The sequence below is a fragment of the Pinus tabuliformis genome, chromosome J (assembly GCF_031772625.1).
Source record: "Pinus tabuliformis cultivar Carrire ecotype Pingquan chromosome J, CPIR1, whole genome shotgun sequence".
NCBI lineage: Eukaryota > Viridiplantae > Streptophyta > Pinopsida > Pinales > Pinaceae > Pinus > Pinus tabuliformis.
Genome location: NC_142295.1, coordinates 1,118,608,065 through 1,118,680,153, shown reverse-complemented (window position 1 = coordinate 1,118,680,153; position 72,089 = coordinate 1,118,608,065). Strand labels below are relative to the sequence as shown.

At 38.2% G+C, this 72,089-nt stretch overlaps 1 pseudogene; it reads right to left on the bottom strand.

Moving 5' to 3' along the window:
• Positions 1 to 15,457: 15,457 nt before the first annotated feature.
• Positions 15,458 to 59,690, bottom strand: LOC149230998 (guanosine nucleotide diphosphate dissociation inhibitor 1-like; annotated as a pseudogene).
• Positions 59,691 to 72,089: the final 12,399 nt, after the last annotated feature.

The following is a 72,089-nucleotide window of genomic DNA, read 5'->3' as shown; positions in this document are numbered from 1 at the left end:
TGCTCCAATCTTTATTCGTTTTCCAGCTGCTATTGGAAGGGAGCTACCATCCCCTTAGCTCTTGTACTAGCTGATGTATTAGTACGTAGGTGCCGACCTACAGAAGGCTACAACCTTCTCTTTCTTCCTCCAGGTACCACGTTTCATACATTTTCAGACTGGATACTCCTGAAGCACAACACAATAATTTGAAGGCCACATTTCATCCAATTTTCATACTGGACCCATCAATATCATTGAAGCACAAAATCAATCAATACTAGCATAATTAATCTTTAAATTACTTCAATACTGAATCACTGAAACCCTCTCAAAAAACTGCAGACACAGAGCAGACAACAAAACTCTATAATAACAATCAGACCCAACTGCAACTTCAAATATCATACTTCATAATGTATACACTACTACGATGAACCAAACCCATGTACATACGCGCTTTTACCAAAGCTAACCCGCGTACACATCTGCAAATATTAACTCAAAGCTTTTCAGCTATTCCAGACATCAGTCATACCCAAATCATAACATTTACAGAACATTACATGCATCAGTACACAGATCTAGACTAAACAAGATCAAACCGTATAGAGATGATTCATTCCAAGCCATTAGATCTCGATTTATCCTTGGATATTGTTCTCCATCAACTGGTGAGATTCCTCTTTAGCTCAGATCAAGAAAAACCCATAACCTGCATACTGGATCTCATACTTCATCAGATATTCAAGACTTTCTCAATGCATTTGCCTAATTATCTTCTTCTCCTTTTATAGTCTTAGGCCTTACTCAATACCATGGTCCAAAACCATTGAGAACCAATACTAGGGACCCAATACCTAGGTTCAACACTTTGGATGCAATACCAAGGACCAAAACCATAGGTCTAAATACCACGGACCCAAAAATAAGCTTTCCCACATGTGCATGCTTTTCCATGCATGAAAGTGCATGCATACACATACGCGACTTTTGATCAACAATCCTGTGTGTATAAGCATCTTTGTATATAGAGAACCTGTGTGTATACCCTACTTGGTATATAGCGAACCTGCATATATACGCGACTTGGTAAATAATGAACCTGCGTATAACCTACCTATGTACGCGACTTGGTATATAGTGAACCTGCGTATATACTCATCTTTCTTCATTCTTTGTAGTCTGATCATCAATTCTTTGCTACTGACCTACTGCACTATAATCTGTCATCTTGCCATCAAGGACAACACTTGTATCATAATGCTAATAATCTCTCCCTTTGGACTTAATGGCAAAGCTAACTTGTCATACTAAGAACAATCATCTGATTCCTTTGAGCTATCCTGCATCCCATGTATCTTCTCACATCTGATATCTCTTCTGTAGATTCATCTAGTTATATATAAGTGAGTTGTTCTTTTACGAGTGGGTTGCCATCAAGTACAACACATGCATCATAATGCCAACAATCTCCCCCTTTGGACTTGATGGCAACAACACCAAATCACTCTCCCCCTTTGACATCAAGGGCAAAGGGCGAACCAAGATATTCTCTTTCTTTGATAAACATTCTGTTGTCCATACTCCCCTTGAGTACCTGCTGAAATCTCTGAATGTGCTCCTCCTTTGTATATTCCAAGGTGTACCAATCTATCCATGCTCCCTCTGAGTACATGCTGAAATCTTTGCTTTGCTGAAGTGTGATGTTCATGCTCCCCCTGACTGTAAGCAAGGTCTGCAAAAAGATGTTCTAGAAGAAGAATATGACTCTATACATCATAAATGACACCAAGGACTCATGCATACATCCATCTCCCATCAAAGTGGGGATATACCAAAAGTTTACATATGATAATACAAGAGTATAACATCATTCATCCCAGACATAGTGGGGAAACCAACATAGGCCATTACATGACCTTGATAATAAAATAAATACATGACAGAAATATTTCATCATCCTTCCTATGCATAGAGGGGGTACAAATTTCATCAAATGACTACCATAGATAGAGACACACTATTACATCATGAGTCTTGATATGACCTTTACATCTAAATAAGACCATGATAGTCATCAGCGACTATCATACACCATGTGATCTGCTTCATAAGCATCTATCGACAACATCTAGACCATCAATCATGTTCTCCCTCTACACCTATTCCAGATGGCTTCTATCAGACCCATAACAGAATTTTCTCATCCTGAGTCAGGCCCACTGATTTCCTAAATATATGTGACTCTATCCATAGAAACATGCATATATACATAGATGTCCCTCATAAAAATCGCATACAACCACTTCCAGATCAGCAACCTATAAATGTCCTGTAACAAGGTATGTCTGCATATAAATACCAACTCATCATCATAAAGTCATTATAACATTTGTGAAAAACACCATGGTCATCTCATCATCATCAAGATCTGCATGATCCAAGTATCATCACTTTGGTAATATCTGCATCAATCAACATATGTAAGTATCAACCTATCATCATATAGGTAAGAACTCATCATCATCATGTCTCCAACAATGCAACTTTGAGTAATCATTCATGTATCCAACACTATGTATCTTGAGCTCAAGATCATTTGTCAAGATTTCTTTATATCATCAACATCAACAATCCTCATCCACATGAGTGCCAAGAACTATAGGAATCATGCATAATAACTGTATTATATGATCTTTATGCATAAGATGACTGCAAAATATGAGTAACTCATCATTAAGTAAAGAAGATGTGTATTCAAGCTTTGTACTTCTCCTTATCCTTATGAAAATCACCATGTAAACACCATATATGCATCATCATAGAATCAACCTCAAATCTGATCTGAACATCAACTATGTAACCCCAAGAATCATATACGATTTTGTCATGGATAACTCATAACCATATCATAGCAAGATATACCATTTAGCCATACAAGCATCATCATCAAGGACTACTAACCATAAGGCCAACAGTGCATTACTCAAAACATAAACTCCCCCTGAACCTGTGCCATTTGTTTACTGTAAGATCTGATCATGCATATATCAGCAAGAAGTATCACGACATCATCATCATCAAGTTAGGATCAAAAACACTTCTAAAAATCTTATGAGTGTCAAGAAATTTCCACACATCATTAGCAAATTGTAACCATTATCAAACAGAGCAAATAATAGACTGAATCATATCAGACCCTTTTTCTGAGCTTGTCCCTTCTGCTTTTCCTCGAACTGACATATACGTGACTGTTCAGTGTCTAACTCGCGTATATACGCAACTTCCCTTTATGTAACTTGCGTATGAGATTTAGGACACTGAATTTTTACACTTTCAGCTCACCCTAAGTCTGTTATGTCTGTTTATGGTGTAGTGCCACATATTTCTGACTGTACTTCCTTCTTCTTCCATATCTTCAAGTGAGATGATGTTTTCTCCTTTTGGTGTGGTGCCCGTACCTTCTTCCCGCATTCCTTTGCTATATGTCCAACCTTCTTACATGCATAACATCTCATATGTTTCATATTCCTCCTGTAGCAATCAGCAGCTTTGTGACTAAACATATTGCAAGAAAAACAATATCCATTAAAGTACCTAGAATGTGATGATCTTTCTGCATGACGGTCTTGAACCACTCTTCTTCTGCATCTAGCTGCAACATGTGCAAGATTATGACATACATAGCATTCAACCTTATTCATTGGAGGAGTAAAAGATTTTCTTTGAAGAATTTCTTTCCTTGGCTGTTGATGGTTTTGACCTCTCATCTCCTTGTTGAGCATTTCAAATTTTGCATTAGATTCCCTAGTCTTACTGTGTGAACTAGATTCTTCTTCAACAAATTCATGAAAACCAAGACCAGCTTTGATAGCATGAGATCTTTGACTACTAATAATATCATCCAAGATCTTAGTACTATCTTGAAATCGTAAGAGCTTATCTTTTTCTTCTAATTTATCTTTTAGAATATTTACCTCAACCTGATGTTGCTCTTCCTTTTCAAGATACTGCTTCTTCATGTTTTCTTCAACATTTCTTCCTTCTTGCAACTGATGTCTTAGATCAAGAACTTCATTTTCTTATTTTTCATGAGCTTGGAGTAGTTCTTTATTCTGCTTCTTTGATTCTTCAAGATATTCCTTTAGCGAGAGGATCGTAGCTTCAAGCATTTCATAGTAACTGGTTCTATCTCTAAGTTTATTGATTGTTGTGCCTCTTTCATTTACTTCATTTCCTAATGATGTCACTTCATCCTGCAACTTTTGATATTTTTCCTTGAATAGCTTCCTTACCTTGTTACCTTCCTCTAGTTGAGCTTTTAGTTGGGTAGCTACTTCCTTGAAGGCACATTCCCTTTTGTTCAATAGATCTTGTTGATCTCTAATTTTGTCTGTTAACCTTTTGAATTCTGCTTCTATTTGATATCTTTCTTGCTCACCCATAAGAGAAAATTCAGTTGCTTCGCTATCGCTTTCATCATCTTCACATGGATGGATACCAGAGGATAACAAATTCATACCTGATAGATCTTGTTCATCTTCATTCTGAAGTGATTCTGAATCTGAAGTGCTTCTTCAATATAATCCCCAATCGATGCTCCCACTGTCATAGTTCTTCTGAGATGTCTTCTTCTTCTTAGGTGCTTTCTTCTTAAGCTTCTTTCCCATTGTTCCACGGATCTCCTTCAAGCAATCAAGCTTCTACCAAAGGACTTGCTCAGATACCAATTGTTGGAAATAATACTAAGAAGGGGGGGTGAATCAGTATTATCAAATCAATAAAACTTTTCAATGTCCATATTAAGATTCATATACGCTACTTCAGTTAATGGAACCCGTGGGTATACGCAACTATGTCTAATGCAACTAGCGTATATCCAGAATACTTATGATTCAGTTAATCCATTAAATGTTGATCTTTAGTTAGTGCATCAGAAATTCCTATCCATATGAACAGTAAGCAAGTGCAGTAAAACAGAACAGATGATCACACACAAGAAGCACACATGAACACCATGATATAAGGTGGAAACCCAATGTGGGTGAAAACCACCTGCTGCAATATGTCTCTATCTTCTTTCAATTAGAAACTTCTTTTTACAATGATTATGTACTGGTGCAGTCCTTTACCAATACGCAGGCTACAATCTTATCTCGTTCTCCAGACTCTCCTTGAAGGGAGCTACAACCCCCTTAGCTCTTGTACTAGTCGATCCATTTACTAGTACATAGGTGTCGGCCTACTGAAATGCTCCAATCTTTACTCGTTTTCCAACTGCTACTGGATGGGAGCTACCATCCCCTTAGCTCTTGTACTAGTTGATGTACTAGTACATAGGTGTTAACCTACAGAAGGCTACAACCTTCTCTTTCTTCCTCCAGGTACCATGTTTTATACTTTTTCAGACTGGATACTCCTGAAGTAAAACACAATAATCTGAAGGCCACGTTTCATCCAATTTTTATACTAGACCCATCAATATCATTGAAGCACAAAATCAATCAATACTAGCATCATCAATCTTTAAATTACTTCAATACCAAATCACTGAAACCCTGTCAACAAACTGCAGACACAGAGCAGACAATAGAAATCTGTAATAACAATTAGACCCAACTGCAACTTCAAATATCATACTTCATAATGTATACGCTACTATAATGAACCAAAATCATGTACATACGCGCTTTTACCAAAGCTAACCCACGTACGCATCTACAAATATTAACTCAGAGCTTTGCAGCTGTTCCAGACATCAGTCACACCCAAATCATAACATTTACAGAACATTACATGCATTAGTATACAGATCTAGACTAAACAAGATCAAACCGTATAGAGATGATTCATTCCAAGCCATTAAATCCAGATCTATCCTTGGATCTTGTTCTCCATCAACTGGTGAGATTCCTCCTTAGCTTAGATCAAGCAAAACCATAACCTGCATACTGGATCTCATACTTCATCAGATATTCAAGACTTTCTCAATGCATTTGCCTAGTGATCTTCTTCTCCTTTTATAGTCTTAGGCCTTACCCAATACCATGGTCCAAAACCATTGAGAACCAATACTAGGGACCCAATACATGGGTTCAACACTTCGGACGCAATACCAAGGACCAAAACCATAGGTATAAATACCACGGAGCCTAAAATAAGCTTTCCCACATGTACGCGCTTTTCTGTGCATGAAAGTGCGTGCATATGCGTACGCAACTTTTGATCAACAATCCTGCGTGTATACACGTCTATAGAGAACATGCGTGTATACCCTACTTGGTATATAGAAAACCTGTGTATATACGTGACTTGGTACATAATGAACCTACGTATAACCTACCTATGTACGCGACTTGGTATATAGTGAACCTACGTATATACTCATCTTTCTTAATTCTTTGTAGTCTGATCATCAATTCTTTGCTACTGACCTACTGCACTATAATCTGTCATCTTGCCATCAACGACAACACTTGTATCATAATGCTAACAGTTTCTATTGATATTCATCTTTGAAGCAAATTGAGTATGATTTACCTGAGGTTGGTTGTGGCTTCTGTTCATACTTGAAGGAAATTGAGCTTGATTTACCTGGTGATCTGCTTTATGCCTTTGTTGACGATTGTCAAATTTTCCACTGCTCTTTGCTGCATCAAGATAGCTTTTAGTGGAGGTTGACAGCTTTTTTTATTGAGATGCTTCTTCAGTATATCCAAGACCTATCTTTATCAGAGGAGAATGTTGCGCTTTGATAATTTCATTTAAGGTTTCTGATCCTTTAGCAAATCTAAGATTGAGAGCATTTGTTTTCTCAAGATCCTTTCTTAGACCCACAATTTCACTTTCTATTTTTTTATTGTGTTTTCTCTTTCAGCAAGTTGGTATGTCAAGGTATGTATAATCATATTCTTTTCTTCTAAACAGATTTTGAGTTTATAGATTTCTTCATAAAGGTCATCTTCATCTAGAGAATCCAAGAAATCATCATCTTCATAATACATCAGAAGTCTATAGTCATTACTATTTTCGTCTTCATCACTATTTGATAAATTATTGCTATCTTCATGAGTAGAGTAGCTCTTTTTACTTACACTTTGTTTTATATTCCATTTTGCAAATTCCTCCCTTTATCAAATTTATCCTTATGAGGACATTTGGCAGCATAATTACCAACTCTACGACAAGAAAAACATTTGAAAGGTAGTTTACCTCTAAATCTTCCGGAACCCTGTTGAAGCTTCTTGACAAAGTTTTCTTCCTATTCTTCTTGTGAAATATGTCCTGATTCATTGAGTTCTTCTTTTCCTTTTGTTGAAGATTTAAATGTGGCTTCTCTCATATCTAATGGACCTCCTTTTCTCATCTCAAAGGCAGTTAAGATTCTGTGAAGTTCTGTCATAGTAATAGTTTGTAGATCCTGTTTTTCTTCTATGGTAGACATTTTTTATTCAAATTTAGTAGATAAGAATCTTAAAACTTTTTCAACTAAGGTAACTTCCTTAATCTCTTCACCCAGATTCTTCATGCAATTAACAATGTCATCTATATGTAAGAAGTAACTAGCTATAATTTCATCATTGTGCATCTTGAGAGTTTCATATTTAATTTTGAGAGTTTGTAGTTTAGCACGTTTTACCTGAGAGTCTCCTTTGTAGCTTAGAATGATTTTGTCCCATATTTCTTTGGCTGATTTGAGCTGCATAACTTTGACAAACTCTGATTGGCAGACTTCCCAATAATGTATTGACAACCTTGACATTGGTTTCATATTGCTTTTTACCTATCGTATCTGTAGGAATTGTTGATGGAAATGTATAACCTCCTTCCACAATTTCCCAGACATTTGTTCCAAGTGATTGAAGATAGGTTGTGGTTCTTACCTTCCAATAAACAAAGTTGCTCCCATCAAGGATTGGTAGTCTGATGGATCCCCGGCTCTCTTGATTACTCATGATGTTGGATCTTCCTTCAAGCGATCAAGCTTCTTCTGTAGGACCTACTCTGATACCAATTGTTGGAAATAATACTTGGGGGGGGGTGAATCAGTATTATCAGATCAATAATTTAATTTTCAAAACTAATTTGTATATGCTACTTCAAGTTAGTGAACTAGTGTGTATACGCAACTGTACTCAATTCAGCCTGCGTCTATGCAGATATATTTTGATTTACCCAAGTTATCATGCATTGAACTTTAACCAGTATATCAGGAATTCATTAGACAGTGCAGTAAAAGCAGAATAAAGCATCACACATAAGCAACACACATGAACACCAAGATATAAGGTGGAAACCCAATGTGTCAGAAAATCACTTGTTGTTGTCGTCTTTATCTTCTTTTAATAATAAGAAAATTATGTTTACATTTTTTGTACAGGTGCAGTTTTATACCAGTATGAAAGCTTCTACCTGTAGAAGGCTACAACCTTCTCTCATTCTCCAGCTTCTACTGGAAGGGAGCTACGACCCCCTAGCTCTTGTACTAGTTAATATGTTTACTAGTACGTACGTGTCAGCCTACAAAAGGCTACAACCTTCTCTTTTCTTCTAGGGACAACGTTTCATAGATTTTCAAACTAGATCCATTAACAATATCATTTAATCATCAAATATATCTGCATCAACCAATCTCCTTTTGAACCAACCACAACTGAATCAATCAATCATTTTGACAACCCATAAATCTGATCATTCAGAATGTTGTCACTAGAATACAATAACTAGAACCCAATCTAGAACCCAGAACACTGTAACAGAAAATAGAAACAACTAAAATATATTTTATAAGGTATACACTACTTCCATGTGTCTAACCTGTGTGCATATGTGCTTTCCTCAAAGCGAACCAGTGTACAGATCTGCAAATCAAATTTATGATGTATACGCTACTTTAATATCCAGAACTAGCGTGTATAGGCTCCTTTCCTAAAGTGAACTTGCGTACATATCTGTAAATGATGATTTAAACATTACAACTATTCTAGACCTCAGTCATACCCAGATCATCATATTTAAAAACTACAACATGTGGTAGTTATTCAGATACATGATCAAACCACATAAAGATAATTCACTTCAAGCCTTAAGATCCTGATACATCATTAGATATTATCCTTCATCAAATGCTAAGGTTCATCCTTGGTTCAAATCAAGCATAGCACCATAAGCCAATAATCTGCATATCAGATCTCACACTTCATCATATATTCGATACTTGCACACTTTGGCCTAATGATCTTCTCCTCCTTTTATAGTTTGTAGGCCTTTCTCAATACCATGGACCAAAACCACTTAGGACCAATACCTTGGACCAAATACCTAGGGTCAATACCTCGGACCTGATACCTTGGACCAATACCATGGACCAAATACTTCGGACCAAAAGCTTAGTTTTCCAAGGTATACACATTTTTCCTTTTGTGAAAGTGCGTGTGTACATATACACGACTTGTATACAACGAACCTGGGTGTATACGTGACTTGGTTAATGGTGAACCTATGTATACCTCTCTTTCTTCATTCTATGTAGATTGATCTGTAACTCTATGTTGTTAACCTGTTGTATTATGATCTGTCATCTGCTCTACTATGATCTATCATCTGAGTGATTTTCCATCAAGGACAACACCTATATCATAATGCCAACAACAACTTGTTACCTTTCACTTCCTTTTCTGCTAATTTCCATTATTTTCATAATTATTTGTGCCAAAAATGCCATTTTTCCTTTTTGTGAAATGCTTTGCTAATTTCCTTAGCCATAAACAACCAAATGAACACCCCCTAGGATGTCTTCCCCAACATTTAGTCTGGAATAAGTGTCCCATTCACCCATGGTTATTGTTTTTAACTTTTATTACATGAAATTTTCACAAGATCTGTTATAGTGCCCTTGATTCTTTGGATTTACATGACCAAGATCCAATCTAATATCGGAATCCCCCTCCATCAGAACTTTTCAATAACCATCTTTTCTAGAGTTCTAATATCTTAATCCTATGATATGACATCATCAATCGACGTGGTGTCCTTATAGCGATGACATGTGTCACCTTGATATGGCACACTAAGGAAACCAGTATCTTTGAATTATCCTGTCACGTGTCCTCATGCTGATGTCATATAACATTTTATCTTAACAGAATGAATCTCATGGTGCCATGTGCCCTACTTGGAGGAGAGAGAAGAGGGTCCGTCAACCCTAGGATTTGCAAAAAAATCCTTTGTTAATCTTCTTAGGCTATCGAAACTTCTTAGCGTACCACAATTGAGAAGTTCTGATACTGCGATATTATGGTTCTCCAATGTATAGATGGAGTTGTGTACATCATTTTTTATGTAGTGCTATTTACATATGGTGTTGTGTATATGTTTTTTATGCAATGCTATGTATAGATGGTGTTGTGTACGTGTTTTTTATGTAGTGTTGTGTATAGATGGTGTTGTGTTCATGTTGGATATGTAGTGTTATGTACATATGGTGTTGTGCGCATGCTGGATATGCAGTGTTGTGTACATATGGTGCTTTGTGCATGTTACATATGTGGTGTTGTGTACATATGCCATGGTGTGCATGTTGTACATATGGTGATATGTACATGTGGTGTTGTGTGTATGATTGTGCATGTGGTGTTGTGTGCATGTGGCTCCATGTACATGTTGTATATGGGGTGATGTGTGTAGGTGGTGTTGTGTACATGTGGTGTTATGTACACATTGTACAAGTGGTGTTATGTACATGTGGTATTGTGTACATATTGTATAGGTGGTGCTATGTACATGGGTATTGTGTACATGTTGTGCATGTGGTACTATTGTACATGTGGTACTATTGTACATGTCATATTGTGTGCATGTCATACATGTTGTGTTGTGCACATGTGGTATTTTGTACATGTTGTACATGTTCTTTCATGTATGTGTGGTACTCTGTATGTGCATTGTGTATTCATGGTATCGTGACATGTATATTTGTTGTGTTGTATTTTGTGTCTATATATGTATTTTCTTATACATCGGGTGTAGATGTATGTACTATGTTCTGTTGTACATCGGTTGTAGGTGTATGTGTTGTGTCGTACACCAAATGCAAGTGTATGTGTTGTGTTATACACCATGTGTAGGTGCATGTATTGTATGGTGTTGTTTTCCATGTGTTTGTTTATGTGTCTGATGCACACTATGTGTATGTGTACGTGGTTTACAGGAAGGCATTGGGTGTTTGTCGGGTGTGGCAACCGATTTGGTGTGCATACATAAATGTTTGATTAAAGGATAAGTATCAGTATTTTATTTCATTTTTATTATGCATGTGATCTATGATTCTAGTTTATGATGATTACATGTGATCTACTATTCTATTTTATGATGATTACATGTGATCTATGATTTTGATTATGATGGTTTCTTTTTGAGCTAACCAGATGTGATATGTTTATACATGATGATCTTATCAGACAACTAGTTTGACTTGTTTTGACAGGAAGTAAACATAATTGTAAGTGTACCTTATTGACATGTCACTGATGAGGTATGATGTGAATTATTTCATTTTGTTTTTAATCTAATGGAAGTTATGTGCTTGGTATAAGAGAGCATGAACATGCCTAGTTGGGTGGCTCGAATTGATTGCAAGAAATAATTAGAATCAAAAGTGAAGTGAAATGGAACATGCAACACTATGCTGGTAAAGCACTTCAGGAGTAGGGCCATTGTGGGGCATTGTTACCAAATATACCTTTTTTGTTTGACCTTCCGATGTGAGGAATCCTTGCCAAGGGATGGATCACCCAGGATAGGGGATGTCAAGGAACTTGAAAGATGAGTGACTACACAAAAGGTGATGACCAAATTACCCAAGGGACTATGTAGTAGAGAAGGGAAGGTCAGGGGATTGGATTTTTTTTGTCTTTAGCACTTCCAGATGGAATCAGATGCACATTGGGAGTGTGCTCTCGAACAATGAGTCAGTAATTATTCACTGAGAGGACAATGGTGCAAGATTGTAGTGTTAGACATGGGGCACAGACATGGAATTTGGTAATGGATTCTGGACATCCCAGGAAGGAGGTTAATCCTAGTACTACTTTTGAGGGTGGAGGTGTGAGCCTCTGGATTCCCTTTTTGTAGATATGGGAATTGTATCCTTTTATTTATTGCTTAGAGAAAATGTGTATACGTGTATATGTGTATATTTTTGTAAACATTGTATCGAGTTGTATTTATAAAGCTCCATAGACATTATGGTTATTTTCCAGTTGAAGCAAATGTGCATGAGCATATATGTGGTTGCTATTGTGAATATCGTAATGAGTTGGTTTATAAAGCTCCAATAAACGGTATGATTGTCATGTTCTCAGCAGGTTGATGATTGTAAATATTGCAACAAGATCTGTTATAAAGCTCCATGAGCAGTATGTTTTGATTTTTCAATAGACTTGTTGGTTATAGTTTTCATTGAACACTGACAAATGTGTTCCCCCAAGGGGGAAGGTTTTGTAACAACCCTGATAAAAAATCCATGCAAAAACAAAATATGAGACCAAGGTCATGGGACACATATTTCAAGCTGAATGTTGGGAAAAACATCCTAGTGGGGGTGTTCATTTGGTTTATTATGGCTAAGGAAATTGGAAAAAGCATTGGCAAATGCCTTGTAAAGGCAAGAGGAATTAGTTGGAATTTTAATTGAAAACAATAGAAATTAGGAGAAAAGGAAGGTGAGAGTTCACAGGTTGCGTGTGGGAAGGAAAATGAAGGAAAATAATGGAAAATTGAATAAATTAGAGGCCTCATTTATGAAAAGGCTTATGAGGATCAATTGGTAGATTTTTCAGTACACCTTTTTGTTAGTTCAGTTTTGGAGCCCTCTCTTTCTAATATCTCTCTCTCACACTTAGAGAATTCGTGGATCATTCTAGAATTGGATCAAGGAAAAGTAAAGGAAGGACAAAGAAGGAAAATGGAAGAAAAGATCAAGCAAGGAAGACTAGGATTAAGCAGCTACAATGAGATTACTTGCAGGTATTGATTTGCATGTGTGATTTCCTTGCTAGATGTGACATGCATGGTCTATGCATGTGTGTTCTTGGTTCTCTTATTGTCATTGGCATGGACTTTGCTAGGTGTGATATTGTTCTTTAGTGTTTCCTTGCCATTTCCGGATAACCATGGTGTGGTGGGTTCTATTTTATTTGGTTGAGTTGGATTGTTGAATGGCCTCGAATCTAAGTGTGGTGGGATACACAGTAAATCATGGTTGTCTCTATTTCAAAATGACTAATTAGTTACTAAAAAGACAACTAAAAATTTCATATAAATGACCATTTTTCAGTCAATGACCAACAGTGGCTAATTTACAGTATCGTATAATGCGACCAAATTTTACTCATATTTAGCTTAATCATTAATTGGTTGTCTTAATTTTATCATCTAATAGTATATTTAGTCATCAATTTGGTCATTAGTTTAGTTAATGATTTAGTCATTATTTGCCACAATTAATGGCCAAATACACGACAAAATATATTACTATATGATCACTCGAGAAAACCAATTAATGACAAAAGAAACATGACTAAAATATTGGTCATATTATAAGATACTATAAATTAGCTACTAATAGTCATATATATGCAAATTTTAGTTATCGTTTGAAACCAATTAGCGACCAAAAAAATATGATCAAATTTTAGTCATGTTATAAGATACTATAAATTAGCTACTAATAGTTGTATATATGCAAAATTAAGCCTTCATTTATAATCACAAATTTATCATTTACAGTAGTCATTTTGTTTTTGGTAGTTTCATATTCAACATATAAGTAATTGATTTAGTAGATTATATTCATTTCCTTTAATTTAATTAATAATCATTATAAATGACTAATTTAGTTGTTCTATATTCATTTTATTTGTGTTCATCATCAATAAATATAAACTATTGATTTCAAAGTTTTAGATTGATTTTTTGTATTCATTATTAAACAACATAATTAATTAGTACGATTTTTCGACTAAATTAAGAAAAAAATGTCATACAATGTGCATTTTCATCTAATATGAAAATGAAAAGTTACATATGTTAATTAAAATACTAAATAATATCAAGTAAAACTATAAATAATTTCAACCACACAAATTAAATTATATGATATGTCAAGTATTACAATATGAGTTTCTAACTTAATATTGGTTGGACTACAATTTACACATGAAATATTTTTTCATCACTTCAAAACATTATCATTATGTTGCCAAGGAAATTTAGATTAATTCCCCAACTCTAAAAAATTAACCATCAATCTGTATGTGTGTGTCACATGCGGGATATTGGCTTTAAGGGTATCATTAGACAATTTTCCTCTCTCTCTCTCTTTCTGCATTTGTTACTCCATTGTTATTGTTCTCCTCTGCTTCAATTCATGCTTCTTACCATCAATACTGAGTTCATCTTCTGAAAATGAATGAAGATACAATGAAAAATATAATACATGAAAGAGGATGAACACTAGAATATGAACTAAAGTAGACTATAAAGGATTTATACAACATATACCTCAACATTAGCAATATCAATTCCATTTTTCCCCAGAACAGCAAGAAACTTGAACAACTTTTCTTCATTTGGGTGATATTGGAAAGAATGTGGCCATATGACCTATATAAACAAATAAATAAAATGTCACCACAGAAATGAACACATTGACTTAGTATTCAACCTTACATGGAATAGAAAGAAACAACCAATAGAATACCCAAAACATGGAAAGGAACCAAAGAATAGACAATACAGGAATGATTCCATTACCAATCAATAGGTAATAAACTTTTCAATTTCATGAAGAGTGAACATGGTTTAAGTATATATATATATATATATATATATATATATATATATATATATATATATATATATATATATATATATATATATATATATATATATATATCTATATATATATATACTTAGATAGATAGATAGATACTTAAACTATGTTCACTCTTCATGAAATTGCAAATCACAATGTGACATCAAGAATATGAAAATGATAAGAACATGTCATCTTAAACAAATCACTACAATAATGTTCTATGAATCATTGATCTTGTTGGACATGCATATTTACTTATCTGTAGCTATATACACTATGCACCCATATATAGAAATTCAAACTTTGCGTACATTGAATATTTCTTTTACAATATAAATTACTACAAGAAAAACAGGTCGATTAAATATCAAAAGAGATTGTTGACATATACTGATAAAAAGAATCAATTGGATTGTAACACTTGCTAGGTGTTTGGGTAACTAATTATGAATGAATTTCAGTATTTTGATACAGAAATAAGTGTCACAAATTCAAAGAAAGCTTACAGTGATATATGAGGTCTCCTTTGACCATACCTAGAAGATGGATGCAACCTGGCATTACTGTCAAAGACAATCAAGCCTTAAAAAATAGAAATTATTCATCTGCAATATTTGTAGCATTGATATCAACAGTTAGATCAAATACTTGCAAAAACAAGCGAGATATAGGAAAAAAGCAAAGAATATGAATTAAGGGTAGGCACAAAATCAAGATTGTTAAGGGAAACAACTAAAATAAACCTGGAGAAACATAAAATAAAAAGTGATCAGAAACATAAAATAAAAAGCGATCAAGTGTAAATAAATAGTAAGTTTGTAATTCTACCTTTCCTCTGATTTTTGTGTACATAACAAGAACATATTGAACTGTTGTCTCAAAATGTGTAATTGCATCATAACTCTGCAAGAAACAAATCTCTACATTATGGTACCTTCCTAAACTTCATAATAGAAAGTTATCCATTCATAAATGAAAAAATAAAAGAAAATATGAGAAGACCATTTACTTTTGATATGAAGCAATTGTCAAGAGATGGTTCATTAATAGGTTCATATATATCATAAGTGTCAAAAAAACATCTCATCAACTTCTCCAAGCAAATTTAATCCTGGTTGCAATTCTTTCTCAGGTTGGTCAGTCTATGCTTTTGTTGAGACAAATGAAATGTATTTTTCTTTGAGAGAAATATTTTGTGAATGGGAACAACAAAATACATACCTACAAAATGAAAGGTGAAGAAAAGTCGTGTAAATTACAAAGTAGAGGGTATTATAAAATCATGTAATCTACAATCATAAATCTACATGGATGCATTTACATGTATATCATTCATAAATTTCCATGGAAAAATATTGTTATTAAGAAACTATGGTTTGTAATGAGGGAAAAATATGAATTCCTCCTATTCATGCATAAAAGCACAAGGAAAAAAATATTATTTTTGAAAAGACAATATGATATCGGAGGATATACATATCATGTTTGTGTCCAAGTTTCTTTTGAGACAAAATAATCTACAGTGTTTGTGAATCAATTGTATTCGGAAGGGGGTGGATCATGATGAAAAATGCTTGAGAAACCTTACCTATCTTCTTAACCGGACTTAAAAAACATGTTAGTTAGCATAACATAGGAACATTCTAAACAATGCTATAATAAAAATATAACACAAAAATGATCAAGTGTAAATGGGGTGGATCATGATACAATTTCTCGAGAAATCTTACCTATCTTCTTAATCTGACTCAAGAAAACATGTTATGTAGCATGACATAGGAATATTATATAAGTATGTTATAATAAAATTTCCTTTAATTTTCAGATCATTCAAGTAAAATTACCTTGTTAGGTAGATATGACGTATCATAAACAATTTTTTTTACATCTGGAAGTTTCACCTTTTGATGTCACCCCAATCACTTTACCTTCTTCATCAAATGTCACGTGTGCATTTACAAAATAATTTTATAAACAAATTATAAAATCAAAATAATTCATTTAGTGGGAATGAAAAATGTGGTTTCTGTATTTCTTAAAAATGTTGAAATGGTTAAATAGAATCATTCAAGCAATTACAGAATGAACCAACCTAAAAGTTTGTAAAATACTTATATTATTACCTATGGGAAATAATATTTCAGTGGGACAACTAGTTCTCTAAGTAATCAGTTTACATCCAACTCACCTGTGACATCTAATGGGAAATCAAAAGGTCAAAAATCAAAAAGCATATGTATCTCTCCAAGATGAAGAAAACTTGAAATCTCATTTGCCAATAAGATGGAATTTTAGAGATTTGCTTACTCATATATTTATATTACCACTTGAAAGATTTCATTTCCGAGTTTTCCCTCCATCTCACTTGCATTAGATGTAGAAACACATTTTTGATGCCCATATTAGGGTTAAATAAGATGCACAAACATTAACTAGGTCACTAGAATATTTTTTTCTTTTAAACCCAAATTGGTAATGATTAAATTAAAGGAAAGTTGTAGCCAAACTAAACAATGAGTTAATAAAATCATTTTTGTTTTTTTTTTTTTTTGAGTCTGGAAAATGTAAAGAAAACAAAATAAGAAGGGGGTCTATCTAAATCCCACCTAACCTTTAAAGTCTTCCTCAAACACACTATAGCCCTAGTACCATAAATTATTTCATATTGGCCCAATATAAACTTAAATTTGCAAAACATAAAACTTAAACATATTTAGGAGTTGTCCATTATACAAATACTAATTGTTCTTAGATTAATTCTTCACCTTAGCCTTTTCTGCTACAATGGGATTATGTACCTGGTAAACTTTCTCAAGTATTCACATCCTATCAAACCACCCATTTCACTAAACACTACAATTGTAGGGGAAAACCACCATACATGTTGCACCATAAAATAGAAGTCATCTTCTTCAAATATCCAGTTTAATTGGCACAATGATAGTCTTTCAATATTGATGAATTTGCTCAATCGTTTTTGTATGGTATCACACTCCTCATTAGGGACAATCTTTTCTACTTCTTACATGTAACCACTTTCAATCTTTGGATCCATGTGTGGTTTTCTCTTCACCCCACAATTTTTCCAACCATGACGTAGCAAATAATTTTGGTGTAAGGACATATGCTAAGGCATCAAGTGGAAATTTTTCTTCACCCACCATTGTTCCACCTCTCTGTAGAATATAGTCACACAATTTTACATATCTAGGCTCAACAATTTCCTTAAGATGACCTAGCATGGCGTCCATCTGTTTATAAACTTACCTAACCATTGTTGATCTAAATTTGCAAAGACAATCATGTTATAAATTGGCTTGGTGAACAACAAAAGATATTTAACCTATGCCCAAACATAAGGATCAATATAGTGTCTTGCATTGTAGAAGAACCATCTCTATCTAATGTAATATGTATCCTTAGTTGCTACCAAAATCACTCACTATCATATCAGACAATGCTCATCCAACATTCAATAGGTGCCTAAAGGAAAGATAATAGTGACCAAATCTAGTCCTTGCAATTTTAAGTAGCTACAAGTAGAGTGAATTTGGTAAATATACTGGACAAGAATATAAACTATGATGAAGTTCATGAAATATGTAAAACTTTATTTTGATCTAGTGAAGCTCATGGCTCAAACATAACTCCATGCTTAATAGGCACCCAAGTTCTCACCAAAAGGAATAGAAACTTCATGTTGGAAAGGATTGAAAGATATTTTTATGTTTTAGGTAAAGCCATAATTTATTTACTAGATTTATACATGCTATACAATTATATTGTAGTAATATCTGATGACAATAGAAGCATCCAGCATAGTAGCAACTAGAAATTTAAACAACCTAAAATTTATTTATTTATTTATTTATTATTATTATTATTATTATTATGATTTCGAGAAAAAAATCAAACTTTTCATTGCAAAGACAAAAAGTTACATTTTATATGTTGTTAGGCATTCAAATGACCATATGATTTTTAATCATAGAGTTTCTGAGATGTTGCTTGAGGGATGCACCCTTTTGCCATCTCGATTATATGATTCTGATTCACTGATCAATTTTGAAAACAAGGCCTCCTCAGAGAGGAAAACAACCTCAGTTGATCAGTTTCCTGAGCATAAAAACCACATCATTGGTCTTTGTTTTCAACTATAAACATAAACTAATGGGGTTGAATCATTTCTGAGTCCCCTCAGAAGGTAAAACAACCCAAACGGGAATGAGTCAGCTGGAAATTCTTTGAGAGTTTTTAACTTGTTAAGGAGTTAAAAAGTGCAAGTAACTGTTGTTTTGAACTGAAGAAAAAAATTGAAAAGAAGGAGAGTGCCTAAGCCCAAGCTGTGGACTTAGAGAGTCCATAGCTTGGGCTCAGGCACTCTCCTTCTTTTCAATTTTTTCTTCAGTTCTAAAATTTTCTTAGTTATCACGAAAAGATTTTAAATTAGCATCTTGTGAGTTATACAACTTTTAGAAAGAATGGCATTCCACCAGCATGGAGTGAAGTCTATCATCCTTGTAAACAAAAAGAAGGTATCTTTATGAGTTAAATGTAGGGAAAGAAAGAAATATTCCAAGTAGAATTTAATTCCATTTATAGCATTTAACTTGGAGAAGAAAAATGCTTTTGATATGGTGCATTTTCCATACTTGATAGTTGCAAGTAGCATACGTAGCTATCATGTGAGATATGATATCTTTCATGCAAATTTCTATGTAGTGGAATACAACGACTAAACTTGAAAGATATTACTCTTGTTGGATCTTTCTATCCTAACTATAAATTATGTTTGAAAACTAAACCTTCTCACCATACTTGAAAGTTCAAACAATGCTTCAAAAAACTTACCTTATAAATTTTAAAATTATGGAAAATTGTACATGATGGCACAAAACTGTCTTAAAATTGAGCACATTGATTTGAAAAAAAAGATGAACATCTTAAAAAAATGAATATGAATGAATCGACAACCATATTCAAGATTGTAAACTCTTGCTAAAAGATGATACCCAAAGAAATAATTAAGTAAAATATTCCAACATAAGAAAATTACCAATGGATTTTCTGATATGAACTCATTTTCCTTGACTAGTCCCTACATATTGGAGAAATGATCAACATAGTTATCATTGATAAAAAGAATTAGAGAAGAAAATGACTGCCTATCCTTTTATTAAATTTATGTAATATGAACTTCAATTCACTTTGCAGAGTACAAATTGAATAGGCACATAAGTGTTCATCTTAGTAGGGGAAGAAAAGTCTAGTTGAAATAAAGATCATTTATACAATATTGGTTACGAGGAGGAAGCATTGTATATAACAATGAAAATAATTGTGGAAGTTGGTAGACAACTAGAATACTATTAAGAGTGGTATAAACTTCCATTTCACTGACCAGAGTAAAAAAATCTCCACAAAATGTATAAATAATGGGATTCTTGAATTGGGTCTACAATTCATTATAGAACAAAATCAAATAAAGGTAGATTTCAAATTGGCTTTATTTTAAACAGACTTAAATGTGCTACCAACATAAGAAGGATAACATACTAGTGGGTTGTGAGGGATCTGAGGTTGAATTTGTGTACATGGCTCAAGATACACTCACTCCAAGAATCCTTCCATGTATGAAAAGGTCCAGAAAGGCTCGGATGTAACATTAAACTGAATTATTGCTAAGAAAATATATTTGAAGGGAGAATTGTGAATGTCTTCTACGGAACCTACGGCTTTGATTTCATCACTGACAATGCCCTTAAATGTTATCCTTGGTATATCTAGAAGAGGATTTGGATCATATCTATCATCAGGATGATCACCATAAAGCCCAATATGCAATACCAATGCTCACATTATTCAATATAACATTGGATATGTAGACATCCTTAACATAACTGCCCCTATACGGGGTTGCTTTTATTCTCAGTCCTCTCCTTGAGTTGAAAATATGAAGATCTTGAGCATGGAAACCTTTGACGCTATGAGACATTTCATTGCCAAAAGCAAGACTAGAAGTTGTATGTGTTTGTCTAATCACACAACAGATAATCACACTTTGGCACACGTTTCACTAAACAATAGATGCCCTGGCCCCTTGGCTCAGCACTAGTCAATGCACCACATGCAGGTCAGCTCACCACACTAGCATGCATGTTAGTCACTCAACACACCAGTGTGTAGGTTAGCTGAGCTCATATGATCGTAGATCTCCCCATAACTACTGGCTCTGGTGATATTTTGGCCTACACCAACTGCAACCCCATTTTTTACTTCAAACACACAGGCTCACACAACCTACATGCAACATCAATACACTGGCTCACATCGTCTCACACTAGCTCATAAGTTGGTGCACACAACAAGACAGGGCTCACATGCAAAGGGCTGACACACTACATGCAGCAGATCGCTCAGATCTATTACACATAGGTTGACTCTCGAGCATCCACCAATGCCACATGAAAGTCAACTCTTGCCTCTCTAGATCAATGCCGCATAGATCACCTATACAATTAATAACACACAGATCTACGTAGATGATGTTCATGAATTTTTTAAAACCTTATTTTGATATGGTAAATCTCATCGCTCAAACATACCTCCATGCTTAATAGGCACCCAAGTTCTCAGCAAAGGGAATAGAAACTTCATGTTGGAAAGGATTCAAAGGTCTTTTTATGTTTTATGTAAATCATAATTTGTTTACCAAATTCATACAAGCTATACAATTATATTATAGTAATATATGACGAAAATATAAGCACCTAAGATAGTAATAATTGGAAATTCAAAAAACTTGCCATTGTTCAGCTATCACCAGATGATTTTAAATTAGCATCTCATGAATTACACACCTTTCTGAAAGCATGGCATTAGAGGAGCATGGAGTGAAGTCTATCATCCTTGAAAACAAAAAGAAGGTATCTTCTATGAGTTAAATTTAGGGAAAGAGAGAAAGCTCTCAAGCAACATTTAATTCCATTTGCAGCCTTTTACTTGGAGAAGAAAAACTCTTTTGATATGGTCCATCTTCCATACTTGACAGTTGGAAGTAACATACGTAGCTATCATGTGAGAGATGATATATTTCATGTAATTTTCTCTGCATTGGAATACAACAACTAAACTTGAAAGATATTACTCCTGTTGGATCTTTCTATCCTAACTATAAATTAGGTTTGCAAACTAACCCTTCTCATCATACTTGAAATTTCAAACAGTGCTTCAAAAAATTACCTTATAGGTTTTGAAATTATGAAAAATTGTCCATCATGGCACAAAACTGTCTTAAAATTGAGCACATTGATTTGAAAAAAAAAATTGAACAACTTAAACAAATGAGTATGCATGACTCCACAACCATATTCAAGCTTGTCAACTCTCGCTAAAAGATGACAAAAAAGAAATAATTTAGTAAAAGAATCCAACATAATAAAATTGCTAATAGATTATCTGATATGAAGTCATTTTCCTTGACTAGTCCATTTAGATAGGATCAATGATCAACCTAGTTATTATTGATCAAAATTTCTAGAGAAGAAAATGAATGTCTATCCTTTGATAGAAGATATGTAACAGGAGCTTTAATGCACTTTACATAGTACAAATTGAATAGGGACATAAGTGTTCATCTTAGTAAGGGATGAACAATCTAGTTGAAATAAAGATCATTTATACAATATTGGTTACAAGGAGGAGGAAGCATTGGATATAACAATGAAAATAATTTTGAAAGATAGTAAAGAACTAATACTATTGAGAGTGGTATAAAATTCCCTTTCACTAGCAACAATACAAAAATCTCAACAAGATGTATAATAATGGGATTCCTAAATTGGGCCTACAACTCATTAAAGAACAAAATCAAATACAGGTAGATTACAAATTGGCTTTATTCTAAACGACCTTAAATGTGCTACTAACATAAGAAGCATAACATACCAGCTAATCATGAGGGATTTGGGGTTGAATTTGTGTGCATGGTTTAGGACACACTCACTCCAAGAATCCTCCCATGTATGAACAATTCTAGAAAGGCTCTGATGTAACATTGAACTAAATAATTGATAAGCAAATATATTTGAATAGATCATTTTTAAATTCTTCTACAGAACCTACTATTTTGATTTCATCACCGAAAATGCTCTTAAATGTTATCCTTTATATATTTGGAAGAGCATTTGGATCATATATATCATAAGGATGATCACCATAAATTGTAATAGGCAATACCAATGCTCACATTCTTCACTATAACATTGGATATGTTGACATCCTTCGCATAATTTCCCCTGTCCAGGTTTGTTTTTATTCCTAGGCCTCTCCTTGAGTTGAAAATATGAAGATATTAAGCATGGACACCTTTGATGCCATACATTTCACTACCCAAAGCAAGACTAGAACTTGTATGTGTTTGTCCAATCATAAAACAGATAATCACACTTCGACGCATGTTTCACTAAATGATTGATGTGATGGTCCTTTAACTCATCACTGGTCAATGCACCACATGAAGGTCAATTCACCACATTAGTGCATAGGTTAGTCACTCAACACACCAGTGCACAGGTTATCGACTCAACACACTGGTTCAGTACAATATCTCCTCCGTTGCATGCACAAGAAGCGACTAGAGATATGATCATAGCTCTCCTCTTAAACTACTAGCTTTGGTGATATTTCTACCTCACTGTGACTGTGGCCCCCTTTCTTACTTCAAACATGTAGGCTCACACCACCTACATGCAACATCAGCATGCTGGTTCACACCATCCCAGACTAGCTCATATGCTGGTACACACAATGAGACATGGCTCACACCCAAATGGCCGACATACTACAAGCAGAGGATCTCTCATACTTATTACACGCAGGTAGTCTCTTAGGTTGACTCTCCAGCTTCTTTCAATGCCACACGCATGTCATCTCTTGCCTCTCCAAATCAATTCCATGCAGATCGCCTCTCCAAATTAATGCCACACATATATCTACACAAAGATCAGTTACATCTATAGACAAATCATAAACCATTCATATGTCAATGTCGGTTCTTCAGCTCTACACCCAGATCGGAAACCATTCATACTCTAATACCAATTTGAAAATGGAATATAAAACTTAATGAATGAACCTACAACTCACAAGTGAGACGAGCTACATGTGGAGGTTTCCAAAATAACACTATCAATTCCTCATTGATTAAACGATCAAAGATACATGCATTTACATGATTACATTCAGTTATGGAAATCAAACAAACTCCTATAAAATAAGATTTAAGTCCCAAATAAAAATAAAATAAAAAAATCCTAACAAATACTTTCTCCATTATTTACAAATTCATTTATGTAATTAATTTCAGCCTACCTCCTCAACAGTTTGAAAAACAATACCCCATGTAAAAATTAATCGATGTAAACCTCAAGTATTATTTCAATCCACTATATCATTTATTTAATTGGTTTTAGTCCACCTCCTCAACAGTTTGAACCCCAAAAATTCTAACCAATAAAAATTAAACCCCATATAAAAATTAATTGACGTAAATCTCATGTATTTTTTAAATCCACTTTTTCAATAACATGAATGTGAATGGGGACATTTGAAGACACTATCTGGTCTCCATGCCACAAATATGACCTTAAAAATACATTTCATGTGATGCAACATTCACACTGGACCATGTCTTGACTTTCCAAGTCTATTTGTGTTCTTAATATATATATATACAAGTCAAGACTAGGTCCAAGCTCTAGTGCAATAAATACAACCTTCACAATACATTGCATGTGATGAAACATTAACATTTTCCTGTTTGTCAACGAGATTGTGTCGCATCTTGACTTCCTGAGGACTTCTACTCACATTCTTAAAATATAGTCAAGATAAGATGGGCTCTTAAAATATGGACAAGAATATACACTGAGATGAAGTTCATGAAATATGTAAAAGTTTTTTTTGATCTAGTGAACCTCATGGCTCAAACATAACTCCATGCTTAATAGGCACCCAAGTTCTCACAAAAGGGAATAGAAACTTCATGTTGGAAAGGATTCAAAGATATTTTTATGTTTTAGGTAAAGCCATAATTTATTTACCAAATTTATACACGTTATACAATTATATTATAGTAATATCTAATGACAATAGAAGCATCAAGCATAGTAGCAACTGGATATTTAAATAACCTAAAATTTTCTTAGCTATCACAATAATATTTTAAATTATCATCTCGTGAATTATACACCTTTTAGAAATCATGGCATTTCACTAGCATGGAGTGGAGTCTATTATCCTTGAAAACAAAAAGAAAGTATCTTTATGATTTAAATGTAAGGAAAGAAAGAAAGTTGCCAATTAGCATTTACGTCCATTTATAACCTTTAACTTGGAGAAGGAAAGTGCTTTTGATATGGTGCATCTGCCATACTTGATAGTTTCAAGTAGCATACATAGCTATCATGTGAGAGATGATATATTTCATGCAATTTTCTATGCAATGGAATACAACAACTAAACTTGAAAGATATTACTCTTGTTGGATCTTTCTATCCTACCTATAAATTAGGTTTGCAAAATAACCCTTCTCATCATACTTGAAAGTTCAAACAATGCTTTCTAAAAAATTACCTTATAAGTTTTGTTATGGAAAATTGTACACGATGGCACAAAACTGTCTTAAAATCGAGCACATTGATTTGGAAAAAAATAATAATGGCTTAAACAAATGAATATGCATGATTCCACAACCATATTCAAGCTTGTCAACTCTTTCTAAAATACGATACAAAAGAAATAATTGAGTAAAATATTCCAACATAATAAAATTACCAATGGATTTTCTGATATAAACTTGATTTCCTTGACTAGTCCCTCCAGATAGGAGCAATGGTCAACCTAGTTATCATTGATAAAAAAATTTAGAGAAGAAAATGTCTGTCTATCCTTTTATTGACTAGATGTAACAATGAAATTCAATTCACTTTACATAGTACAAATTGAATAGGGGCATAAGTGTTCATCTTAGTAGGGGAAGAACAGTCTAGTTGAAATAAAGATCATTTATACAATATTGGTTACAAGGAGAAGGGAGCATTGGATATAACAATGAAATTAATTGTGAAAGTCAGTAGACAACTAGAATACTATTGAGAGTGTTATAAAATTCCATTTCATTGACCACAGTATAAAAATCTCCGCAAAATGTATAAATAATGGGATCCATGAATTGGGTCTACAACTCATTAAATAACAAAATCAAATACATGTAGATTACAAATTGGCTTCATTTTAAACAACCTTAAATGTTCTACTAACATAGGAAGGATAACATACTAGCGAATCATGAGGGATTTGAGGTTGAATTTGTGTACATTTGTTAAGATACACTGACTCCAAGAATCCTCCCACGTTATGAAAAGATCCAGAATGACTCTGATGTAACATTAAACTGAACGATTGATAAGAAAATATATTTGAAGGGAGAATTTTGAATTCCTTCTACGGAACCTATGGTTTTGATTTCATCACTGATAATGCCCTTAAATGTTATCCTTTGTATATCTCGAAGAGGATTTGGATCATATCTATCATCTGGATGATCACCATAAAGCTTAATAGGCAATACCAACACTCACATTCTTCACTATAACATTGGATATGTAGAATCGTTAACACAACTTCGCCTATCCGGGGTTGTTTTTATTCTTAGTCCTCTCCTTGATTTGAAAATATGAATATCTTGAGCATGGAAACCTTTGATGTTGCCATACATTTCATTGCCCAAAGAAAGACTAGAATTTTCATGTGTTTTTCCAATCACACAAAAGATAATCACATTTTGGTGCATGTTTTACTAAACAATAGATGTGTTGGTCCCTTAGCTCAGCACTAGTTAACACACGACATGCAGATCAACTCACCACACTAGCACACAGGCCAGTCATTGAACACACCAGCGTGCAAGTTAGCCATTCACCATACTGGTTCAATATAATCGCTCCTACGTTGCATGCACAACAAGAGACTAGAGATATGATTGTATTGCTCCTCCTAACTACTAGCTTTGGTGATATTTCGACCTACACCAACTGTGGCCCCATTTTTTATTTCAAACACATAGGTTCACACAACCTACATGTAACATCAACAGGCTGGCTCATATTGTCTCACACTCAATCATAAGTTGGTGCACACGAAAAGACATGGCTCACACCCAAAGGGCCGACATACTACATGCATGAGATCGCTCTGACAACACACAAGTCAACTCTCGAGCCTCTGCCAATGCCACATGAAATTTGGCTCTTGCCTCTCTAGATCAATGCCATGCAAATCGCCTCTCCAATAAATGTCGTGCAGATCTACGCAGATGAAGTTCGTGAAATCTTTAAAACCTTATTCTGATCTGAAAAAGCTCATGGCTCAAACATACCTCCATGCTTAATATGCACCAAGTTCTCAGCAAAGGGAATAGAAACTTTATGCTGGAAAGGATTCAAAGGTATTTTTATGTTTTATGTAAAGCATAATTTGTTTACCATATTTATAAAAGCTATACAATTATATTATAGTAATATCTGATGACAATAAAAGCATCCAGGATAGTAATAATTGGAAAATTAAATAACCTGCGATTTCTCAGCTATCACCAGATAATTTTAAATCAACATCTCGTGAATCACACATTTTAGAAAGCATGGCATTACACGAGCATGGAGTGAAGTCTATCATCCTTGAAAACAAAAAGAAGGTACCTTCTATGAGTTAAATGTAGGGAAAGAAAGAAAGCTCCCAAATTTCATTTAAGTCAATTTATAGCCTTTTACTTGGATAAGAAAAGTTATTTTGATATGGTCCATCTTCCATACTTGACAGTTGGAAGTAGCATATGTAGCTATCATGTGAGAGATGATATATTTCATGAATTTTAATACAACGACTAAAATAGAAATACATTACTCATGTTGGATCTTTCTATCCTAATTATAAATTAGGTTTGCAAACTAACCCTTCCAATCATACTTGAAAGTTCAAACAATGCTTCAAAAAATTAACTTATAGGTTTTGAAATTATGGAAAATTGTACATGATGGCACAAAATTGTCTTAAAATTGAGCACATTGATTTAAAAAAAAATTGAATGACTTAAACAAATGAATATGTATGACTCCACAACCATATTCAAGCTTGTCAAGTCTTGCTAAAAGACGACATAAAAGAAAAAATTGAGTAAAATATTACAACATAAGAAAATTACCAATGGATTGTGTGATATGAACTCGTTTTCCTTGACTGGTCCTTGCAGATAGGAGCAATGATCAACCTAGTTATCAATGATAAAAAAAAATAGAGAAGAAAATGAATGTCTATCCTTTTATTGACTAGATGTAACAGGAACTTCAATGCGCTTTAGAGAGTACAAATTGAATAGGGACATAAGTGTTCATATTAGTAGGGGAAGAACAATCTAGTTGAAATAAAGATCATTTATATAATATTGGTTACAAGGAGGAGGAAGCATTGGATATAACAATGAAAATAATTGTGAAATTCGGTAGATAACTAGAATGCTATTGAGAGTGGTATAAACTTCCATTTCACTAGCCACAGTACAAAAATATCCAAAAAATGTATAAATATGGGATTCCTGAATAGGGTCTACAACTCATTAAAAAACAAAATAAAATACAAGTAGATTACAAATTGGATTTATTTTAAACGACCTTAAATGTGCTACTAACTAAGAAGGATAACATACTAGCGAGTCATGAGGGATTTGAGGTTGAAGTTGTGTACATGGTTCAAGATACACTGACTTTAAGAATCCTCTCTTGTATGAAAAGGTCCAAAAAGGCTCAGAAGTAACATTAAATTGAATGATTAATAAAAAAAAATATTTGAAGGGAGCATTTTGAATGCCTTCTACGGAACCTATGGTTTTTATTTCATCGCTGAAAATGCCCTTAAATTTCATCCTTTCTATATATAGAAGATCATTTGGATCATATCTATCATCAGGATAATCAACATAATCACCATAAAGCCCAATAGGTAATACCAACGCTCACATTATTCACTATAACATTGGAGATGTTGACATCCTTAACACAATTGCCTTGTCCAGGGTTGTTTTTATTCTAAGTCCTCTCCTTGAGTTGAAAATACGAAGATCTTGAGCATGGACACCTTTGACATTACCAAACACTTTGTTTCCTAAAGCAAGACTACAACTTGTATGTGTTTGACCAATCACATAATAGATAATCACACTTCAGTGCACGTTTCACTAAATGATAGATGCATTGATCCCTTAGCTCAGATTTGTTCAACGCACCACATGTAGGTCAACTCACCACACTAGCACGCAGGTCAGTCGCTCAACACACCAGTGCACAAGTTAGCCGCTCAACATACTAGTTCATTGCAATCTATCCTTCGTTGCATGCACAACAAGAGACTAGATATATTATCGTAGGTCTCCTCATAACTATTAGATTTGGTGATATTTCGGCCTACACTGTGACTACGGCCCCATTTTTTACTTGAAACATGCGGGCTTACACAGCCTTCATGTTGCATCAACATGTTGACTCACATCGTCTCACACTAGCTCATACATTGGTACACACAATGGGACATGGCTCATATCCAAAGGGCCGACATACTGCATGCATGAGATCGCTCAGATCTATTATACACAGGTAGTCGCTCAATTCGACTCTCAAGCCTCTGTCAATTCCACATGCAATTCATATATTGCCTCTCTAGATCAATGCCACACAGATCGCCTCTCCAATTAATTGCACATAGATCTACACAGATGAAGTTCATGAAATATTTAAAACCTTATTTTGATCTGGTGAAGCTCATGGCTCAAATATACCTCCATGCTTAATAGGCACTCAAGTTCTCAACAAAGGGAATAGAAACTTCATGCTGGAAAGGATTCAAAGGTCTTTTTATGTTTTAGGTAAAGCCATAATTTGTTTACCAGATTCACACACACTATACAATTATATTATAGTAATATCTGATGACAATAGAAGCATCGAGCATAGTAGCAACTGGATAATTAAATAACCTAAAATTTTCTTAGCTATCACAATAAGATTTTAAATTATCATCTTGTGAATTATACACCTTTTAGAAATCATGGCATTCCACCAGCATGGATTGGAGTCTATTATCCTTGAAAACAAAAAGAAGGTACCTTTATGATTTAAATGTAAGGAAAGAAAGAAAGCTTCCAAGTAGCATTTATGTCGATTTATAGCGTTTAACTTGGAGAAGAAGAGTTCTTTTGATATGGTGCATCTGCCATACTTGATAGTTTCAAGTAGCATACATAGCTATCATGTGAGAGATGATATATTTCATGCAATTTTCTATGCAATGGAATACAATGTCTAAACTTGAAAGATATTACTCTTGTTGGATCTTTCTATCCTAACTATAAATTAGGTTTGCAAACTAACCCTTCTTATCTTACTTGAAAGTTCAAACAATGCCTCAAAAAAATTACCACCTAGGTTTTGAAATTGTGGAAAATTGTACATGATGGCACAAAATTGTCTTAAAATTGAGCACATTGATTTGAAAAAAAAATGTATAGCTTAAACAAATGAATATGGAAGAATCCACAATTGTATTCAAGCTTGTTATCTCTTACTAAAAGATGACAAAAAATAAATAATTGAGTAAAAGATTCCAAGATAAGAAAATTACCAATGGCTTTTCTGATATGAACTCGATTTCCTTTACTGGTCCCAACACATAGGAGAAATGATCAAGCAAGCTATCATTGATCACAAATTTTAGAGAAGAAAATGAATGTCTAGCCTTTTATTGACTACATGTAATAGGAACTTCAAAGAACATTACATAGTACAAATTGAATAGGGACATAAGTGTTCATCTTAGCAAGGGAAGAACAATCTAGTTGAAATAAAGATCATTTATATGATATTGGTTATAAGGAGGAGGAAGCATTGGATATAACAATGAAAATAGTTGTGCAAGTTGGTAGACAACTAGAATACTATTGACAGTGGTATAAACATCCATTTCATTGACAACAATACAAAAATCTGAACAAAATGTATAAATAATGGGATTCCTAAATTGGGCCTACAACTCATTAAAGAACAAAATCAAATACAGGTAGATTAGAAATTGGATTTATTCTAAATGGCCTTAAGTGTGCTACTAACATAAGAAGGATAACATACTAGCGAGTCACGAGGGATTTTGAGTTGAAGTTGTGTACATGGTTCATGACACACTAACTCCAAGAATCCTCCCACATATGAACAGTTCCAGAAAGGATTTGATGTAACATTGAACTAAATAATTGATAAGAAAATATATTTGAAGGAGCATTTTGAATTCCTTCTACAGAACCTACGGTTTTGATTTCATCATTGACAATGCGCTTAAATGTTATCCTTTGTATGTCTGGAAGAGTATTTGGATCATATCTATCATCAGGATGATCACCATAAATCGCAATAGGCAATACCAATGCTCACATTCTTCATTATAACATTGTATATATAGACATCATTAACATAATTCCCCTTGTCTAGGGTTGTTTTTATTCTCAAGCCTCTCCTTGAGGTGAAAATACGAAGATCTTGAGCATGGACACCTTTGATGCCAGACATTTCACTGCCCAAAGCAAGACTAGAACTTGTATGTGTTTGTCCAATCACAAAACAGATAATCACACTTTGGCCCACATTTCACTAAATGATAGATGTGATGGTCCCTTAGCTCAGCGCTGGTCAATGCACCACATGCAGGTCAACTCACCACATTAGCATGCAGGTCAGTCGCTCAACACACCAGTGCGCAGGTTATCCACTCAACACATTGGTTCACTGCAATCTCTCCTCTTTTGCATGCACAACAAGTGACTAGCGATCTGATCATAGCTCTCCTCCTAAATTACTAGCTTTGGGGATATTCGACCTACAGTGTGACTTTGGCCCCCTTTTTTACTTCAAACATGCAAGCTCACACCACCTACATGAAACATCAACATGCTGGCTCACACTATCTTAGACTAGCTCATACCCTAGTACACACAACGAGACATGGCTCACACCCAAAGGGCCGACATACTACACGCAGGTAGTCTCTCAGGTTGACTCTCCAGCGTCTGTCAATGCCACACGCATTTCAGCTCTTGCCTCTCCAGATCAATGCCATGCCGATCACCTCTCCAAATTACTGCCACACATAGATCTACACAAAGATCAGTTACATCTTCGAACAAATCATAAACCATTCATATGTCAATATCGGTTCTTCAAATCTACACCCAGATCGAAAACCATTCACGCTCTGATACCAATTTGAAAATGGAAAACAAAACTTGATGAATGAACCTGCAACTCACAAGTGAGACAAGCTAAATGTGGAGGCTACCAAAATAACACTATCAATTCCTCATTGATTAAACAATCAAAGATACATGCATTTATATGATTACATTCAGTTGAGGAGATCAAACAAACTCCTGTAAAATAAGATCTAACTCCTAAATAAAAACAAAATCAAAAGAGCCTAACAAATACTTTCTCCATTATTTCCAAATTCATTTATTTAATTAATTTCAATCTACCTCCTCAAGAGTTTGAACAATAATACCTCGTATAAATATTAATTGATGTAAACCTCATGTATTATTTCAATCCACTGTATCATTTATATTTAATTAGTTTTGGTCCACCTCCTCAACCATTTGGACAACAGTTTATCAAAAAGATTCTAACCAATAAAAATTAAACCCCATATAAAATTTAATTGATTTGATGTAAATATCATGTATTATTTGAATCCACTTTTTCATTAACTTTGTCCGGTCTCCATGCCACAAAAACGACCTTCGCAATACATTTCATGTGATGCAACATTCGCATTGGACCCCGTCTTGACTTTCCGAGTCTATTTGTATTCTTAATATACACTGGGTCCAAGCTCTAGTGCAATAAATACAGCCTCACAATACATGCACGTGATGCGGCCGACATTCACATTGTCCCGTTCGTCCGGACATTGTCCCGTGATGCAACATTAAAATATAGACGTGCCCCAATCTACTTGCCTTCTTAGAATATAGACAAGATAAATACAGCTTTCACCAGACATTGCATGTGATGCAACATTAACATTGTCTAGTTCGTCTGGACTTCCCCACGACTTCAAAATACATTGCATGTGATGAACATTAAAAAAATATAGACGTGACCCAATCTACTTGCGTTAGCGTTCTAAGAATATAGACGAGATAAGATGCTGTCGAGTATTGATATGAAACCATATATATTTCATATTTCCTAATTGCAGAGTTTGATAACTTTTAACAAGTTGGCCTTCGAAAGTGAAATAATTCATTATGAAATGTCTTGTCCGATAAAGCTGGTGGTACGTTTCTCTATTGCGCATGATTGTGTGGTGCACTTTAAAAATTTGGGGTTTCTCCATTGCGCATGATTGTGTGGTGCACTTTAAAAATTTGGGGTCCACCCCTCGTTAAAATTCAGATAGGGTGGGGCCCTAAATGGCCTCGATTTCAATGAGATCACTTGGTGTGTTTTAATGCGAGTGGACACTAAGTGAACTTTATTAAATTTTGTTAAGGTTATTGTTCCCACCATGTGTTAAATGTCCATGCACCTATACCCATAGTAAGAAAGGACCTAAATGACAAATATAGAAGAGATAATTGTAGACGTTGTTGATGGTGTGAAGTAAAGGAGAAAAGGTCTAACCTGGAAATATTGGTTGGTGAGAATAAAGAGTAGTGTGGGTAATATAGATAATGCATTTTCATATATTGTTGTCGTTGGTACAAGTACAAAGTCAAGAAAAGAGAGAGATGCGTAATTGAACAACACTAATCAGGGATTAGTGTTCCAAATAGGTGGGTTTTTACTAGATTTTGACGATGTGTGTTTTTAGTGGGTCGAGGTTTACAAAATTAGAATTCTCCTACAAGTGTGTGCTTGCAAATTGTGTAATTGTAGGTGGATTCCTACTATAACTAATTAAAGAAAAGAAGAATTCTTTGTGGTTTTCTCTTTTTATGAGTTTTCACATTAATTTGTGGTGTTCTATGTGATCATTTAATTATGTGATGATTTTCTGTTTATTTCTTAAATGTATAAGAAATAAAAATTGAAGTGAACCTTATTTTGGGAAATAGGACTATTGATTCACCCTCCCCTTTCTCTCAATAATCAACAATTGGTATTAGAGCTAGGTTCCTTTAATAAAAGCCTAATTGCTAGAAGGAAGATTTTACACAAAATGGCAAGTTGGGTTGATTTTTTCTCAAGAAAACATCCACTATTCAATGGGACAAACTTTACATTTTGGAAAATCGGAATGAAAACATAAATGATGTCACTTGGAATGGATATCTAGCAAATTTTGGTAAAGGGGTGTCATAACAAAGCAACTCCTCCAACATATGAGGCTCCTAAGAAAAGGTATGAAAGCAATGCTAAGGCTATGAATGCAATTTTGCGTTGACTTGCACCATGAGAATTTGTCAAAGTAACACAACATGAGACAACCAAAGAAATGTGGGATAGACTTATAAATAGCTATGAAGGGGACTCCAAAGTAAAAAATGAAGAACTACAAACCTACATGATACAATATGAAAATCTAAAAATGAATGCGGATGAAAGTATATGTGTTTCCTTTCTCAAAATGGATGAGATTGTAAACACAATGAAAAAAACTAGGTGATAAAATTAATGATGCTACTATTGTCCAAAAGGTGGTAAGATGCATTGCTCCTAGATTTGATGCCAAAGTCTAAACAACAGATGATTCAGCTTCGTGGAATACTTAAACCCTATGAGATGAGAATGAAGAAGAATCAGCAAGAACTCAAAGAATTTGCTTTTAAGCTAGCAAGCAAGTCAAAACAATATCAAGACCAAGACTTCTCTAGCCATGTAAGGAAAAGGAATGTAGAAGTAAGTTGTTATCTTCCTATTAGCAATATAGAAATCAATGATTTACCAAAATATGGAAAAACAAGAAGACTATACACCCAAAAGAGTGTGGATTGTTTTTATATGCAAAGAATCAAGGAAATCGGTGCCACATTGATTGTCTATGCTCAAAAAAATTCATAGGCGATAGAAGTACATTTATATCCTTCGATGAAGAGAGAGGTGAAAATTTTATGGTAATAATGTACGAACAAGAATATTGGGAAGGGTCATTCGTCTTAGAAAAGGGAGAGACTAAGGCTCAAAATGTGTTGTATGTAGACGGTCTTAAGCATAACCTTTCAAGTGTAAATTAGATGCGTGACCAAGGACATGAAGTAACTTCAGGTCAAATGGATTTGTGGTCAAAGAGTTTGACATGAGATAAACTATAACTAAAGCAGTTAGGACTCCAAGGAATGTATATGTGCTAGAAGGAGACAAATAAAGTTACTATTTGGGTAAAACTAATGAGAGTTTGTTGTGGCACAAGATATTAGGGAACCTCACTTTTTAGTAGTTGGTTAAACTAGGTGAAAGGGCACTATCCAAGACATGCCAAAAGTGATCAAACTTGAAAATAATGTCTACAAGTCATGCCAATTTGGAAAATGAATAAGAGTTCAGTTCAAAGGAAAGGAACACTCTATAGAAATTCCTTTGGAAGTGATCCATATAGACATACATGGGCCCGTAAGAAAGAGATTTCCATGAGTTCAATAATATTTATGTTGTTGAATTTGTTGGGTTATTTTGTTGAAATATAAAGATGAATCTTTTGAAAAATTCAAAATATTCAAAGCACTAGTGGAAAAAAAAATGTATCTTAAAATTATGTTCCGAAGATAAAATAGAGGAGGAGAGTACACATCTGATGAGTTTTATGATTTATATGAACAACATGGGATCAAGAGACAATTTTCAATGGCTAAAACTTCTCAACAAAGTGGGGTAGTTGAAAGAATCAACATGACAATCTAGGAAATGGCCCAAGATATGCACAATGAATCAAAGGTGCCACATACTTTATGGGGAGAAGTTGTTCAAACATCGCCTAACATTTTCAACAAGGTTGTGATACCCCTTCACTTGTAGTTTATGTTGTAAATTTGTATATATGGTTGAGTGTGGTTGTGCTTTAACTTTAAAGAATTATTTGGAAAGAGCTTATGAGTGTGATAAAATTGATAAAGGTTAAATGTAAATTTGTAATTATTATTATGCTGTTAATAAAAATAGAGAGTCTGGAAATTAGTACAGAAGCTATATATGGATGAAAGAGCTAAAAGATTCAAGTTAATGATGGTTATTAATTATCCATTCATTAACTCCTAGGCATATAATATGAATGACTGGATCAATTATGATTATGGATATGATTGATCCATAACTTCCCTAAGAGACATGATGCTATCTTTGGGAGTGGGAAGTAGAGATCATAAATGATCTAGTAATTACCTGCCACATTTTGGGTGAGGTGGAGGAAGTTACCAAGTACCAAATGAGTGGTAAGGGGTAATTACCTTTGTCTTCTTGTTTAGAAAAGATATGCAGTGTTGAACTATGGATGGAAAGAGAAAGTACAAACAAACAAACAAAAAGAATTCGTAGACCTATGCTAAAGGGGATACTTTGGAGGACAAGCTTTCAAGGGTTGGGTGAAGCTGGTGAGCTCCAATATTAGTTCTAGACTCAAATGTTATAGTTGGTATTCTAAAATATAAATCTATGAATTTTGTGTGACAAAAAATTATTATAATTATTTAGTATTTGTTTTCTTTGTTTCTTATTAAAAGAGAAAAGAATATTAGATGGATAATATCAGTGAAAAGACATTATATTATTTTTTTCTCAAAGTTAATGTAGTAAATCTTTATATGTGTATTTTTAAAGTTTAGCATAAAATGGTTATGATTCTATGAAAGAAAATATTCTTTAATATATGATCCAAGTGGTTGTAGACATGCTTAGAATTCATTAGTGGCTATGGAAAATCTCAGAAAATCAGAGTCCTCATATTAAAGTGCAACTAGAACCAGATCATGATGATCGTCTCTTTGATTCCATCGGTGTGAACGACACTAAAATCCGAGTTCGTATGCTCAAGTTATAGTTGGTCAAAGGTTGGGTCAAACTTGGCCAAGTGGGAGCCTTAACGAGGCAACAATTTGGCAACAACTCTATGCGCATAATTCAACCACCGAAACAGACAAATTTCTTGCCTACTTAATTTGCCCACTGACCCTTATTTTGCGGTGGATAAAAATTGACTATTGTGTTTATAAAAAACCAAAAATATATATAATTAGGGTGTCGAGTTTCCACCCCCACCACATTGTTATCTATTATATATATAATAGTCAAAAATTAGGGTGGGGGACCACCAACCCCGCCACACCCCACGACAATGATCAACGTTTTGTAAAACATGGTATTGTATGGGTAGAACGATGTAAGTGCCATGGTGACATGTGTTCCAGTGGGTGTCGAACCTACTTGGCTTGACAGTCAACCGGTCCACCAGTGGAACAAACACCAACAAAAAAAAACAACAAACAATGGGAAAAATTATGTTCAATGCACAAACCACACCATACCATTTCATACCGGTTACCAACTTGATGTTCAACAGTTATACCACCACCTAACCACATCATTCCAAATGTTAATGGTTTGCACCTATGTTTAAAAAAAGCGCGAAAACTGATTGAAACCGCCTATTTAAAAAAAATAATCTAATGTGGAGGTTTGGACTCGTACCCATTACCCACCTAATCTCGACCTTTGCCAATGGTCCAAACAACCTACCTTGTTTACTCTAGCCAAAACACTCCATATAAACTTGCTCCTTCCATTCGGCCGGGAGGTAGGCCGGTGGAGGAGTGGTGGAACCCTGACCAAGGAGGAGGAGAGGAACCATGAACAAGGAGTATGCCAAGATGCTAAAAAGATTCCCTTAGGAGGCTAGAGATGCCAGTGATAGGTTTTGACAAATTGATAGTCATTTTTTCATGTTTTCTCTCCAGGGGTCCAACCATGCAATCTGTTTCCCCATCTAAGCAACAGAAATTTAGGTGTCCAGCAACAAGGAATCTTTGTAGAACCTTGTGGAATCTAAAATATTCCCTTGGAGGATGATTTATGATATAGGCAGAATAATTCCAACTTTATAGTCATCTTGCACAAAATTTCATAGGGAACACAGTGGTGTGCTTAGAATATTCATCCGAGCAGTAGATTTTTTGACCATATTTAGGAAGGAATCTTTGGGGAATCTTCAAGATGCCCGAGGGTCTAGAATTTGACAGTGTTAAAAAGAGGCAAAGGTTATAGTCGTTTGAAATGATTTTGTGCCATGAATTCAGCGGTGATGTTTGTCACAGCAACTGAGCTTTACATTTTTCAACCATCTCCAAAACTAGAGGTATGTGATGCAGTTATGTCATGTTTTTCTTCTTATTTTTTGAGATGATGTTTTTGTTGTTGAGATCCCTAATTACCATTATGTTGAGGGATACTTGTTTGCCACATTTTTTGAGGATTTTTTAGCTTGTCATGCTAAAGGAATTCCCATTTCAGTGAGAGTTCCTATAGGGAGAACATCTCATGGAGAGACATGCCACACTTTTTGAGAGAATTTTCGAATATGAGTGAGAGTTCCTAAGAACGTCTCATGGAGATACATGCCACTCTAGTTGAGGGTATTCATCCTTGTAATGACAAATAACATACCATGTACAACATTTTCATTTGCAACATTTAATCAAGAAACCTCCCCACTCTTAACAGCAGGGCCAGGAGACATAGCTCACACTAGGTGAAATTCATTATCAATGTGTTTGTTCTCTTTGATTTGATGGTTGTCATTATATTTCATCTTCTTTAGAGTATGCACATGTGGTTTATCATACTTTGTTACATGCAATTCTACTAACATCACAGAAGTAAAAGGTCTTGGTTAATTTCGGTAGCTGAGGAGATCCGGATCAAGTTTGGTACTAGAAAGGTCTTCGCATTGATATGAATTGCGAGTGTGAAAGATTGACATACAACAAGAAGGAAAATGGAAGATGACCTAGATATCTTCGTGGCCTTCTACAGAATCTCAAAAATGGTAGACATAATGTATGAAGATTATGAGGAGAAGATGGCAAGAGAGGAATGAGAGAAAGAAAGAGTAAAGGAAGCTGATCCATCTACCCCCTTGAGTGTACATTCATCTTCTTCATCATCTTCCCATCATTCAAATGAGGAGATAAATCGTAGTCTTCAAGCAGAGAATTTTGAATTGAGGAGACTTCTATGAGAAGAAAAATGAGGAGAAGAAGAGATTGTAGCTTCAGTTATGAGCCACAAAACATGGCTTGGAAAAATTGAAGAGTAACAAAGGCTTAGTGAAGCCATCATCACTTGTGTCAGAATCAACAGTGGAGGTAAACAATGTTTATCATTCTTCAATGTCATTTTCACCTGACACTATTTCTATTGGAAACATGGAGTCACCCATTTCAGGAATTGACATGAGACTCCTTACCAAGATGGGATATAAAGGAGCAGGACTTGGTGTTAATGGCCAAGGAATGACTTAGCCATTGGACGTGGTACAAAGACCTTGATTCACAGGTTTGGGATACATTGAATGATAGTGATCAAAGGTGTCATAAGATTCCAAGACATTGTCGAAATCTTCTAGGAAAGAGGATGATTCGAAAACATCCCAATCCTCCCATGATAGTGCACATTGCAAAGGAAGAGCTAAGGCAAGCTCTCATCACCAGAATCGCACCAGAGACAATCAAGAGAGGTACAAAAAGTCTCAGTATTGTAAAGTTCATTTTGATTATAAGCATGTTAATGATGAAAATAAATCATGGCATAGAAAATCATGTAGTTTTTGTGGTTCCCATAACCATGTGGTTACTGTATGTTCAAAGAGAATGGCAGCAAGAAAAAGGATGAGGCATGAAACACCTTCTCAACATCATGGAAGGAAGAAGGTAAAGCAGGTCTGTAGGAATAAGACTTTTTGCAATCATTTCAATAGAGGTGGACATTAAAGAGCCACATTTTCGAGGTTACGTTAGAACAACATCTCAAGGACAAAGCGCATGTGCAGGAACTAGTTGGAAAGGTTGTTCGATAAGGGAATCAACTCTAGGATGATAACCTATTCACTTTCATGAGTGAGTGATGGTCTTTATAGATATGGTAGTTTTTCATGGCCAAATTTGGTAAATCATGTGTTGCAATTTAAACTGTAAAAGTGATGATGTGTTTTCCATTAGTTGTTAAAGAAACTAGGATGTTTTTGGCCCCTTGTTGATAGTTGGGGTATTGGATTCTATTATGATGTAAACTTGACCAAAGAGTGTGTCTTGTAAACTCTTGGAAAGTATGGGGATGCTTGGGTCATGGTTGCTCATGTAATTGAGCTTGTAATTTACAAATATGTACTACAAGCTTGCAGAGGATGCAAGTGTCGGCTGATCACTTATGGATCCGAAGAATAAGGGTGAAGGAGAAGGAAGTGTGGCCTATCAATACACTTATGGCATAGACAATGTAATAGAGCAATTGTAGATTATATTAATGATTTTTGAGGACCAAAATCTCCTCAGTGGGGAGGAATGATCTAGGTGGCTCTAGACACACTTATAATTTAGCAGTGACTATGGAGAAGCTAAAAAATAAAAGTCCTCGAATTGAAGTGCATCCAGGAATAGATCGTAGTGATCGTTACCCTAATTCCAATGGTGTGAATGACATTATTGGCTACTTGGGGCCCGACCCAGGTTCAGCAGTGAGTTTAGCTAAGCAAATCTTGGTACTACCGGCCCTTTCAGCAATAGTCCACAAAGTGCAGACTGAGGTCTCACCCAGGTAGTATGGGAGGGTGCTAGAACCAGGTTTCTGCACCCTAGGGATGTCTCGATGAAGTCTAGGAAGTTTTTGAACCATTCCTGCACACTTTCACTACTCCTCGCAGCCATCTAACCTTTGCGTAGTGTCATGCGGAAAGAGTCGATAGTGCGGACACAACCGACCTCCCTAGAAGCAAAGGCTTTCTAGTGACAAACAAGACAAATAAACACTACCTTTCTCTAAACATGCATTGAAAATACAAGTAATCAGGTGATTTTAACATACCTTTAGTCCAACGCTTTGTAGTAGTTCAGCCTCGTCGATCCGGATGAGCTCCTCCTTCTCTTCGAAACTTGCATTCACTAACAAGCCAAAAGATTAAATAGCACCTGATAAACTCATAAAACAATACATATCCATCATATAGACCAAGGAGTATATGAAACAAATCATGAATAACAATCTGTTGAGAAAAATGAGTTCATTTGTATTAAGTGGAAACAAAAGAAACCATTACAACCTGAGCCTTGGTGTTTTGCAGGTCCCTCCTAGGGTCCAGCAAGAGTTTTCCTTTACTTTGATCAGCTCACCCACTCTCAAATAAGGCTAGGAAAGGATGGGAATCTCTCCTCTCAAGCTTTACAAGGGAGTCCTAATTCCAGCAGCATCTACCCTTAGGAATGTTCAGCTTTCAACCTCCCCTCCCTCTGGCCCAATGCCTGTATTTATAGTGCTCTACAGGAAGTTATTCAGGTCCACCATCAATGGGATAAGTCCCTCTTTGGATGGGATAACTCCCCTCTTGATGGGATAAGTTCCTCTTTGATAGGGATACATGAACCATCTGGAGGCGCTCCATACACGTCAAACAAGCTTCTAGAATGCTCTAGAAATGACTACAAGTAACTTTTTTGGAGTGAAACTTGCGCCTTTTGACCTTTACAGGAGTACGCACCCTCCCCTTTACATACAGAGCGTACAAGTACACAGGTATTGTGAACTTGGGGTGCGTACACGCAGGTAAGGCTAAGAGAAACTGCGTACCCAGAGATATATAGATTTTTAATGACTTTCTCTCTTTCTTGGAGTTTGACATGGAGAGCAGAGGTATGAGGCTTGTCAAGGATGATAGTATGACAGTTGATGGAGCCATACTAACTGCAAATACTCATGGTGACAAATTTTAGTGTAACAGATTGCCCCCTAAAGTGCGAAGCCTGTAGTAGATAAGGGTTTCATATCATCTAGGAAGGGTGAAGTACTTTATCATTTCAAGGATTATCTCGTGGAGAGCCCAGTCGGAACCTGCAAATATTCAACACAAAATACATATATAAGATCATATCATTGCTGAGGTAGGCATTCCCATACTCAGATCAAAAACTTTAACTAACAAACTAACTACTGCTCTGATACAGGAATGATTTCGTAGTACATCATAATCATAGACTTTTTGTAGACACAGTATGGACGCAGCCATCTGTTTATAGTTGGTCTACTATATCATGAATACAAAACTCCTCGCAGCCTGGATGGTGGAAACTAGATCCAGGGTCTTCATTTCTACTTCCCGAACAGGTACGATTCTATCCATGCGAATAAATGAGTTGATGTCGAACATGGTAGAAACCACTTGATTACCAGTCAATGATGTAAACTGTTAACAAGCGTGAGAGAAACCACCAGTGATGTCAATGGTTCTCAAAGTACCCAATACAATCCATGAGATGTGAATGAATGAGTTGATGTCGAACATTTCACGGAATCCTTCGATCGAAAATCAATGATGTAAACCGTCGTCAAAGGCGAGAAACCTGCCATTGATGCATGCAGATTTCAAGGTACTGACGATTCCTAGGTCATCTTTCTAGATAATGTGCTGATGTCGATAGAAAGCGACCCGTTGCAGGCAAGCCCACAACATGAAATCATAGATCAAGTTGAAGAAATGTAGCTGTAAGGACTGACTCAAGGATGGTCAAGATGGATGATGGGTATTTTGCGGATGAATGGTTTATATGTAGAGACCTCTTGAACACATAACGACATGACAGATGGTTTGGTGACATTTGACCCAAAGTTAATATCCGACTGAAGACTTTCACTGTGGTTTGATCAACTGTAAGGCAAAGGATTTCCCAACCCAGGTGAATGCAAAGTGTCGTGTTCAAGAGTGGTAATAAGGCTTCTTCTGAGACAAAGGATGACAAATCGGCTCATTTTTCTCTCTTTTCCCCCACCATTTCTGGCAAGTACCTCTTTATTTTTTACAAGCTTGAGGAGGATAACATATGCTTGATTATAAGCTCATCCTTTGGATGAGTCCAACTTAGTTTTGATTCAAACCCTAAGAAGGAGTGGTCCGTTCCTGTTTGTAATCGAACAGGTCCTTTACTATGAAATTTTAACGATTCCAGTATAGGAGAAACTCGGCGTTTTTCATTTTTAGAGAGTCTGAAAAAACTTAAGAAGACTCCAGGTTGAACTTTTTCGTAAAGTTGTGTCTCCCAAGCCCGAAAAAGTATAAAATAATACTTGAGAGAACCGCTTGATCTTGCGACCAAGGAGTACTTTCATGATTAGTGCCTCTGACCTAAAAAGTAAAAATCAATCAAGGACAAGTCGTTTTATTTCCAGTATCGAGTTTGAAACGACAAAAACCCAGGAATCTTTTCCTGTTTTTACGGTCAGAAAAGGGCTATAAGGGGACCGTCTTTTAATTTCGTTTTAATGAGTGTAAAAGAAACGCTCGGCAATCTTTTCATGTTTGAGGAGTCAGAAAAGGGCTTAAAAGATGACTCTGATGTTTTGGTTCGTGAAAAACGATAATTTTCCTTGAAAGTCCTTTTGTCCTGCACAAAAGTGACACATTACTCATACCTGTTTAAGATAGACAAAAATACATTGAAAAATATCCTTCCATGGTGAAAAATAAACAAACTTAGCATTCATTTATCCAAAAAACCTATAAAAAGACCTTTTACCATGTCATTTTTACCATTTTACTGATGAGGGAGAGAAAAGGGCTTTTGGCAAAAAACTTCCCGTGGACTTTGCAGAGAATCCGGCCGTCGGAATCGAGCGCCGTCTCTTTCAGGTATTTCACAACATCCTCCTCTTTGTTTTTATCTGTTTAGAATTTCATTTTAGGCCCTAGTTTGATTTTTTGGGGGCTTTGGGGTTTCAAGATCCGCTTTTCGGGGTACGCAGGTACCCCATGGGTAACCTGCGTACCCCGACATTTTCTCCATTGGGAAAATGGCGGGTGTACGCAACCTACCTTCAGAGCAGCTGCGTACCCACGCTCTGTTTCTGAACGCGGGGTGCGTACTCCGCGCAAAGCATTTTCAAACCCCCAAATCTCAAATTTGAACCATTAATTTTTGATTTAGTGAATTCTAATGGATGTTTTCTGGTGTGTAGATTGCCCACCATGCTTGATTGGCGCGAAAGAGAACACGAAGATGTCGATTTGGCCGCAATAGATCATCAACCCTCCATTGATGCTTTAAAGGCATGCGGTCTCTACAAATACTGGGCCATACCTGGCATGAGGGCCCAGGTGCGATTCTTAGAGTGGCTGGTTGAAAGGTGGAACGTTCAGGATCAATGTTTTTACATCGGAGGGCACCAGCTCGAGATAGAGCCCTCAGACATATACTTTCTCACTGGTTTGCCTACTAGGGGTGAGCAACTGTCTCTATTCGGGACTAGGCCGGGTGGCCAATCCCTTGCTAGTCTCCGGCTAGAGTGGTGCAATAATCAGCACCAAGAGAAGGGGATAGAAATCAAATACATATCTCAACCTGAACTTATGGTAATTGCCTTTACAGTTACCAGACTCTCCGGCGCAGCCGCTTTGCATATTGCCACCGGGTCCCAAATGCGGATGGCGATTGATTGCTTCCGAGGCACCATTTTCAACTGGTGCGACGCTGTGTTGGCCAATATGAAGGGCCAACTGACTAGGGAAAAGAACGGGCAATTAAAGACCTTTGGGTAAGGGCCTTTAGTTGTGAGCTTTGCCCTAGAGAGAGTTCCGATGTTGATCCCGCAGCATCTCACTGTTGCTGTTGGGCCTCCTCGGGAGCCAAAGTTGATGCGATGGGTTGTGGTGATGGCCCGGCATCCTGATGAGGGAGCGGGAGTTGTCCGATTTCCTGCGGGTTACTTTCACTGGTTGGAGGACCAGGTCTTTGCGATCCAGGATTTTCCTTATGTTGGAATGGATTTTCGCGGTGATCCGGACATGGTTCTTCCACAGGGAGAACAATGGGACGACAGAGGTACTTCATTTTTCACAAGTTTTTAAATTATTTACTTTTTTTTGTTTTTTATATCGTCTCAAAACTGACAGTGACAATTTTCAAAATGCAGATGTAGGTCCAAAGTGTCCAGCCAATCTCCGGCCTTTCGAGAGAAGAGTACTAGTTGCGCCAGCACCGGCCCCACAGGATGCGGCCGCAGAGACCTTAGCCGAGTTGGAACAGGACCTAGAGCGTCTTACGGTGGACATACCAGAGACGACTATAGACGATATTCCTATCCGACTTCAGCGCTATGTGGTCGCAGTCCTAGGACCTTTCAGGAGGTTCTTGTGTAGGGTAGTGCGTGCATTGGTGTCGTATAGAGAGCACCACCAGTGATTGGCTAGTCACCTTTTGTAGACACATGCGACATTTTGGTTTTTTGTACTTATCATTTTTACTGATCATAAGGTGTTTTTCAACCTATGATCGAAGACGATGTATATTTTGACACACCCCTATCTATATATATCATTATTACTGGCTTATCTTGTTAAACATGTATGATGAAATGTTTTTAAATTTACATTTATGATTATCGAAAATGTCTGTCTAACATTTGAGAAGCAATTGCATCTACTAATGTATTTAATGACCTTGGAATATGCTGATATTCAATGTAATCAAATTCACGTTCCAAGAGGCGCACTCTCAAAAATAACCTTAATAACACTGGATTTCTGATGGCATATACTCTATTAAGCTGTAATACAACGAGTTCAGAATCTAACCTCACTATCAAACTCTGAATCCCAAACGAAATAGATTCAGACAATAACTCAATCACTGCACTGTATTCTGCAATGTTGTTTGTTGTTTGACCGAGGCTCACCCCATGCATAGAAACTAACTCGTCAGAGGGTGAATAGATAACCCAAGCTGCGGAAGAGATATTCTGTGTACTACGACAAGCACCATCAGTGAATCCAATGTACGTTTGGAGAGGCGTCGACATCTGCAATATCAAGAGTAAAACCAAGATAAGCCAGAATAACGATAAAAAACACACTCTCTAAGCTAAGCACACTGTCTATACTAACAAACACACCAGCTAGAAAGAAAAAACTAACCTAACTAAATCTCCATACCCATCATTTAAGCATAATACCTCTTTAGGTAAAGTCCATTTCTGGGCTTACCCAAAGAGTCCCCATCAAAATCTACCAGCTCATAGGCCCCTTTTGCTAGCTTTCGCTTGACAATGTAGGGCCCATGCCACATAGGAACGAATTTTCCAGCACCTAATTTATCGTTAGCTTGATCATATAATAGCACTAGGTATCCTTCCGAAAAATTTCGAGGGGTCACGTTACAATCATACTGAGCTTTCATCCGTTTTGCGTGAGTCTCGATTGCCAAAGCAGTGTCACGTCGAGTCTCATCTAATTTAGCTAAGTATAATAGACGCTTCTCCTCTTCGGAAGTAGTTGGAAGTAATTCGACAGCCATTTGAAGTGACGGGATTTCGCATTCAATGGGCAGCACGGCTTCCAAACCATAAACTAGTTGGAAAGGAGTGAACCCTGTTGATGTTTTCACTGAGGTTCGGTACGCCCAAAGCGCGGAAAATAACATGTTGTGCCAATTCGACCGATGAATACCAATGATTCGTCGGATCATGATAACTAAAACTTTGTTGATAGACTCAACCAGGCCATTGGCTTGTGGATAATAAGGAGTTGAGCTATCGTGAGGCAAACCAAGCTGGCATGTAAGTTCTGTCATCATAATGTTTCGAAAATGGTGCCCATGGTCAGTGATTATCGCTTGTGGGACACCAAACCTAGCAATAATGTGATTGAATACGAAAATCGCAGTTGTCTTGCCGTCTGCCTCGAATGTAGGCATCGCCTCGGCCCACTTAGTAAAATAGTCAACCGCAAGGATGATATACGCATGCCCCCCGGCCGAGTGAGGGTTACATGTAATAAAATCGATACCCCATTTGGCAAAAGGACCAACGGCAATTATAGGTTGGAGAGGAGTAGGTGGTGCGCGCATCTTGCGATCAAACACTTGACAGTTGTGGCATTTTCGGACCGCAATGATACAATCTTTAAACATGGACGGCCAGAAGTAGCCAGCACACAACACCTTCTGGGCTGTGGCATACCCAGACATATGACCGCCACACGCTCCAGAATGACAGTCATTCAAAACCCTTTCTGCCTCTTCGTGAGTTAAGCAACGTCGGAAAACCAAGTCTGCCCCACGGCGATAAAGAGTATCTCCAATAATTTTGTATTGTTGGGACTAGATTCGAATTTTCCGACGTTCCGACTTTGAAGCTTCGGGCCGAAAGGATTGGGTTTGGAGATAGACGATTATATCCCCATACCACGGATCTAAAGTGCTGATGAGAAACAAAGATTCGTCCGCAATGGGTTCCTCTGCCACAGTTTCCATGTCAGCACGTGGGAAGTCACACATCAACTCTGCAAAGACGAAAGATTTCTTAGACTTAGATTTTTCAAACTCTAAGTCGAACTCTTGCAGGATAACGATCCATTTAGAGTACTTGCCCCCTAGCAATTGTTTAGTCAAAATGTAGATCATAGGGTTGCAATCCGAAATGACTGTAGTTTTACGGAGAAGAATGTAATGACGAAAACGTTGGACAGCCTGAACGACTGCCAGGGCCAATTTCTCCACAGGCAAATATTTTATCTCAGTGGGATTTAACGTCCTACTAAGATAATATATCACATGTTCCGTTGCGAATTCGTCTTCCTGAACTAACACCATTCCAATAGTGGAATGAGAGGCAGCGAGGTACAAAAAGTAGTCTTGGTTGTAGTTGGGAGGATGCAACAACGGTGCATGGGTCAACACGTGTTTAAGTGCATCAAAAGATTGCTGAGCTATCTCATCCCAAGAGAATTGAGCGTTCTGTTTCAACAACCGTGTAAAACCTTTTGTAACCTCAGCGTAGTTAGGAATGAACCGGCGTAGAAAGTTTGCTTTCCCCTGCAAACTTTGGAGTTGGCGCAGACTCGAAGGAGGAGGCAATTTGATGATAGCCTCTACCTTCGAGGGATCGACGCGAATGCCAGCTTTTGAAACTACAAACCCCAACAATCATCCCACTTCTATGCAGAAGACACATTTGTGTGGGTTCAACCGTATACGATAATGCCTACACCTCATAAAAATTGCTCGTAAATGGACAAGGTGATCAGCTCGATGTAAGGAGTGAGCGGGCAAATCATCGAGATACGGTTGCACAATGTGCTTGATGTCATGAAATGCATAAGACATCGCCCTTTTAAAAGTGGCTCCAGCGTTCTTAAGCCCAAAAGGTAATTTGCAATAAGCAAATGTCCCCCATGGACAAATGAAAGTCGTTTTTGGTTGATCGGCAGGTAGAATATTGATTTGGTTGTAACCGGAAAAACCGTCCATAAATGAAAATATTTCACTGCCGGCACAATCATCAATTATTTGATCGATATAGGGCATTAGGTAGTTGTCCTTGGGACAAGCACGATTGATATCCCTATAGTCGGTACATATTCTTATTGTTCCCTGTTTTTTGTTAACCGGAACAATATTCGATACCCAATCCGTTAACGGGATCGGATAAATGAAACCTGCGTTCAACAACTTCTCAACTTCTTCTTTAATCGCAGCCGCTTTTCGTGGGTGAATCTGACGCAAACGTTGCCGGATGGGTTTAGCGTCCAGGTAAGTCTTGATTTCATGGACAACAATGGCGGGATCAATTCCTGGCATTTCCTCGTAAGACCAGGAAAACACGTCACGGAATTCTTGAAATAGGGCCTTGTATGTTTGAAGTTCGTCATCTGAACACGAGGCACCTATATGAATGTGTTCAACAATTCCGGGCTTTACTGAAATGTCAATGGGAATAGTATGAGAAATGTTTCCCAAATTCAGCTCTGAATCAGGATGTTTCGTTGGACTCTGAGCGTCTTTGACATATTCAGCTGTAAAGACTGATGAGAAATCATTTTCAAAATGATCATCCTCAGGTAAAAACGAAGATCTATGATGGAGATCTTCCCATGGTAAATCGTCTACACATAGGACTTCACAAAGTTGTTCGTCAGATGACACAATTTCGGGAAACGTTATTAACTCCGAGGTTGACGCGAAAAGGGATTCCTCATGGACCACATTCATTTGGTCGATTTTGGTTGAACTTGGGTCGGAAAAAGACTGCACGGCTTCATAAGCAATTTCATATGGACTCAAAGGCATTGCATCGTCGAATGAGTCTATCTTAGATTCAGAAGGAACAATCCAAGGATCGTCGTAAATAATAGTATCTAAAGTAATCATATGAATAGATGCGAACGAAGTCATGGCGTTGATTGGAGGAAAAGGAAAAGTTCCCAGTAAACCGGCATCTTTAACTAATCCTACGCCAACATCCTTATAAGGGATAGTCGTTTTACCGACATGCTGGATACTCTCTGAAGAGGCTGGGTCGGATGAAAAGTAAGCCAGCTGGTCTATGGTTACGATCTTGCCATTGTGTGGAAACTTTATTACTCTGAAGACCGATGAAACGATCGCTGTCATAGCGTAAGACCAACTTCGACCCAAAAGAAGGTTGTAGTCTAGAGGGGCATCAACCACCTCCACATCTAGACTAACGGTTTTTCCTTCGACCCCTATAGGAAAATCCTGTAGAATGCCAAACGGATGGAACCCACGGCCATCAAAGGCCTTAAGAATTGTCGGGGATTGATTTAGTGAAGGAGAACCAAGCGATCTCCAACACTGTATCGACATAATACACATGGAAGCTCCCTCATCAATTACAGTCCGATGAATAGGCCTGTTTTTTACTATCACTGGGATTTGGAAAGCCATCTGATGAGGCAAACACGGTGTACTATTTTCTAGATCAAAGATTATTAGGTTCGGGTCTTGAACATCAACAGCTCCTATAGCCGACAAAAGTAATTTTCGTTGTGTTGGGCATGATTGCAGCACTTCTAAAGCCGACATTGCTGAGGGTGAAACAGCTAAATCCTCAACAATGTTGTAATTCTGGGCCGCTCTCGCATGTGGATTGAAAGCAGACCTTCGAAGTACAACCTTGGCGGGCGGTTTGATTACTAAGTCAAGGTTAGGTTTCTCGATCTGTAGTGGATCGGAACCGGGAGCTAAGGTTGATGGATTTGAATGAGAAGATTTTGCTTCTTTCGATCCATCAACAGGACTTTTACTACCATAATCTTGCGATCGAGTCGCAATCCTTACATGAGACATCATAAATATGGGTTCTTCAGTGGCACCCGAGGAAGAACCTATCATCTTACTCTCCTGCTTTGGAAATGGATCTTTCAAAACAGCAGGAGTTGAGGAACCTTTGACGATTTTCATAACCTCGGCCCGATGGGGGCAATCTCTTGTAAAATGATCCTCTTCACAAATAAGACAAGGATATCGAGGTTTGCGCTTTTCGTCATTGGTTTCTGACTTTTCTGTTTTCTCCTTTGGAGTCTTGTCTGCTTTACCCTTCTTCTTACCTTTCTTCTTCCCACCGTTTTTTGATTTAGCCGTAGATGACTCTACAGCGTGAATATCAGCGGAAATTTCAGGAGAAGACTCTCCTGTCGGGGAATCTGGTAATGTTATAATGGGAGAAGAATTCTTTGAAGATTTCTTCTTGCTTTTAGTATTTACCGTACCAATCATGCCATCAGCAACATGAGATCCCGAAGGAGCGGCAGTGATTTGATTTGACTTTGGAAGATCTGGGATCTTTTCGTGTAACGTACCTGACTGAGTGTAAACTAAGTCAAGGTACTGCGCTTGAGCAATCACTTGCTCCTCAGTAACTACTCCGGCCTTAGCTACGTCTTCAGTAATCTTCGGTAATAATGATTTAACAAACCATTCAGCTAAGATTTGATCCGGGATAAAAACTTTCACTAATCGCCGTCGACGTCTCCATTCATGTATATGATCGGAAATATAAGTGGATGTCGACTGTTTTAATGAAGTTAGGAGCTCCGTGCCATTATCATATCTGACCGGCAACTGAAAATGAGTTAAGAACGAGGTAGCTAACTGACTAAAATTGTAAAAAGAGGCCCGTGGTAACTCAATGTACCACTTGGCCGCGAGACCAATGAGCATACGCTGGAAAAGACGTAAGCGGATTGAATCATCCGAGATGGAATTTGAAGCACACCAGAGGTGGTAAGTCATCACATGATTGGACGGATCCTCTCCAGACTTACCTTCGAACTTGGGTATATCGCTGGGCAACTTATTTGGCATTGGCGGCCAGAACAGAAGATAATTTATTGGATCGTTCCTTAGGCGCGACAAGTCTGGTAAATCCAAAGTTGCGATAAACGGTAATTGCCGATTAGGATCCCTAAAACTCTGGGTCACAAGACCAGTCCCAGGAGGAGGATATCCAGGATAACTTGGAATAGGTATCGCATTCGGGATATTATATCCTCCTGGAAAACCAAGATTAACTGGACCGTACTGGGGTTGTTGACGTTGTTGATAAGTGGACCCAGGATATGGTTGATACTGGTAAACCGGCTGTTGGACAGCAGGCCCGTATTGGTACTATCCCTGGTACGGTTGATAAGCGAATTGTGGTTGACTAGTGACAACCGTACTTAAACCAGATTTTCCTACAGGCATCTGAACCGTAGTTTGAATCGTATATCCAGACAATGGTAAAGATGTTTGAGGAGTAGTTGCAGAGACAGTAGAAACCGGAGCTGTCGATACTCCAGAAGTAAGTGTGGTGGAAGGAGCAGATGTTGCGGTGGTTGCAGCAGTTGTTTGAGATGGAGTACTAGGTGCAATTGGCGACTGAGTAACTACCAAAGGTACAGAAGTTTGAACATTAGACTGGACCGGTTGCTGGGATGGACCAGCAACTAAGGGTTGTCCAGCTTGAGATGACAACTGTACGCTTGGCTGCAATATCTGTTGAACTTGCGATGGATCCCACACTATGTACATTCTGGGGTATTGACCCATAACAGGTTGAGGATATTGAGATCCATAACCGGATTGAGGGTAGGATTGATAATTGAAAGGTACATTTCCCGTACCTTGAACATAAGATTGACCTTGAGGTGGTTGATAACCTTGACTCGAGTATTGACCTTGAGGTTGATACTCCTGACGTAAATAATGATACTGGGGTTGACCTTGAGTGATGAATTGATACTGAGGTTGACCCTGGGGTACATATTGAGGCTGGGGTTTACCTTGATGAATGTATTGTACTATGGGTACATACTGTCCTTGAGGTTGCCCCCCAGACGCAACTTGTGTACCTTGAGGTTGTCCCCCAGGCGTTAATTGAGGCTGCCCCCCAGGCGGTAATTGGCCACCTTGAGGTTGAGAACCGGGAACTGAACCTGACATCATGTAAATGTCCCCTACACCCAACGGTTTGTTACCATTGTTTCCAGCTAATAACCCATGTTCAATGGGTTGAGGAGATGCTCCCACAAAAGTACCAGAAAGTGACTGATACCCGGAGGGAACAGAAGGACCGCCATACAAAAAAGATTCAGGAGATTGAGTGAACACGGACGACTGACCAGACATATTTACAGGAGTATAAATACCTCCAGGGGGAAAAGGAGTACGAGGTGGAGAAAAACTTATCCCTGAGTTGTCTAAATAATTGGTTGACGAAAGATACCAAGTAGTACTTCTAGGAGGACTGTAAAAGATAGATTCACGCTCCCTTAGATCAATAGTAGGTTGATCTTCAAGGATAGATACGCCAAATTCTTCCTCTGGAGCAAGTTCTTCAATAGTTATCAAACCAGTAGGAAGATTTTCGGTGATGACTCTTTCTACCCTAGGTGAATCAGGTGCACTAGAAGTTGGAGTAACAGGTTTAGATATTTCAGGTTCTTCGCCTATATCACTAGTAGATGAAAAACTACCAGCAAGCTCAGAAACTGCAACAGCTTCGGGATTATAACCTGTTTCTAGACCTTGGTAATCTGGATGGACTACCAACGACGATTCTCCTTCTTCAGGTGAACCTACTTTACTGCCACTAGGAGTTACAAGGACTTTCAAACCTTCGTAATGACCCGGAACCTCTTCAGGAGGTTCGCCCCGAAGTCTACGGGACTTTCTCAACAAATCGGCCACGGTAACAATCTCAGGAGACTTGCCCCGAAGTCTACGGGACTGTCTCGGTAATTCAGCCACAGTTAAAAACTTTTAACTACTGAACACGCAAACAAAGTAAAATCTCAAAGCAAACCACCTAAAGTCTCTAAAGAACCAAACAAATTTGAATCACACGCCTAAAGAATCTAGGGCATCAAACCATACACAAACAGTAGCCTTCCGGACCGAAAACACTAGTTTGAGATGAAACCCAACATCGCCGAATTCAGTACAGAAGTGGTGGGCGGAACAGTTACCCCGACAACTTGCTTAATGAATAGACCAGCACAAGTTCCTCCACTTTAACCGTCTCGAGTGAAGTGAACCCCCCGGAAAATCCAAGTGAGTCTAGCTGACGTCTGCTCCAGGTACAGTGGGATCTTCCCTCCACCGTCACCTCGGTAGAATCCTAAAGATAATGGTCACTAAGGTTACCAACAGCAACAAATGCACCTGGGGGAACAGTCTATGACCTGATAGCACTCAAGGGCAGAGTAACAAGCTCAATCCCCTTGCCGGCTCCTTGACAATAATCCAAGGTTTACCGACAAGTGACCCCAGGCTCCTCGACAATAATCCGAGGTTTACCGTTTGTAGTACGTGCGTATTTGGCGTCTTTCCCAATGAAGGAGGATTGATCCCCTCACTGGTTCGGACACGGTCTCGTGCTTCTCCTTTAAGAGGAGCTTTCCCAGAGTACAAATGAAACAGTCGGATTTATCCTACCACAAGATGAGCTACTTGTTTGGTTTTGCTGTCTTGGAGAGTTAATTACTCTCCTACTCCAAGACACTAGCCTAATCTATATTGGTGTTTCAGAACCCTAGTAAATAAAAAGTTACTAAATTGATTTTACTTTAAGCGTTAATTTTATGGCTTTTCTTTAAGACAAAAGGTAGTGGAGATGAAACTGATGGTGTGTAGACTCGACCAAAATCCACTAAAAAGATGCACTTAGGATGATTTAAACTATTTTTTCTTTTTCAATGAATTCCGTAGCTAAGAGAGTTGGAGAATGCAAAATTGATAAAAAGACAACTTTCTTGGCAATGAAAATCAAAGAAACAAACTCTTTATCTTTTCAAAACATACAACACATGACCACTAATTACTTCACGAAAATTCCTTTTTCTTTCAAAGACTCAAATGCTACCAAAGCAAAATTTCCTTCAAAAGATATTTTTGTATTTTTTCCTAATTAATAAAGCATGTAAAACTTACTTTAACAGAAATCAAAGTTAAAAAATCTATGGCAATCAAATCAACTCAATTTCACTCAAAAGCAAATCTAAGAGAAAAAGCACCTAAAAGTAAATCTAACGAGGCAAAAGCCTACTAAAGATGATTCCTGGATGTTTTACTCAGTCAAAATATAACTAAGGACAATTTAATGCAGAACCAAAAACCAGTCAAAAACAAAAAACAAAATCTTTTGTTCTTTTTCTCAAGAATAAAATTCAAAGTTCAATCAACAAACTTTTTCGAGATTCGCAAAGAGAGGACACAAAGGTAGGTTTCTCACAAGGGTGGATTCTATGAAAGGCCCGACTCCTAAGAGGACTGAACAAAACCAGGGAGATCCAAAGTTTGACAACCTCTAATGCCAAAGTCACTACAGGACCAGTGCAAAAATCAAACCCTAAGGCAAAATCTCTATGAATTTCACTAAAACTCTCGACACTGACGAAACAAGCTTAGGTGAAGATTGATGGCAGATAACCAGTGGATCTGGGCAGAAAAAACAAATTAAAACTAAAATCTAAAAGGCAAAAAGAAGAAAATTGAAATTTTCTTAATTTTGACAGGGTACGCAGGCGACCTGTTTGCACAGGTGCGGGTACGCTCTGTGCACAAAGCTACAGTGCGTACAGGTATGCACTGTGCTCAACGCAGAGGCTGCTTACTTCTAGCAAAACAAAGAAAAACTAAAATCTAATTTAACCCTAAGCTAGCCCACCCAAAAACACAGTCAGACAGCCAAAAACCAGAAAACAAATGACTTTTCTCAGACCAAAGTTTCATACAAAGGAAAAAACATTCACATCAATGGAGTCCCTAGTGGAGTCGCCATTTTGTTATGCGGAAAGAGTCGATAGTGTGGACACAACCGACCTCTTTAGAAGCAAGGCTTTCTAGTGACAAACAAGACAAATAAACACTACCTTTCTCTAAACATGCATTGAAAATACAAGTAATCAGGTGATTTTAACATACCTTTAGTCCAACGCTTTGTAGTAGTTTAGCCTCGTCTATCCGAATGAGCTCCTCCTTCTCTTCGAAACCTGCATTCACTAACAAGCCAAAAGATTAAATAGCACCTGATAAAATCATAAAACAATACATATCCATCATACAGACCAAGGAGTATATGAAACAAATCATGAATAACAATCTGTTGAGAAAAATGAGTTCATTTGTATTAAGTGGAAACAAAAGAAACAATTACAACCTGAGCCTTGGTGTTGTGCAGGTCCCTCCTAGGGTCCAACAAGAGTTTTCCTTTACTTTGATCAGCTCACCCACTCTCAAATAAGGCTAGGAAAGGATGGGAATCTCTCCTCTCAAGCTTTACAAGGGAGTCCTAATTCCAGCAGCATCTACCCTTAGGAATGTTCAGCTTTCAACCTCCCCTCCCTCTGGCCCAATGCCTGTATTTATAGTGCTCTAGAGGAAGTTATTCAGGTCCACCATCAATGGGATAAGTCCCTTTTTGGATGGGATATCTCCCCTCTTGATGGGATAAGTTCCTCTTTGATAGGGATACATGAACCATCTGGAGGTGCTCCATACACGTCAAACAAGCTTCTAGAATGCTCTAGAAATGACTACAAGTAACTTTTTTGGAGTGAAACTTGCGCCTTTTGACCTTTACAGGAGTACGCACCCTCCCCTTTATAGACAGAGCGTACAAGTACGCAGGTATTTTGAACTTGGGGTGCGTACACGCAGGTAAGGCTAAGAGAAACTGCGTACCCAAAGATATATAGATTTTTAATGACTTTCTCTCTTTCTTGGAGTTTGACATGGAGAGCAGAGGTATGAGGCTTGTCAAGGAGGATAGTATGACAGTTGATAGAGCCATACTAACTGCAAATAGTCATGGTGACAAATTTTATTGTAACACGTAGCTCAGTAAAGAGCGCGATAAGGCACTGTCTAGATCCTTTATCCTTACGGTGTTATTATTATAGATCTTAACTTAATTATGTGGGCCGAGCATTCTCATCAATCATTCAACATTTATAACAAGTGTGCACAATCATAAACTGTAAAGAGATTAGAAAAGATACAACAGAAACATAAACACATAGATCTATGAGCAGATGCACGATATTTCAGAATCAAATCATCTTTTATTAATCCTTTGTTCTAGTACAATCTCAACTTCACCCTGCGCACTCAGCTGCAGGGGTTTGTGCACATAGTAGCAGACTCTACCAGGCCTCTGTGCACTCAACTATAGAGCCTCTATCTCCTACTACAAACCAAGAATCAGACTTACAGACTTAGAGCTCTTTCATTATCCAAGAATATCATAAGACTTCAAAACTGCCTTCTACCCTTAGAGCCTTGATCTATTTATACATTCCCATGGTTCGCAAACCATGGGTAGGCCGACACTCTATATTATATTACAATATTTTAGGGCAGACTACCCTAGATTCTTGCACTCCGCTCCGTGCTCGCATTTTGCGGGGTCTTTACATTCCATGGACCAAAAGTCGGGCTTTAAGCCTAAAAAAATCACTATGGGGGCTCTTTTGCCTAACAAGCCCCCAACACAATCAACGTGACTCATCCTGAGTCACTCGGCTGGTGCGTTGATCTTGGCACGGAGTCCATCCAGCAACCTCCACACTTCGCTGACATTGGCAATGCACTCTTCTATTGTCCACTCTATAAGTTGTGCGCGACTCTATGAGGCATCATTATCAGGGGAGCCTTCTTGCCTTAGTGCATATGCATTCTGCATCTGCGCCAGCTTTTCCTCAATTATGGCGGTGACCATGAAGGCTTCCTCGAGCCAAGGCTGAATGTGTGCCTTAAGCACTACTTCCTTCGGGCACGCCGCATCCACCTGTTCCTTTAAAGCCTAGGCCTCCTTCATCCTGGCAAGGTGCTGTGTAAGGGAGACCATCTGTGCAGTCCCTATAAGATTGTCATATTCCTGCTATAGCTGCCATGCTTCTGCCTCTAGCTACTGTATGGTTGGATCTTCCTGCAAGGAAGTGAGCATGAGGAGGGACTGATCCAACAATCTTGTGTAGTCCTCTACAGCGTGCTCTATCACTTCCAACCCTGATTGAATGGCGTGGTGGTGCCACTCCTTGACTTCCGAGGGTGTAGAGGGCTGCACCTTCAGCCGCAACTCAGCGATTTCTAAGTTCAGCTCCAACTGAACTTTCGCAGCCTCCTCCTAGGCCCTACAGAATCTTCGTTCCATTTTTTGAATCTTTTATGCTGCTGGGAGTTCTGCCAGCACAGCCAGTTCTGGTATGTTGCTACAGGCCTCCTCCATGGCCTGCTCTGATCCTTGGGTATGTACCACCAGGTTGTTGCATTGTAGATTGATCTGCTCAATATTTCCCTTTTGCTACATTAAGACCTTGGGGGCATGGCCTTCCCTAGAGCAGAGCTCAGCGGTTACCCCATCCTGTAGCTAGTATAGGGTTTCATGGGGAAGGGTGGCCAAATTCAACCCCCAGCCCTTCATTGTGGCCTCTTCGCCCTCAACTATTGCTAGAACTGCACCTTCTGGAAATCCAACGGTGTGGGTTGTGTGGACGCGCACCAACTGACCCGCTTCAGATGGCCCTGCCACGCCGTGCGGTGGAATCATTCCTAGGGGTCACACTTGTAATGCCTATAGCTGCTCTCTAAGCACCCCAAACACAGTCGTCTACTTTTTGAGTAATTCCTCCAAGGCATATGTTGACTCTAATACCTTTGTCTTTTTCCGTCGCACTAATTTCTCCTGGATGCGCGGTCTCTTGAGTTGAGTCAGGGCAGGGTCTGACCGTGCTTCTGGCTGATCCTCCCCCTATATGTCCAGCTATATGGACAATTCCTGGCCTTCGTCGAGCTCCCTAATCGGCGTGGTTATAGTTTCTACCATCTATGCTGCCGCTGTTGCATCAACCGCCTTTAGCTGTGTGGCCTTCTCCTGTTCCTGGCACTATCTTTTCACCAACTTCATGATGAGTAGCTTGGATTCCTTCTTCTGCTGCTGTGCTACAATATTTTCTAGTTCTACCAAGTCCGGAGCGTGCCACTCCAGAGACCATGCCGCCATTACATCGAAGATTGCATTGTCTGTTGCAATGAATGGAAGCTTCACCCATGTTTGGGCTAGATCCTTTCACACCCAGATATACAGATTATGCATATCCGTCTTGAACTCAGTCGTGCTTTGCAAATTGTTGTATATTGTTGGGGACAAGCGCAGCTTGCAATTGATCCGTGTTTAGATGCTTGCCTTCATGAACACCCAAAACACCTTGATCTTGTGAATCCTCGTCACGTCTTTCGTCACATAGAGTGAGGTGTACTTCGCGACTTTGGGTAGGTTCCTCTCAATGGTGGGAAACTGGTTGTCCCCTGGTAGCTCCCCTGCAACCAATATAATGGATAAGAGGAACCACACATAGTGGAAGGTCTTACCCTACTCCTGGGCCTCCCTATAATTTGTCAAAAATTCGTCATAGAGAAACTGCGCCTAGTTGAACTGGACCCCCTCTACACACTACTCCGCCAACGTAATTACAGATGCTGGCACCTTGTCTGTGTAGCATTTCCTCATGAGCTTGCAACTAGCAGATGGGTGGCAATGCACACCCCTCGTTCCTTGATGCTTGCTATTACATACCCTCACTTCCTCTTCTCCAGCTTATATTTGGCCTTCATAGCTTCTACGAGGCCCAAGTTGCTCCTCTTTCCTACTATGGTTGTGGGATTGTTTCCTTTGATGGGCAGTCGAGAAATATGGTGAATTAAGTTGGTCGTGATGGGAATCGGCTCCTCTAACGAGAGATACCCATCATGTACTAGACACAGTAGCTGTTGGATGACAAAAATTGTGATGGGCCCTTGGTGGTAGTGGGGTATCCACCACAGATGGAGTAACCCAACCTTCTCCACACTGCGTAACCATTTCTGCTGCAGTAATTTCTCCACGACCAACTATTGGAACTTCTCACTATCCGCGAGGTCCTAGTATTCAAACTTTATATTCGGTACCCGTCCCAGTGGCAGACCATTAATCCTTATCTCATCCGAAAGAAGTGGGGTCTGGGGCGCACACTTCGTGGCCTCCAGGTCCTTTGGTATCTTGGCTATCCCTTTCCGCGGGGGCATGTAGGGGGGTAAATTTATCGCCAAAAGTACCTGGGAAAAATTTTCTGCCTCAACGTCCCGTACTTCAATATGAGCGATCAGGGCTTGCAAATCTTCCTCCTCTTCCTCGGTTTCAACAGTGATAGCTTTTCCCTTCTCTGCCATTGATAATTTACTGAATCGTGGGTTTCCGGGTGATACCTGGACTAGCCACATTTTCTGCTTTTCTTTTTGTGGTCACAGTGTGCGTAGGGACTTTGGAACCTCTGGTGTAGCTACCACTTCCCCAAGCTCCTCTAGGGTCACACGGGGCTCTAGGTTAATCTCCACGAATCTCACTCTGGTTCTTGCAACCATCATCATTTCTATACTGGATCCGCTCGGTCGCGTACTCATGGGTGGTAAGGTAGCTTGGTGCTCAATGCTCTATACTGGCGCAATTTTTAAACAACCAAGTGTTGCCTCGAGGCTAGCCCAAGGGATTTTATAGTGTTGTTTGAATTCGAATTTTCCCATTCCCTCCACTCCTGAGTCATTAATACCTTCTTGGCGATAGATCATCCTGAATCTAGCTCTTAATTTTTGTAGAAATTTTGAATAATTTAACACATATTCATAGAGATTATCCTGATCATACAATTATAAGCGGAACATGTATAATACATAATCTCCTCTATGTTGATCATCAATTTACAGAAGCAGAAACATTCACAGGCGCACATAGAAGCATCAATCAAACTCATAAACACAGTATGTATCCCGGGGAAAGCATCTCGCTAAAAACCCCACACTATTTGTATATTATATTGATTGAATCATGTAACAATACAAAGCATAATACTTCTCACAAGTATCTCCACCTGTTACACACAATACAGCTCATATTTGATCTCCAAATCTCTTCCACTGCTTGCCTGCCTCCACTGCTCAATACCTGCTCAAGAACTGATGAGAATGGCTTCCCAAACTCGATTTTCACCTGCAAAATAGTCACTCACTCTTTGTGGATGTGAGCAAAGGCTAAAATGTGGGCCAAATACGTGAGCAAACTCATTGGCATACTCAATCCTTTGATTGTGCAAGATCTGATGCACAACTATAGTCACAACTGATAGCAATCTGATTCTCTACCACTTGTCCCTGTTGAACTGAACATGCACTGACATGCAACTGAGTTAACTGATGTATTCTTTAGTTGTATTATGAGTTAATAACTTGTGAATTAATTAATAACTAATTCACCCAACTCATCTCTAGTCTATTGATCAGTTAGACTAAATACAACCAGTTTAACAAAGCTAAACTGAACACAACTCCATCAACTGCACCTCCAGTCCACTAAACTCAACTCACTTGAGTTCTAACTGAAGTCCTGCATGCAAATATTAGTCATCCCATAGGTAACCACGTATTTCCCTGTGGGATCTGCATGTACCACATCCGTAGCTCATTCTGAAGTGCTCCAAGAGAATAAGATCAAGTTTATAGTCTAAATATTATTATGAGACAATAATATTTGACTTTTCTATTTTTGACAGCCAGTCTAAAAATAGACTTTGATCACTCACACTGTGATCATTCACATTTTGATAAAAAATAGAAGTCCATCTATTTTTCCCAACTTGACCAATCATCCATAAACAGCAACCTGCAATCCATAGACATGATCCATATGTCTAAAAATAGACATAGTCTAAAAATAGACTTGCGCCAAAAATAGCCTGCGGGCCCACTTAGTGAAGGCGACTCTTTTCACTAAGCTCCATCATCTTGTTGTATTCTTAACAAACATTTCTTGTTGCACACTTTTCAACAATTTTTGCCTTAATTTCCTACCGCTCGCTCCTTTCTACCTTAAATTGAACCTCTTGTCATGAAAAATGACATCAATGGTCACCTCCTAGCCTCTCAGCACAACAGTGCAGCTTCTGATTCTTGGCTTTGACCCATGTGATATACTGACCCTGCGTGTAACTTTCTTCCTGCGCATTTTTCCTATAGACTTGTTTACAGTCCCGTGCTCTCTTTCAACTGCTTGGGGCACTGAGATTGTACTTTCTATGGATATTTAGGTGGTTACTCCACTCGTGTGAGTCTTCCCTGCACCTTCCAGCCTTGTTCGCGGGCACCCCTCAAGTACTCTTACGTCAATTACTGCTTCGCGTTCTTTGTTACGCGGTGCACTCGTTTGATTCCTTTGTCTAGTGGGGTGCGACAACAACCCTAGTAGCAAAGCCCCAAATCCTTCCAATGCAGTAGTATGGCTGCCTACCTTTTGTTTTGTTGAGCATAGCCTCTTGGCTTGACATGCTTCTATGATTTCAATTTCCAGTTTGTTGATTTCTTCGTCCAAGATCCTGCTTTTCTTCCTCAATCATACTCGATCCTCTTCGAGTTCACAAATTTTCAACCGCCCCTGCTGAATGGCTTCTTGAACCTACATATATTTGTCCCTGCAGGTGGCACAATTCCTTCGTCCTGGATCATTCCACTTATGTGAGGATTCCTTCCTACCAAGCCTATGGCCTCGACTCTACCTATCATCTTTAGGATCGTCTGTGCTCTCAGATTCTTGTACATGGCCCAAGAGGCCCATCGACCCACCCATACACGTTGGTCCTAATTAGTTCGTCTAGCTTGGTGAACCTTGTGAAAAATCCCACATCTCCTCTTGATTGCTTCTATATGGAACTTTTGCGGTGCACGACGCTTTTCTTGCTACTGCAGCTAGTTTCGGGTGTTGATCCATAGTCTAGGGTGAGTGCGCAACCTTTGTACCCATCGACACAGGTGAGCACACAACCTTCTCAGTCTTGGTTTCCCAAGTCTTGTTCAGTGCTGAGGCCTTCTAATCCATAATCACATTTGCCCTTCTCCTTTGCGTCGGCTTACCCTGGCTTGTGGACACATATTCCATCCCCATACATGTGTCGTGCAACATATTCCCTTCAGTGCAGCGTACCGTTGTTGTTCTTGTACCACGCTTACAAATTGGTCCATGAAGTTAGTCACTTCACCCTGCGTTGGCAATCCCCTTACCTCTATTGTCACGCGACGGAGTGATATAATCATCATATTTCAATTTAATTTTGTGACCTCGTGCAATCGGTTCTACCAATGTTCTACTTCCTCATATGAATCCGAAGTATAGGAATTCTCGCGTTCCCATGAGATTCTCCCATCTATAGTTGGGTTCACACGATCTTGGTCCTTCACCATTATCTAGTAAATGAAATCCAGCTCATCATCGCTTCCATCGTGATGCATGGGTTCAGTGTAGTGCGCTCCTTCGGCTGGGTCTAGCGGAACTACTACGCATAGGGACATTTTCTCGAATATCATCTTCCGCTTCTTTAGATTGATGACTCCATTCGTATCAGTGGCCCAGTCTATTCCTAGTAACACGAGATAAGGATTATTGTCATCAACAATCTCTATTACCTCAAAGTCCATCTGGGTGCTCACGCCTTCAATATCGACGGTTACTCCTTGCAATCTTCTTATGGGCACGATCTTCTGTTGGTTTGCCATTCGTAACTGAATAGGAGACCATTGCAACATGGGCCTGCCCATGCACTCCCAGGTTTGCTTAGGTAACACATTCAAGTTAGACCCCAGGTCCAAAATTACCTGATCCATTTTATATTCACCAATCTGCACCATCAATCTCATCTCCCTCCCAGTGCACAATGTATGCTTTCCTAGTTTCTGGACTACGTGCGGTTCACCCGACCCTGCGTACCTAGTGATAAACTCTTTTAGTCCTTTAACTGCCTTATTGTCATGCAGCAACTTCATGCATGTCTCTAAAAAGGTAGTAAGCATAGAAGGATCCATTCCCAGCTCTGGTTGATCCTTACTACCTGAAGTAGAGGCCTCCATGAAGCTCTTCTTAGCTTCCATAAACATCTCCCTTGCATGTTCCAAGTCAAATTCAGGTTCCTCTGTAGGAGCCTTACAAACCCATGTATCTTCCTCAAGTTGCTTCCCCTTGTCTTCCCCTGTGGTCACACCACTTCTGAACACCATATTCACATTTGGGTCTTCTTCACGTGGTTTCGACCTCATCATTTTAATATTATGTGTCGGAGTAGGCTAAAGTACCCCTTTCTTTCGCATCTGCGTGATCAATGTAGGAAAATCTATTGCTTCATGATCGAATTGAGAAAAGTATGAACAAGATAGTCTCATTGGGTTGGTACAATAATGGGCGTAGTGCCTTGTTCCCGGCAATTATAATATATTAACTATTCATGGCCCCTTCCTGGGCCCATTCCTCCTTGTCCTCGCCCTCGCCCTTGAAATCCAGTGCACACCATCCCTGTGGCTGGGTTAAGGCCTCACATTTCTGTCTACATTCTATATGTTGAAGTCCACTCCATCATTAACTTGTAGCTGCTATAAGTACACTCATTGTGGCCCACCGATCTACAAAAATTGCAAAACAGCTGCTGGGGAGTCTATGTATACTTCTGCAACAAATGATAGTTGTCCTTCGTGTGCTTTCCTCCCACCTGATAGATCGCGCACCAGTGCACTGGTGTCGCGCTTGGCCCTGCCTATGCCTCTGGTCTCAATGACATTGGTCCCACTCATGCCAAATAGTTAGCGAATGCTAGATAGTGATCCTTATCATGGCCCTGGCCTTTACATTTTATACACCATACTGCTTCGTGTGCCTCTGGTCACGATGACCTATCTTGCTTCAAACTCTGCATCTCCAAGCATAAGTTCTATAGTTGTGTGTGGATTTGTTGAACTCCCAACCTAGGATATTTTATTGGAGTCTCATGAAACCTCATCACCATTTCTAATGCTTCAACCTGGGTTGAAAGCTTCTGCTAGGACAACACCGTCTTCAGGTGCGGTGTTAGAGATGCCACAAACCATGCACGGTGCTGCACATCTGTGAGCGTCATATTAGACTCACGGATCGTACTCTTCAATCGCTGATCCAAATTCCAGGGGGTCTCGCCCGGGAGCATCGTGACCTCTTTGAACCCAATGATTGACTGCGTCTCTGATTTCAGCCGACTAAATTCTTTGTTCAGTGCATTCTGGATCTCCGCTATTCCTCCATTTGGGTGATCATTCGAGTGCTTGATGTACCATGTCAGTGCGCAATCCTGCAACGCACTTGTCAATGTGGCCTTTTTAATCTTGTCATCTGTGACCCCTTGTGCTTCCCACACTGTTCTTACCACAAACCAAAACTAGTCTAGATCCTCATTCAGTACTCCTTTGAATACGGGTAGCTTGATTTCTCTCGTCATGTTGATCTGCAGGGTTAGTGGAGGTGGAGTGGGTGAAGATGGAGGTGAGGGAGTTGATGTGGGGGGTGGCGTGGATGGGGGTGGTAACTACAGAATTTGCTGCTTTATCAACCAGACCACACTTCTCAGGGAGAACTGAGCGATCTCCTCCTCGCTTTCTTACGAAGGTGAAATTAGGGGACTATTCTCTAATCCCTCGCTACCATTATAGATCTTTCAGCTCCGCGTTGTCCCAAACATTAATGCATTCACATAACCCTCTTTTCACATAACAACATCTTAATCCAAGTATTCAAATATTTAATGTACTTACCTCGCGGTCCCTTGAAAAATTTCCTTTTTGCTTCGTTGTAGCTCATGGTCGTGTCTATTGTGAACTCGGATATGAATCCCCCTATTATCCGATCGAGCCAATGGTCCACAGCTCTCGCGATCTTGTCCTTTGATGCCTCTAACCTATGCACCAACTCCAGAGTCCACACTATCAGTTGATCGAGCTTATACCTTCCCTGGTTGTCGGCTAACCTTGCGATCCAATCATATAGTTCAGAAGAGAAGGATGTGAAGAAGATCTTATGGATTTCCGTATATATGTAGCCATCCAGCCACCTCTTCTCGGATATCTGCGGAGTCCTGTTTTCCTGTACCATGAACTCATGAATCTTCTGATCCAACTATTCTTCAATTTCCTTCTTTGTGGGGTTCCAGTGTTCCGACATCAGATATCCCTTAACAGATCTTGGTCCCAGCAACGGAACCATTTGTTGGCTAATTGGGGCTTGACCCAGGTTTTGTAATGAGTTTAGCAAAGAAAATCTCGGTACTATCAGCCCTTTTGGCAACAGTCCGCGGAGGGTGGACAGAAGTCTCACCCGAGGTAGTATGGGAGGGTGCTGGAACTAGGTTTCTGCACCCTAGGGATGTCTTGATGAAGTCTGGGAAGTTTGTGAAACATTCTTGTGCGCTTACACTGCTCCGCGCAGCCGTCTGACCTTTGCGTAGCTCAGTAAAGAGCGTGGTGAGGCACTGTTTAGATCCTTTACCCTTATGATGTTATTATTATAGATCTTAACTTAATTATGTGGGCCCAACATTCTCATCAATCATTCAACGTTTATAACAAGTGCACACAATCATAAACTGTAAAGAGATGCAAAAGGATACAACAAAAACATAAACACACAGATCTATGAGTAGATGCACAATATTTCAGAATCAACTCATCTTTTATTAATCCTTTGTTCCAATACAATCTCAACTCTGCCCTGCGCACTCAGCTACAGGGGTCCGTGCACACAGCTGTGGACTCTACCAGGCCTCTGCGCACTTAGCTGCAAAGCCTCTATCTCCTACTACAACCCAAGACTTGGACTTACAGACTCAAAGCTCTTTCATTATCCAAGAATATCATAAGACTTCAAAACTGCCTTCTACCCTTAGAGCCTTGCTCTATTTATAAATTCCCATGGTCCGCGAACCATGGGTAGGCTGACACACTCTATATTATATTACAATATTTTAGGGCAGACTACTCTAGACTCTTGCACTCTACTCCGCACCTGCATTTTGCGGGGTCTTTACATTCCATGGACCAAAACTCGGGCTTTAAGCCTCAAAAGCTCACTATGGGGGCTTCGCTGCCCAACAGACACTCAAATCAAACTTTTTATGCTCAAGTTGTAGCTAGTCAAATTTTGGGTTAAACTTAGTGAAGTGGCATTCTTAACGAGGCAACAATTTGGCAACAACTAGACACACAGAATCCGGCCATAGAAATGGGTGAATCTGTTGCCTACTTCATTTGTCAAGTGACCCTTAATTTTCAGTGGATAAAAATTGACCATTGTGCTTATAAAAAACAAAAAATATATATAATTAGGGTGGTAGGTGTTAACACTCAGGTTGTTCCCTTTGACTCCCAAGGGAATACGGCCGAGGTAACCACAAACCAAGCTTTGGACTGCAGGTTCTAGCCCACCTGCAATCAGAGAGGGCTCTCTCTTTAGGATTTAGCTTTGTTTTGAAAGATTTTAGGCTAGTTATTGAGTTTAATGGGTTTTGTTTAAGTTTTGGTGGGAAATACAAATGCATTCAAGCAGAGAGGAAATGCATAGTGTGATAAGTTTCAAACCATTTGGCATGGATTCATGGAGTAAGACTGCTGGTGCGTTTTCTTGGTCACAAGAGGAATATGGAGCAAGATAGCTACACATGAAACAACATTCAAGCTAAATGGGGATGGATAGAAGGCTAAGGAATGAGAGGCAATTAAGAATCTCTCATTCAGCTTAACAGAGGGTAGGTGAACAAACTCTATCTAGGAGCAGTCAAGAATTCCTAAATAACTGTTATTCATGAGTGAATTAGAGGAAATATGAGCCAAAGGGAATTCATATTTATTACCAATTCAGAGGAGAACATAAAGAAACAACATAAATTGAGCATAGAGTGCAGTTAGCAAAGTCTACGCTATTCATTTTTCCTGCTATTTAGATGGTGACATATGTGTGATATAAGCATATATCAATGGAAAACAAAGGTAGGAAACACTTATTGAGTCATGTTGCAGCACAAGAATTTCATATTCACTCTTCAACCATTAAACAAACAGCAAACAATCCATCCTCCAAGATTTTCAGCAGTCTTTGATTAAGGAAAACATCAAGTATACAGAGCGAGTCTCTCTTGGAGTCATTCACCAACCAACCCCCTAAACAATGAATTAGGGTCGCTTATATAGAGAAAAATCTCCAAAATATCTATTACAGCAGACCTAAAACAGGTCTGAGGGAAATGAGTTTGTTAACCTAATCTTGTCCTAAAATTAATGCAAGAAAGTATCTTTTGAGTTGCGCTGGGGGCAGCTGTATCAAAATGAGTTAATATGGTGTCCTTGGAGGCTCGGTGCAGTGAGGCAGCTCTGCTGCTTTTAGGTGGCTTTAATGTGCACTGATTTTGATCCGATGAGATTTAAATGGCCTTTACTGCTTCTTTGACTATGATGGGGGTCTTTAATGTTCACCTGCTTTGATGTTGCCGATCTGATACTCTCTGCCGCTTCACTGATACTCTTTAACTGAATTTGGGCTTCATCTTTCCTCTGATACTCTTTAAACTGTCAAGTCGCCCTTTTTCTGCCCTTTCCAGGCAAACATAACTGCTGCAAATGATTTCATTGCCCTTTTTTTAGAGTGCTATCGGCGCTGGCCGACTGAATATGAACATACGTGCAGAAATCCTATCAAATAATGGAGGAGGAACACAACCTGCTAACTGTGCTGGACGGAGGCTGGCTTTTAAGCTTTCCACTTTGATCAATTTTTCTTAGCGATGCGCGATCAAAAACTGCCTCAGTTTTTCATTCTGGGCATCCTTTGCTGCGATTTTTGCCCTTCGTGCCTTTTTCGGTGATGACGTCAGCATGACGTCAGCGGTGGGTCCCAGTACGGCAGGGTGACATGGCAGGGTGATGTGGCCGATGACTGGGTGGCGGGGAGACAGAAGGTGGTTTGTGGTTTTATTGGACCGCCTCCTGTACGAGAGCGGTATGTGTCAGAGGGGCTCTGATACAATAAATGGCGGACACGCATCCACTGTATGACAGCAAAACCGCCGTGCTATCGGATGCTAACCATCGACAGCTTCGGAGATGAAAAGACCCGCCCATCGTAGATCTTGGGTGCATCAGATCGGACGGTCGGCGACACGATCAAAGTGGCAAAAGGATAGAGAAGGGGCCCGCGGTGCTTTTTACTAATTGTTTAATCCGGCAGGGGGGGGGGGAACCTTAGTAAAGTGGGTTTTGGGATTATGTGCAAGCGGGGTCAAATATTTACATGTATGACTTTAGGATAAGGGTGGAGCATGGGTCTTGTAGGGTTAGGGTTAAGGGGAAATGGTTATTAGTGTGACCAGATGTCAGACTAACTTTAGTTAGGACACGGATGGGTTAGTAGGAGCCCCAGATGGACTACTATTTCCCGGACTTGATAAATATGGCTATAGTGCCAAGGGGAGGGTTATTTAATATTTCTTGGGATTTTATATAGTTTTTGTATAATAGGGGAGAAGGAAATAATTTAAGGAGCTAGATAATAGAGTTAGGAGTTAATATGAATTTGTGAGGTGAAGTGTAGGGGAGAGGCTAAGCTTGTGAACTGAAACTTAGACATAGGAAGTGAATGGACTGTGGAGAAATGACTTTTACACAATAAATGTGGCTTCTATTTACTGAAGAAAGTCAAAGCTTGACTTAGTTTTTTTACAACAATAAAGTGATAACAGGACTGATTGGGTAGATCCCAAGGTCCTCAAGGGGATGTTAGTGAGTGATTTGGGGAATAAGAAGAAGGGGGAGTTAGACATGCCCGGTTTGAGCTCCTCCAAATGAAAAAGTGCCTCATAATTGTGATCTGAATAAATATAACACTTGAAAAAATGAAATGGATCACATAGCTTGATTCTGCAACCACAAAACTACTTACCCAGCCTACTTACCTAGCATTTTCTCTCGTTTTGGTTTGGGTGCACTTGAACTAGCAAACCCAACTTTTCAACTTTTCTTTTTAATGTCCTCCTATCTACATCTACACTTATTTCATCCAGGGGCTCAGATTAAGCTGTTGAGCACCCTTGTTTCTCTACCTATCTACAAATCTACCAAGGTTAAGCTGTTTGGACAGATAATGATTCTCTATATTCTATAACAGGAAATTGAAACCTAGGGAGACCAAGATTAAGCTGTTTGGCCTTCCCTTTAACTGAAAATTCTTCAAAAATGGAATAACTCATCAAAATTGGAATACAGCATTGGCATTTATACTAGCACACTTTCATGGCCTGTTCTTTGGCCTCTTTTGGAAATATGGAGTGTTGCAGCATGCAAAGTATGACATATTTGGCATGTAAAAATGTCAATCATGAAATATGAACACCTGTTGTGATAGGAGGCTAACAGTGGCTCCACTTGGGATGGCTTTTCCTTGTGGAAAGCCAAGAACAGCAGGTCAGACTGCCTTGATCTTCTATTGTTGCTGTAGCCTGAAACTTCTCCATCGGCTACTAAATGTTTTGAAACCTCTGAAACCTGAACAAAACATTCTCATAAACTGACTTTGTACACAATAGCAGCACTGCTTGCTTTCTTCTGCGTGCTCTATCATGACATGCACCTCTGCCTGAGAACCTGTCTTTGAAATAAACACAACATCGGGGAACAAAACTAGAGCACTTCCCTTGATTCTGTCTTGAAAAAGGGTGCTGATGTAAACTAAAAATCCTCCTTTCTTTTGATACTATTGACTGAAAAACTGCCTGCTCTTTTGCTGAGATTAATGCAAATGACAGAGAACTGAAATGGAGGACTTGCTTTGTCTGTGTCTCCATAATTCGCTGCTTGGTTCCAAGCAATTAGATTGCTTATACAAACATAAAAAGAAAGCGCTGACATATATACAAACATTTATATACAAGTATTGTTATGAAACCAGCTCAAGAATAGATAGAAAATATAGATCAACGCCTTAGAATTCAGCCTCTTTGAGGGGGAAACCTCCTTTACATTACATAAATGAACAATTCTTGGATGATTCAAATGAAAAAACCTCCTTTCTATATATAGGAGTCTAAGGAGTCACAATATAATCCATCCGACCTAACAATAATAATATAAAGCCACAAAAATAACAATAGAGGGATTCTATGGGGCACAGAAATAACAACACGGGGGTAATAGGGGCACAACAATATAAATAAGGGGTATAACTACAATAGTAATGGGGTAATCACTAGTATTATAGGGACCCAACATGCCCCTCTCCTTCAAAAAAGTGTTGTCCTCAACACTTGAGTAGTTCTGGATACTTCTGCATAAAATTCTCATCCTCCCATGTGGAATCTTCAGCGGATAAGTTCTTCCACTTGATAAGATACTCTGAAATCAATCGATTTCGTAGCTGTCGAGTTCTTGTTTCTGTGACTGCTTCCGGTTCCAATATAATTTTTCCTTCCTCGTCAAGTTCTAGCAATATTGTTTGAACTGGGAGCTTGTCGCCTATAACCTTCTTTAAACATGAAACATGGAAAATTGGGTGCAATCGAGAAGCTGCAGGAAGCTCCAATTTGTATGTCATAGTACCAATCTTTTGGAACACCTTGTACGGACCATAATACTTTGGTGATAATGTATTGTCCTTCTTAGCTTGCTTTAGGGACATTTTCTTATATGGTTGTAGCCGTAGGAATACCCAATCACCTACATCAAAACTTCTTTCACTGCGATGTTGATATGCCTGTTGTTTCATTCTATTTTGTGCCAACATGAGGTTATCCTTTAAGAGTTGGAGGACTTGTTGTTGATGTTCGATGTGATGTTCCACTGCCTGAACCTTAGAATTTTCTCTTAAATATGATGTGATGGATGGTGGTTGATACCCATAAAGTGCCATAAATGGGGTCACTTTTGTTGCTGTATGGAAGGAAGTGTTATACCACCATTCAGCCAGAGGCAACCATTTGACCCATTATGTCTGCTTATCAGATACAAAGCAACGAAGATATCCTTCCAAACATTTATTTACTATCTCAGTTTGCCCATCAGATTGAGGATGATAAGATGAGCTATGAGGTAACTGAGTACCAAGACAAGAAAATAATTCTGTCCAAAAATTTCCAGTGAAAATGGGATCTCTGTCACTTACAATAATCTTTGGGTTTCCATGTAGCTTTTGAATTGTTTCCATAAATGCAGTAGAAACTGTACTAGCTTTAAATGGATGTGATAATGCACAAAAGTGTGCATACTTGGTAAGTCTGTCAACTACCACCATGATTACACTCTTTCCCTCAGACTTGGGTAAATCTGTGATAAAATCCATTGAAACCTCCTCCCAACATTGGCTTGGAATGGATAAAGGTTGTAATAGACCCGGTGTCTTAATTGTTTCAACTTTATTTTGTTCGCAAACCAAACATTCCACCACAAACTTTTGAATATCTGACTTAAGGCCATCCCAAAAAAATTCCTTCTTAACCCTGTGGTAAGTTTTTAAAAATCCTGAGTGCCCTCCTAAGGGAGAAGTGTGCAATTCCATAAGAATCTTTTGTTTTAGCTGGGAATTCTTACAGAGGTATAAGCGATCTTTGTACCATAACGAATCATTTTGCCAGCTAAATGTATCAGACGAACTGGAATCTTGTTGTAGCTTTCGAATAAGTGCCCACACTTCTTCATCATTCTTCCATTCCTCCCTTGCTTTGTTTATCCAATCTGGTTGGATAATAGAAATGGCGC